Genomic DNA, 72,089 nt, shown 5'->3' with positions numbered 1-72,089 from the left:
CTTTGTCAGAGCTCCTTGGGCTCGGTGTCTGCGGGAGATGACAATAGCCTATTGTCGCACTACTTGGGTTATCTAGCTCTTAGGTACTAAGCTTAGTTCTGCCTGGAACAAGCTACCTTCTAGGCTAGACTTTGTTAACATCCTAAGACTTTCTATTCTCAGGATGGTGATGCTAGGCTTACTCCTCTTGGCTATTTACAAGTTTAGTTTCCTAGGTCGTTCCTTGCGAGGTGCGGTGTTGCCCTAACTCCATGCCCCCCAAGTGATTGGAGACTAGTCTGCGGTCACTTGTCCAGCCGAGTGGGTGCTCTTTCACAACATTAATAGAATATAACACAAACTAAAGAACATAAGAAAAAAAAAAAAATTTCTTACTGTGTTTTATATACATAGTTTCCATTATTGCCCGAAGGCTACAAGGGATATTAGAGAAATAAACAATGTTTATTGTAGATGCTACTAGTAGTGCCGACGTAGATGCTCGGCATTCTAGTCATGAGGAATCAGCTCCCCATTAAGTCGAGTCAATTTATATGTTCCCAGACATACAATGCTCTCGACTTGGTATGGGCCTTCCAAGTTGGGTCCCAACAATCCTACACCTGGATCTCGGGTGGCTAAGAAGACTCTTCGCAACGCCACGTCTTCGACCCCAAATTTTCTATCTTTCACTTTGGAGTTGAAATATCTGGCCACCTTCTGCTGGTAGGATGCTACTTGTAGCTGAGAAGCTTCATATAACTCCACAGTGAGGTCCATGGACTCCTGAAGTAAGGCATGGTTCTTGGTCAGATATACGTATCCCGTCGGTGTGTGGAGATTGCTACTTCAACCGGGAGCATAGCCTCATACCCGTAGGCCATCAAAAAGGGAGAATGGTCGGTTGTTGTCTGGGCAGTGGTGCGATACCTTCACAATGCCCAAGGTAGCTCCTCGGGCCAAGGTCCTTTTTCCTGCTCCAGCCTTTCTTCAGAGTGGACTTGAGTGTCTTGTTCACTACTTCCACTAGGTCGTTGGCGTGCGGATGGTATACAAAAGAGAAGCTCTTGATGACACCATGCCATTGATAGAAGTCTGTGATCACTTCACTGTCGAACTGCAATCCATTGTCAGAGACTATCTTCCTCGAAAGCCCATACTGGCAAACAATATTTTTTATGATAAAGTCCAAAACCTTTTTGGAGGTAATTGTGGTGAGCGGCTCAGCCTCAACACACCTCATAAAGTAGTATATAGCCACTATGGTGTATTTCAACCCTCCTTTTCTTGTAGGTAGGGACCCGATAAGGTCGATGCCCCAGACAACAAAAGGCCATGGGTTGGTCATTTGAGTAAGCTCATTTGGAGGGGCTCTGGGGATGTTGGTGAAGCGTTGGAATTTGTTGCATATATTGACGTAATCCATCGCGTCTCCATTAATGGTGGGCCAGAAATACCCTTGCCTTAAGATTTTCTTGGAAAGGTTTTGCCCCCTGGCGTGATCACCGCAGAAACCTTCATGTACCTCTCACAGTATTAAATTGGATTTTTGCTCAGACACGCATCGTAGCAAGGGCAAAGAATATCCTCACCTGTAAACCCTATTATCCATAATTATGTACCTCAGCAGTTGGTACAACAACTTCCGACTTGCCTTCTTATCTTGGGGAAAATCCCCAGAGATGAGGTATTTAACTATTGGCTCCATCCACCCATCTCGGGGTTGTACTGTTTCCACCTCGTCTGGAGCCAAGATACTTTGAGACTCCAAGTAGTGAATGGGGACCACACTGATTAATTCAGCATCTTTGGTCGTAGCCAGCTTTACCAGCACACCCGCATTAGAATTTTGCTCCCACCACTCTTGCCGAATAGTGAAACTTCGGAAGTTGTGCAGCATTTCTTGAGCCTTTCCCAAGTATGTTTCCATCTTTGTTCCCCGGGCTTGGTATTCTCTGAGAATTTGGTTCACCATGACTTGGGAATCGCTAAAGATCTCAAGTCCTTTGGCCTTGAGCTCCAGTGCCACACGAAGCCCGGTGATTAAGGCTTCGTACTCCGCTTCGTTATTAAAGGTGCTAAACCTAAAGTGGAGATCATTGTGCACCCTATGCCCCTCTGGGGAAACCAAAATAAGTCCCACCCCGACACCATTCTTGTTTGAAGACCCATCCACAAACAACTTCCATGTTTGTCCGACTGTTGGGGTGTACTCAGTTATCTCCTGATTCTCGGTACACTTGATGAAGAACTCGGTGAGTGCTTGACCTTTTATGGCAGTCGTCAGGTGGCAGGTGATGTCGAACTAACTTAACTCCACCGAACACTTCAAGAGCCTTCCCGACGACTCAGGCTTCTGAAGGACTTGCTTGAGTGGGTGGTTCATGAGAACTTTAATTGGATGCGCCTGGAAGTAGGGTCTTAGCTTCCGATAGGCAACCATCAAGTAGAAGGTTAACTACTCCATCAGCGGGTACCTAGATTCTGCCTCAAGCAGTCTCTTAGGGGTGTAATAGATGGGGTGCTGAATGCGACTTTCCTCCCATACCAACGTGACATTGATGGCGTCTTCCGAAATAGCCATGTAATGTAGGAGGGTTTCTTCGTCTACTGGCTTGGACAGGATCAGAGGGGTTTCCATGTGCGTCTTGAGCTATTGGAACGCATGTTCGTACTTTTCTGTCCAATCAAATCTCTAACTCCCTCGGAGAACATTGAAGAAGGGGATGCACTTATCTGCTGCCTTGGAGACAAAATGGCTCAAAGCTGTGATCCTTTCTGTCAGGCTTTGAACATCTTTAGGCTTCCGGGGAGAAGGCAATTAGATTAGAGCATTGATTTTTTTGGGGTTCGCCTTAATCCCCCAAGCACTTACGGTGAAGCCTAGGAACTTGCTGGACGCTACCCCAAATGTTCACTTTTGGGGGTTGAGCTTCAGTCCGAACCAACAGAGCACTGTGAAGACCTCAGCCAGGTCGCCTACATGATCTAGGGTGATCCGGGACTTAACAAACATATCGTCCACATAGAACTCCATGTTCTGCCCCAACTAGTTTTTGAACATTTTGTTTACCAGCCTTTGGTATGTGGCGCCGGCGTTCTTCAACCCGAAAGGCATCGCGATGTAACAGTAGACACCCTTGTCTGTTCGAAAGCTAGTGTGCTCCTGATTAGCAACATGCATGGATATTTGGTTATATCCTGGGTATGCGTCCATAAACGACAGCAACTCGTAACCGGAGGTGGAATCGACCACTTTGTCTAACTTGGGGAGAGGAAAATAGTCCTTCAGAGAGGCCTTGTTAAGGTCTGAAAAATTGATGCATGTCCTCCAAGTGTCATTCGTCTTTGGCATAAGGATAGGATTGGACCACCACCTTGTATATTGGGCTTCTTGGATAAACCCATTGGAGAGGAGCTTGTTCACCTCGGCCTTGAGGGTCTCTTTTTGAGTTTGGTCTAACGTCTGTTGCTTCTGCTGAATGGGAGCAAAGCTAGAGTCGACATTGAAGGCATGGCATATGATATTCGGATCAATGTCAGTCATGTTGGAATGTGACCATGCGAACACGTCTTGGTTTTCTCAGAGGAACACCACTAACGCTTCGCAGACATCCAATTTTAAGCCTCCCCGGACTTTTACTTTCGTGTCAGGGGTGGAGGTATCTAGTACCTCCTCTACCTCCTCTATTTGTTCAATGGACCTCTCCACTTGAACCCTTGGGTCTAACTCATTAGGCCTCGAGTCCTACATAGCTTGCACCTCTGGGATCTCGAAGTTCTTGGAGCCTTCCCCTTTACCATCATCACGGGAGCCTTGAGAGACACATTGTAGCACTGTCTCGCCTCTTTTTGGTCACTGTAGACTGTGCCGATACCTGCATCCATGGGGAATTTCATGCACAAATGATGGATGGAGGTGACTGCCCCAAACTCCACCAGTGCTGGCCGTCCCAAAATGGCGTTGTACGCAGAAGGAGAATCCACCACTACATAGGTGCAATATTTGAAGGCTTGGCGAGGTACCTCTCTAAGCGTCATGGGGAGCTTTATTTGCCACATCGGGATGAGGGCTTCTCCTGAGAACCCATAGAGTGTCGAGGCGCACGGGGAAAAAGTCTATTGTAGTCAACCCTTTCTTCTCAAAGGCTGACTTAAACATGATATTCACCGAACTCTCTTTGTCTACAAGAATCTACGCCACCATTTTGTTGGAGATTTGACTCTCAATCACCAACGGATCGTGATGTGAGAAATGCACTCTCTGAGCATTGCCTTCGAAAAATGTTATGACTTGGTCAGTCATTCGCGGCATTTGGGTAGGTAGTTGGGTCAAAGTCGTTACTTCATCATCGTGGTTCAAAGCTCGCGCATGTCTGTTCTGTGAGCGTCGTGAGGTGCCCCCCAACTGAGGTCCTCCTAAGATGGTTCCTACCCATCCATTCACTGGAGGAGGTCCCTGGGCCACTAGATGTTGGGGAACTATGGGAGCCACTGCCAAGACCAGTGGTGCGGTAGGCGGGACCACCGGCGCGGCAACAAGAGGCTGTGCTTGAAGTGCTCCACCCTTAGCATACTGATGGAGGTGTTCCAACTTGATGAGATTCTCAATCTCATCCTTGTGCTAATGACACTCGTTAGTGTGATGCCCTATGTGGTCGTGGAAACGACAAAATTTACCAAGGTTCTGCCTATCCCTATCTTTTCGAATGGGTTGTGGCTTCCTATAGTGCACGTGTTGTGTTGTGGCCACGAAGATGTTTTTTCGGGTGCCCACCAAGTCAATATACTCTGAATACTATGAGACATACATCTCACCTGATGTGACTCCCTTCTTAGGCTGTGTGGTTCTGCTTTGCCTGGGTTTGTGACCCTTACCCTTCCCTTCGTGCCTTGTACCATTGGGAGCTCGACTGGATTCAGCTGGCTGAGATGGGGCGATGACTCCAACAATGAATGCAGGCTGAAAAGCCCTATATCCAGTGGACACTGTCTCGAACCCTGCCAGAGCCATACCAAATCCAGTAGCAGACATGGCGCTATAACTGGAAAGGGAGGCGCTCTGGCTAGGTTGGGCTCCTAATGAGCCCTTCTGGATGTGAACATAGGGGGAGTATTGGATCCCTGAGTCCATGGGGCCAGGTGTGACCGAGGCAGGAAATAGGGTGGACACTCCGAATGCCCCGATCTAGGCGTCCTCCCAACTGATGTATTCTTGTGCTTGGCGAATGAAGTCGTCGAGATGCCGACATCCCCTTCGTTGGAGATCATCCCACAGTGGGAATCCTACGCGTATGCCGACCTGCAACTCCATAAGTTGTTGGCCATCATCGACCCTCTTGGTTCTCAATGTTTCCTCTTTGAAGCGTTTGATGTAGGCCTTGAGGGTCTCGAACGGTCCTTTCTTAATGTTGCCCAAGGCGTTGACCTCAAAGCTTACCTTCTGAACCCCTATGAACTGTCTTCGGAAGGCGGATAATAATTGTTGCCACATCTGAATGGACCCTGGTCGGAGCTTCTTAAACCTTTCACTTGCTGGTCTTGTCAGGGTGAGCCGGAACACGTGACATTTAGCATCATCAGTTACACGATGCACCGACATTAAAGTTTTGAGCTTGGACAGATGGTCTATGGGATCCCAACCACCATCATAAGCTGGTATGGAAGGCATTTTCAATCCTAGAGGTACCGGGGCCTCATCAAGGTGAGGAACACATGGCTATACCTCTTCATCTTCTTATTTAGACTCGTGGCCTTGTCGCCTTGCCATTCTGTTCATTATTCACTTTAGACTTTCTAATTATGCTCGGAGAGGGTCGCGATCCCGGTTGATACACTGGGCTGGGCAATCTCTTCTGCGAGCATTGAGATTATCTAAAAGATCTGACGGGCCTCTACCAGCAGGCTCGCGTACTCTGGCCTTATTACACCATCGAGCATTGAGGATGTCTCGCAGGTCGGCTTGTCCTCAGAACACACCGTTATCTCCTGGGCGAGCCACCTCAGTCTCTCCACCTTAGTCGCTGAGGTTCCAACTCTTGTTGGGTGCCCGGCGAGCACCCTAGCTAGCGGGTCTCGCACCTCTGCAGCTGGGTGCTCAAGAGGCACATCAGCTGTGTTGACAGGTGGCACTCCAACGGGGTGCGTAGGTGGCACACCTGTTGGGTGCCCAGCTGGCACGTTGCCATTGGGGTCCACTCGCAACCCCTGTGCTGAAAGAGTGGCATTCATGGCAAGTACCATCTCTTTAAGGGTAGCGATGTTACCTTCTTGAGCATCAAGTTTTCGCTATTGGGTATCCCCCTGCTCAGGAAGCATGACCACCTCCAGCGTCTCATAATACCCCTAGTCGGCACAATTATATCTTCGCCATCGTACACGGCAAACTCGTCATAGTCCTCCATCATCTCAGGTTTGTCCTGAGGTGGTTGCCTACTGTGTTCTCCTTCTTCAACTCCGGTAGGAGGGTGCACCTCATTTGTAACGTTTCATCGTATAGTCAACATGATCTTGAATGTTTCAAATGCTTTCTTCAAGCTCTCAATGAAAGCACCAAAATATTGACTGACTTTTTCGCCATCAACCTTAATAAGAGAGATTAAAGAAATAACTGCAAGAACGCAAGGATTTTTACGTTGTTCAGGTTACGAAAGAACCCTAGTCCACGAGTCTCAGGTTTTATGAGGATTGCAAGCTTGTGAGTGCAAGCTTCAATGATGTATTCTCAGGTAGCATTTAGATTGCTCTGAGTACAAGTAGTTTTCTTTCTATCAAAAACCGAATCGTTTACAATGAGACTCCCAGCCCTATTTATAGAGGTTGGGGTCATTAATACTAATCAAAAGTAATGAATACACATTCCTCCAATCATTGGGGGATTAATACCAATTTAATGCATTGGGCTACATTGAATAGAGACTAAGGGATAAACAATATTTGCAAGGCCCACTGGAGAAAGACAACCACTTTAGGGGGAACATGTCCCTTGGACTGTCAGGGCATGATATACATATTTTTGTGTCAGGTGGCGTACTGAGTGTGTGAATTGTCGAGTTGTACACTCGACAACACTGTTGACAGATTTCCCATAAAGGTTGTTAAACGATCCTCTGACTCTGAAAACATATACCTACTAACACGTTGCTCCTTGTCTTAGGTCCAAGAACTAGAACCTCAGACGTGACAAGCTATTGAGAGATGTGAATACGGGAAATTGTCCCTTTTAGCACCCCACACCAAGTCGAAAGGATATACCTCAATATAAGAAAGTCTCTTATGCAATACCCAAAGAATGATCTCCCAAGACGTCAAGGTTTCTCGGGAATAAGGAGTGACTCGTCCATTTACCGAGGCACAAGGGCCTCGCATAGTGAGGCCTACTTCGACCGCCCACGCGCAAGGCCAAATACTGCCTACCTCGCATAGGCACCAAGGCCTCGCATAGCGAGGCTTACCTCGCTCATTCAGCATGTCTCGCCCGTGTCGCCTAGATGTAATGATGCCGCCCACGCGCAAGGCCAGATGCTGCCTGCCTCGACCGCCCAACCGATCTGCCGAGGCACTAGGGCCTTGCATAGTAAGGCTCACCACACCATGGGGACATAACCCTCATTATGTAAGGCACCTTTCCTTGTACTCAAGGGCCTCTGCGAAACCGCACTCCTCGCCAGCCCAAAGATACGCAAAAGGCGTATTGCCTCCTCATACATGACTCATGCCTCACTAAAGAGATCATACTTATCCCTTAGAGCACTGGCCACCAGCGGGGCACCTCTTCATTGAGTCTTTTAATAAAATATTTCCCATACATAATGAAATATAAGTAAGCTTGGACAAAATATGTGTCTCAGATGTGTAAGAAGAACCATCAGGTATGGGGCACACGTAACGGTACAGGGTGTATCACCCTAAGGACTACGAAGGCATGAATCTGACATCTATATCTGACAAGTTGTGGAGGTTCGAATTCGTACGAGACGTGGGGGCATGACATGTATTCCACTAACTGTGTACCAATATCGACACCATAACCCTCTACTCCACCAAGACCCGTGCCACTATCCTGATGGTGTACACGTGTACAAATTTGTCCCCAGGGACCACTAGGTATCAAGGGCCATCAGAGAAAAGTTATAAATAGACCTTCACCCCTCAAGTTAAGGGGTTGGAAAATTCTTATAATGCCAGGCTATTCAAAGAGCAATATACATGTTTTCTTCCATTACTCTTCTGTAATTTTTCTCTAAGTTTCCATAAATTTGCCTAAGTTAACAAGTTCCTGGTTAAGTCTTTGAATTTTCTGACCTTAATTCGTTGACGAGTTCTCATCGTCAAAAATTTGGCGCCGTCTGTGGGAAGAACAAGTATCAAGACAACGTTCTTTCATCACTTCCAGCAAGGAAAAATGCCAAGGCGTTCGAAGCGCCTACGTCAACTACAAGATGTTGAGGTTCGCCTAGACGGAGAACAGCTGAGGGCCTCCTGAAAAGACCCTCCACTGCCTAAGCATGGAGATATATCGAAGGAACATTCTGCCAAAGAGAAGAGAAGCAAACATCATCCCCATCTGTCCAACCTGGCATAGATTATTTAAAGCCACCAGAGGACCCACATCCTCAGCCACCGGTGGCACCATGCTCTGGCCATCGAGACCCGGACCCCTCGGCGTACAGGCCAAGCAAGAGTCCTCGAGTGCACTTGGTGGCTTCTAGCTCAAGGACTCGCTTCTATGAGGAAGATATTTGTGAGTTACACAAAAAGAATTGAAAGTTGGAAACCACACTAGAAAACATGCATAAGGCTTTAAACGGCCTTCTGCAAGGAATGTCGAGCATACCCCTTCCAAAGCATAAGGAGAAAGAGCGTGAAAGAGGGGAAACCACTGTCCCCATAGATGATGGGAGAACCAAACTTTCCACTAGCAACAATCCCCCAAAAAAGTACCATGAGGGACCTAGGCTGGCAAAATACCCCCAGGAGCAAAGGCGGAGGGACGACGCTGGTCGTAAGAACAACATCAAAGTCACCTTTAAGGAGGCCCCCCCTGACATAAGAGAAATGTTAAATGGGAGGAGGTCAAAAGTAAGGACGACACCTCCTATGGCCCCTCCGAAGGGTAGAGAGAAGAGAAAGTCCAACCCTACCAAGATGAGGGACTCCTCGAATAGGAGGCGATAGGAGCTAGACACCGAGATGAGGAGCCTTTGGAGCAAGATCGTCATGGAATCTTGGGGGTACATTACCAATGAAAATTTCGACTATGAGTCACCCTTAACATGAGAAATCCAGTTTGAACAACTATGACTAACTTTAAAGAACCTCATATGACCCCCTATGAGGGCACCTTGGACCCCAAGTACCACTTGGATGCCTTCAACAATTTAATGAAGCTGAGAGGGATCAATAGCAGAGCAAGGTGTCATTGTTTCGCTGTCACGCTAAAGGGCCTGCATACAAGTGGTTCAAGAGGTTGAGGCCAGGGAAAATTAAGTCATGGCAATAGTTTTCGACGAGTTTCTCCAACAACACCATGCCGTACGCGATTACACCATGTCAGGCACTAGCCTCACTAACATAAAGCAAGGTGAAGGAGAAAGCTTGAAGAGCTACATCCATAGGTTCAACATGGAGGTGGCTAAAGTGGGAAGCCTGGCCAGGGGAGAACTCAAGATGGCAATCACAGCTGGAGTGTGCCCAGGCAGTAAGATCTGGGATAATATGCTCAAAAGGGAGGTCACTGACTTAGACGACTTCTACAAATGAGCACAAAAGTACAATCATGTCGAGGATGGCCATGAGAACCTAAAGGCAGGGAAAAGTGAATCCAACATCAAACCCTTTGCCCATGAAGGTTCAAATGGTGCAAAAAAGAAGAGGATATACGAGGGGCCGAGAGATGATGACCATGAAGGCCCAAACGCGAAGGCAACCCTAGGTAGACATCTTACACCTTCTATAAAATCCTGACAGATGCCAAAGAACATATCTACCTCACGAATGAAGGCCAAGTTCCCTATAAGAGGCCCTCGCCGATGAAAACAGATTGATCCAAAAGGGACCCTATCAAATACTGTCAGTACCACAAGGACATTGGCCATACCACATCAGAGTGTACCAATTTGAAAGTAGAAATTAAGGAGCTCATATGCAAGGGGCACCTGGGAGATATAACAGAATGGAAAAAAAAAGACCAGAGGACGCGTCGGTGTCACCTCGAACCCGAGAAAGAGCCCTAGAAGTACAAGGAGAAGTGAGGATGATCTTTAGAGGCCCGGGATTGGGAGGAGAGTCCAGGAAGGGGCGAGACAGGTATGCTAGAGAAGCCAGACGAAGTCTACCACCGTGTGTCATGAGCCTGGAGCAACGACCCTCGAAGAGTTTTAAGGGAGAAAATGAATCAATCACTTTCACGGAGGAAGATCCACAAGGGGTACATTTCCCCCACAATGATCCTTTGGTGTTGACTGTTCAACTGGCCAATATGAGGGTACATCGGGTCCTCATAGACAATAGAAGTTCCGTGGACATCTTGTACCGCCCCGCCTTGGAAAAGATGGGATTGGGCGTCAGACACTTGAAACCTTGCCATTCCTCCTTATACGGATTCACAGGGGACTCGATACAACCATTAGGAGTGATCGAATTGGCCCTCACCATGGGAGAACAGCCCAGGCAAACGACTACCATAGAAAACATCGTCGTAGTAGATTGTGCTTCGGCTTTCAACACAGTATTGGGGAGACCATCCCTGAGAGAATTGAAAGCAATAACTTCAGTATATCACCTAGTTGTCAAATTTCCAGCTCTTGGGGGAATTGCGAGTATAAAAGGGGAACAAAAATAAACGAGGGAGTGTTATAACACCTCCCTCCGAACATCTGTAAAGCCCCAAAAATTGATGCAAATTGTAATGCATGGAGGCACAAACCCGCAGGAACTAGACCCCTGAGTCACAGAGGAGCTAGGGGTCAAACCTGTGGAGGAGTTAGAAGAAATCATCGTAATGGATGAACCATTACAAAAGTTGAAGGTGGGAAAAAACCTACAAGATAGCACAAAGGAGAAATTGGTGAGGTTCCTGAAGGATAATCTCGATGTATTCGCTTGGAGTCACGAAGACATGGTGGGGATAGATCCTTCCATCATATGCCACCACTTAAATATTAACCCCGAGGCAAGGCCAGTTAGGAAAAAGAGACAAACGCTCAACCCAGAAAGGTATGTGCTTCCTTGAAGGAGGAGGTCGAAAAATTGAAGGCAAACGAGTTCATTCACGAAGCATTCTACCCTGTGTGGGTCTCGAACCCCATACTAGTCCCAAAACTGAATGGAAAATGGAGGACCTATGTGGACTTCTCTAAGCTCAAAAGGGCTTTCCCTAAGGATAGCTTCCTGCTTCCAAGAATAGATCAATTGGTGGATGCGACAGCCAGACATGAGTTACTAAGCTTTATGGATGCTTACTCTGGGTACAACTAGATACCCATGAACCCCACTGATGAAGAGCACACTTCGTTCATAACATATGAAGGACTCTACTGCTACAAAGTGATGCCTTTTGGATTACAAAACGCAGGTGCCACCTACCAAAGATTGGTGAACAAGATGTTCGCTAATCAAATAGGAAGGAACACGGAGGTGTATGTTGACAATATGTTGGTGAAGACCAAAAATGTCGAAGAACTCAACGGGGATCTGAGTGAGATATTCGACACACTCTGAAGATACCGGATGGAGCTGAATCCACTCAAGTGCACTTTCAGAGTCTCTTCGGGGAAGTTTTGTGGTTTCATGGTCAACTCCAAAGGCATTGAAGCTAACCTAGCAAAATAAAGGCACTAATAGAAATGAATCCACCCAAGAGCAAGAAAGAGGTACAATGTCTAACAGGCAGGGTGGCAGCACTCAACATATTTATTTCGAGGTCCACGGACAAGTGCCTCCCCTTCTTCAACGTCCTAAAAGGGAGCAAAAAGTTTGCTTAGGATGGAGTTTGCGAGGAAGCCTTTTCCAAGCTAAAGGAGCACCTAGGGAAGCCACCCTTGTTGGCTAAACCCGAAAAGGGCAAAAGGCTATACTTACACTTTGCAGTATCTGAGAATGCCATAAGCGGTGCCCTGCTTAAAGGAGAAAAGAAGCACCAACAACCCGTGTACTACGTCAGTAAATGGTCGGTAGACGCTGAGACCCGATACCCAGAGATAGAGAAGTTAGCATATGCCTTAGTTGTGGCCTCAAGAAAGTTAAGACCCTACTTCCACGCCCATACGATTGAGGTACTCACTGATAGCCCCTTGATACAGGTTTTGCACAAACCTAAAACCTCGTGAAGACTGATGAAATGGTCGATTTAGTTAAGTCAATTTGACATCACATATACCCTAAATACCTCCATCAACGGACAAGTGCTCGTTGACTTCATAGTTGAGTTCACCTATCAGCCATATGAAGAAGGATATATAAGAGGGAGAAAATCGATTGGTGAGGAAAAGGAAAGAAAGTTTGAGGAATGGAGCATCCACGTGGATGGGGCATCCAACGAAGGGGGAGCTGGAGCAGGTATCATGATGATTGGCTCTGTAGGACACAAGATGTATTGCGCGATAAGGTTTGGATTTGAAGCCTCGAACAATGAGGCAGAGTATGAAGCTCTTCTAGCCGAAGTGCGGTTGGCCCAGGGGCTAAAGGTAACACATTTACACAATTTTAGTGACTCACAGTTGGTGGTATTCTAGGTGAAGGGCGAGTATTAGGCGAGGGGTCCTAAGATGGTCGCATACCGAACTAGGGTAAAAGGCTATCTAGAGCGATTGGAGGGGTATAGCATAGAGAAAATCCCAAGAGAGAGGAATACCCACGCCGATGCCCTCGCAAAGCTAGCATCCACAAAGGATGGAGACATACTCGAGTCTGTACCTATGGAGTACTTATCCAGGCGAAGCATCACTGAAGTAGAGGTTCACATGATCAACACCCCAAAAGAATCATGGGTTGACCCAATTATGAAATACCTGAGGGATGGAGCTCTACGGCCAGACAAGAGAGAGGCTCAGAGGCTGGTATATAAAGCTGCCCAGTACACCTTAGTAAACGGAGTCTTGTACAAGAAAGGAATTTCTGTGCCGCTCTTGTGATGTGTTGGTGAAGAGGAAGCAATGAAAGTTCTGTATGAAATACACGAGGGCGAATTCGACAACCATACGAGTGGGCCATATACGACCAAGAAAGCCATGAGGCAAGGCTACTTGCCCTCTATGGAGAAGGATGCAAGGGAATTCGCGAGAAAGTGTGACAAATATCATAGACACGTAAACTACTCCTGAAAGCCCCAAAATGAGCTAACCAGCCCTTGGTATTTTTCTATTTGGGGAATAGACTTGATCAACGCTCTTCCCGTAGGCAGAGGAGGAGCCAAGTACGGTGTCGTAGAAGTAGATTACTTCACCAAGTGGGTTGAAGTAGAACCTCAAATGAAAAAAACAGCCAAGCAGATCACCACCTTTGTCAACAAATCCATTGTCTGCAAGTATGGAGTGCCCTACAAAATCATCTCTGAAAAGGGCACCTAGTTTGAGGGGGAAACGTCGAGGAGTACTGTAAGGAGAAGCTTCTCAGTTGTTGTGCATCCGCAGGGCAATGGGCAAGTGGAGGCCATTAACAAAGTCCTCAAGAAGAACCTAAAAATGAAGCTAGATAAACTAAAGGGAACATGGGTCGAGGAGCTACCCAATATACTTTGGGCCTATTGGACCACGCCACGCTTAACCACTAAGGAAACACCTTTTTCCTTAGCATATGGATGCGAGGCTGTCCTTCCAATTGAGATGAAGGTTAACTCCTTCAGGATACATGCATATGAGGACCAAGACAACCATGCGACAATGGCTGAAAACTTAGATATGTTAGAAGAAAGAAGGGAAAGGGTACAACTAAGAGTGGTGATATACCAGCAACGAGTAGCGAGGTACTAAAACTCCAGGTTACGAGAAAGAATGTTCAGGGTAGGAGACTTTGTGCTGAGAAAAGTACTCCCCAACATGCGAGACCCAGGGGCAGGAGTGCTAGGGGAAAGCTGGTAAGGACCCTACCAAGTCGCCCAGTGCGTACTGCCGAACACTTATAAACTAGCACGCATGGATGACATCGTAATACCCCGAGCGTGGAACGCGGAATACCTCAAGAAATACTACCAGTAAGACTTCACATCCAATGCAAAGAATATCTGTATATAGTTTATTGTATGTTATGTTAACTTCAGCAGATAAGAATGAAAGAGGTTACCTAGATAACCTCACAAGTAGATGTAATCGTTTCATATCTGTCTTTGTAATCTTCCTACTATGAATGAAATTATTCCCTTCTTCGCATGCTACATTTATTCTCTATGCAAACATCCACCAAAGTGCTTCATGGAATAAATTCCACCAAGCACTTGGGGGGTAGGACAACAGGCACGCATATATGCAAAAAAGAATAAACTCGACAAGATGTCTCTTATATTCAAAAGGATTAGCTACCCTTATGAATATCAAGGGAATAAAAAAACTTTTGACAAAGATAACCTCCAACCGAAGGCTAACACCCCCATAGGGGGTGAGGCTATAAGGAAGGCATCTCTCAATAAGTCTAGAATGGCCACTAAGCTGGCTAGCCAAAAAGGGTCCTAAAAAGGACCCTTGTAAAAATAGTACTATACATAATGATGAGAAGGACACTTCTCACACAAAATTACAAGTGTGCCCAAAGAATATAAAAAGGATACCAAGAACCTAAAGGGTTGATATTTCCTTACAAGTATAGTCAGGGTGCACAAAAAAGACTATTGTCATCAGCCCAAAGAAGACATAAGTAATTCATCAAAAAATAATAAGAGGGACTTATCAAAGTCCCTTAAGCTTGATAATCAAAAGAGAATGACAAAGGCTAGAAATGCCAATGCATCTTCATAGTTGATATAAAAAATAAACAAGGGCATACAAATTAAGAGTCCCACACACCATTAGAAACTTATGAGGAGTTCCATAAAAAAAATAAAAAAAACAATATGGAGGGTTACACAGCAGCAACATATATGTATACAAATAAGCCTTCAAGAGCGATCTACAGGTTTCCACCCCGACCTTTCCACTCACCAATTTTCCCAGTTGAATACTCTCCAAAGGGAGACAGGTCGACGTCAATATTGGTCCTCCACATGGCGTGCAGCGTGCGCTCAATTATGTCATTCTCGGCATTTACAAGTTCTGCCTCAAGTGTGTTATTCTTCTCATTTATAGTGTGGATAGTAGCTTCAAGTATAGCATTTGAGTGAGAGGTCGAAGCACCCTTGTCCAGTGCAGCATCCCTCTGGCAAACCACTTCAACAAGCTAACCCTTCAAATCGCTGACTCGTGTCGACAAACTATACTTTTCCGCCTCGACCATTGAGAGATTCTTCATGGCCCCCTTAAGCTCGAGTTGTAGCCATTGAGTGGATGAGGAGCTTAAGGCGACAAGCCGGTGACCCAGGATGGAAGCCTAAGTAAGGACAAAGAAACAAAATAAAACATCAATGGTCAAGCAATATCACAACCAAAAAACATAAGCCTCGCCCAATTCAAAATCTGGAATGTCATGCATAGACCCCCACTCGCCTTCAGGAATGTTTCCCATGTAACACTTTATGGCCTCTCCGTACTGGCTCGCCAGAGGATGGCCTCTAGAAGCGGAAGTATAAGCTCGATGGGGGGAAGCATGAATACCCGTCGAGGCATGCTTAGACAAGGAAGGAGACCGAGAGGGTCCTGATCCATCTACAGAGGCACGAGGGGCAGAGGGGCGCGGAGTCACCTCTTTAGGCAGAGAGGCAACGGAAGACGCCTTCCCGAAACACCCCCTCGAGGGTGGAAAGTCATCACCAAAAGAAGGTAGGACGAAGTTCCTCTTTGGGATAGAAGGGGGGAGCATGGGTGTTGAAAGCAGACTCGCCACCAGACACCGATGGTGGAACCTGAGAAGTAACATCGTCAGTGTGTCCGTCGTCAGCAACATCCCTAGCCCCGCCGGCCAAGGGCCGTAAACATGAATAATTCTTGGACTCCACCTCGACTTCATCTTCCATTTCCATTTTGTCAGCTCACGAGTTGTCGTTATCTTTATCAGATTCCTCATCATAACTATCTTCATCACCACCATATACCAACAAGACAGTATATTTGGACGAGACAGAGCATAAGGAAACAACTTGATCTAGAGACAGCAGCTTGTATGAGTAAAGATTGTCCTCCGTAAAAAGGCCACAGGCCTGTTTGCGCAAGGCCGGCTCACCCAGGATCTTTGCCACTCGATCGAAGGCCGACGAACTCAAGGTAGGGCTAACAAACCCTTCGAGACCTGTGGTCAAGAAAAAAGAAATAACCATAGTTAGATAAACCAGAAAAATGGGGTAAAAGAGAAATTTCTTATATACAAACTCTAGGTGGAAATAAGCTTACTTGAAGTGTTGAAGCACGTATGTTGAGTGGACACGCTATTGGTAAAGAAGAAGTCGCACTTCCACGAGCCCCAATTGGAAATGGAACCCTCCACAAGGGGATACCCTGTAAGAGCCATGACTTTCTAGAGCTGATAGAAGTCAAGGGCTGTTGTGTTCGCCTTAGGGTATAAAGGTGGTGGATCTCACTCATGGAAGGCTCTCTAGAGTGCACTTGTTTGTATAATACTTATAAACAACTGAGCACAACCCAAGAGTTGGGGGACAGTTGGAGGGGTGCCTGCTCGAAATAGTTGAGTACCTTGACAAAAAAGGGGTGAAGCGGCAAGACTCCACCAGATATGATTATTGAGTCGCTGAAAGCAATGAGCCCCTCAGGCGGCTCAGATGCATGATCCTCGCAGAATGGAATGATGAAGTTGATGTCCGGCAATAGTAGGTGGGCTTTCAGCATGTTGGCAAGCTTAGCACGTGTAAGAGTGGACATGATACCCATGCCCTCAAAATTGTCAGAAATCCTCCTCGACGTGTTTGGAACCTGGACAGAGACAACGGGAAATTTGTGAGAGACTAACTTCATCAACCCCCGAGAAGGCCCTCTACATGTCTTACGTCTACCCGGACACTGCTTGACCCTATGACGTACGACTGGGGGCAGGTGAGGAAGCGTGGGGAAAATCATAGAAAGAATGTAATGCCCTAAACTCCAGGGACCGTTACGGTGCACATTGCAAACAGTGTTAAACTCGCTAATTGATTCATTTGGCCATAAACGTGTAACTAAGTATGATTAGCGGTTTAGGGATTAAAAATTTCGGTTAAGATGTAACGTTTCATTAGAATGTTTACTGTATACATTGGGATCCCAAAAATATAATTTAAAGGTTTATTACAACAAATATTTACAACTAGCCGATCTAAGCGGCAAAACAGGGTTTAACCCTAGTTCCTCTCCTTCAAACCTCGGCCGTGGCGGTCGAGCAGCTACATATGTACACATTGTCACCTAAGCTCTCCAACTCAAGGATGGTCTAGCTTTCTTTTTCCCTTACTTGCACCACATTGCACACGTGAGCCGAAGCCCAGCAAGAAAACTCAATATGCTCATGAACAGTCATATCATGATATCAAATCATATCTGGCATGCCTAGCAAACATAGCTATATTCAAGCATGCAAATAAATTCAAACAACGCTGGGGAATCGAGGATAAGAAATCCTGCCCTCCTGATTGGATGACTATCAAGTCAATCCTAATCAGATGAGTGATTTAACACTAGAGGTTCTGGTAAACCATACTGAGTGACTGACAAGGAAGTCACTATGGGGCTCAGCACCCAAAGCCATGCAAATGATGATCAGAATGATCATACAAAGCTTATAGCCCTGAACAGATGAGTGAATATCAATTTGAGGTTCTGTTAAACCATAATGAGTGACTGACAAGCAAGTCACTATGGGGTTCGATGCCCATAGCCGTGAAACGAAACCGTTAATTGGGCTTTCCTGCAATGGCTTTATCAGATGAGTGACTAATGGGTAGTCACTAGCTTAAACAGATGAGTGACTGCTGGGTAAGTCACTAACTTAAACAAATGAGTGACTGCTGGGTAAGTCACTAGCTTAAACAGAAGAGAGACTGATGGGTAAGTCCCTAACTTAACAGATGAGTGACTGATGGGTAAGTCACACAAGTGCTTTTAATTTTCATCGAACTTGAGGTCAGTCTGGCATTAATGCTCTTGTTGAGTCATCTAATGCAGAATGTCGAATAGATCTAATCTTTTATCAGCCCTGCGTTCATGACGCTTATGCCATTACTGGCTCCCAGGTCGGTAACACACGAGCAATGCAAAATCTGAGTGATCAGGGCCATGAACAAGTAAGAAATGCTACCAAACATATATCATATGTCTAATATCCAAATACAGGGCATTCAACATGCTTACTTAACAATTACTAGCACAATTAAGATCATGCATACACACAGAGGCTCAAGCTCTGAACAATCTCATATTCAATATTCATGGCATGCCCTAATCACATGTTTATCATGCACCACATGCATCATATTTAAACATCAAACATGCATCAAGAATAACCATGCATGTCACATATGGGGTTCAGTTTTCTTACCTCGGGTTCGAGCAAGAACTAGTAAAAGAACAACCCTTGAGAATGATCACTCCTTTGATCCTTTAGTGGTCACCTACTCATAACCAAATATGGAATCCCATCAATAAAGTAAATGATAAAAGGTTTATAATATAAAACATCACTCCCGGGATCCATCCCACACTCTCGGGACTGTCAATTTACCCAAACGGGGTAAAGGAATCAACCCCCGAGCCTTAAAAGTCATCCCAAGCCCTAAAATAAGCTTGCTGGAAAATACACTAGCGCTGGGGCGCTGCCTACTGGCACTGGGGAGCTGCCCAAAAGTCAGAGAGGCTTAGAATCTGCCCTACCTGGCGCTGGGGCGCCATCAGCAGACCAGAGAATATTCTGGTCTTCTCCCTTGCGATCGCCCTTGAAAACCAAGCATCCAAATCAATCCCAAACTTCACCCAAACATCAAATTCAACCCCTAAACTTTGTCTACATCACACACTCATCAAAAGCCAAGCGATCTTACTCAAGAACTTCCATGAATTCTCACAACTAACACATCGAATTCTCACAACTAACACCTCAAATTCTCAACTGAAAAACCATAAGGAAAAACAGAGTATAGCCTATATTTAAGGATGAATTCTCACCTCAAGCTTGATATAGATATCCTTCAATGATTGAACCAAGGTCCTAAGCCCTCAATCCTTGCTCTCCTAGCTTTCTACCTCAAATTGGCTCTCAAAAATTGAAAGGAAGAAGGAGAGAAGAACATGTACGGGAGAGAGAGAAAGAGATTAGGATGATGCTGCTCTATTTTTTACACTTCCACAGCCTTCTAAACTCAAAGGGGTCATATATATCTTAGGGTTGAAAAGACCATTTTGCCCCTAGGTCAAATAAAGGCTTCTAAAAACTCCCAAGGGTAAAATCGTCCTCTGCCGCCTATCTCGTTAATTATAATTAACACCCTCCAATTTCCGTTACCCTTTGATTCCCAGCAACATTCTAATCACCAAATTACCCCGAGACTCACTCCGAGCCCCGAACTTAATCCCGTTATGACTAGACCAAAAACTTGCATTCCATGACCATCTCATGTCGAATGGCTCGAACCAATCCACACATAATGTGGTATTATTTATAATTCACCCACATGCATGAAAATACACAATCATGCCCTCAACGGGCCAAATTACCAAAATGCCCTTATAATTAAATGTGGACCCATATGCATGCATTTATCATCAAAAAATAATATAATTCACATAAACATGCATATAATCATTTATAACATGATAAATTAATTATGGCCCTCCTGGCCTCCTAATCAAGGTCCTAAACCTTATTAGGACATTTGGGGCATTACAACTATCCCCTCCTTACAGAAATTTCGTCCTCGAAATTTATCTGACTTGCCCAGAATAAGAATTCCGCACAACTGATTCCAGTTTCCCAGGTCGTTCCTTCGACCTCACTGTTTCAGCAACATTACCTTAACTCAAGGTAGACTTTGTTCCTCAGAACTTTATTCTTTCTATCTCATATCTGGACTGGTTATTTCTTACAGGACAACTTAGCAACAATCTCCAGATTCACCTAACTCAACTCATGAGTTTCCTTTGATCCATGTCCTCAGCATGGAAATACATAACACACTGTATACAACTGACAGTACGAAAAATAAAGTCGATCCAAAGTCAACCTAACATGTCCTATCCAGGACTAAAACTGTTATACTTTTCTAGGGCTTAACTTGCCCTTAATTCCTCACCCATTTCCATGGTGATGCTTGCAAGGAGGATATGATCTTCTACCTGGAACTCTATGTTCCTGCTTTTTTTAATTCAGTAAAACTCTTTTTTTTTTTTACTCTGAGAAGTGAGCATCGAAGCTCCAACCTCTAATAGTCTCAATGGTCCCCTGAACCATCACATGATCCAGAATCAACACCTCACCCATCTCATTCCAATGAACTGGTGCTAAACATTTTCAAACATACCTCATCTCATAAGGTAGCTTTCCCAATACTGGATAACTCTCTTTCTCTCTCTGATTTACCATCAGTCTGAGAATAATAAACTGTACTGAATTCCATCTATATACTCATCGCCTTCCTTAACCCTTCCATACCCTGGAAGTGACAATAGAGTCTCTATCTGATAAAATATATCTTGAATTCCATGAAAGCACACTATCTCTTTCACAAAGAGATCTGATTACTGACCAGCTGCATTATTCGTCCTTACTGATAGAAATAAACTCATTTTAAATACTGGTCCTTAATGACACAATGCCAACTCATATTGACCCACTGACTTGGGCAATCCCACCACGAAACCCTTCGCGACGCTTTCTTGTTTCCATTATAAAATACTCAAGGCTGTAATAACCTTGTTGATTCCTAATACTCTGTCTTGACCTACTAACAGGTTAAGAACTTTACAACACATCCCATTATGTCCCTCTCCATCTTAGGCCATTAATAAAAAGCTTTCAAACTCTGATACACTGTCACGATGCCTGAATGAAGAGAATAAGGAGAATAACATGAGATTCATCCAGAATCTCCCAATTAATCTCAGTGTCCATCGGATTCCAAGTTCGATCCTTACACCACAATAAATTCATATTTGACACTACAAGACCCTTAGCTAATCCAGCTAAGACTTTCCACTCAATCCTTCTTATCTGTAGTTCACTTAGTTATCTTTCCTTTTGATCCTTTCCGAAATGATAATCTCAAACATAAAACTAGCCACCTGGCCCACCAGAAACTCTACTCCAGTTCTGGTCAAATCCTTTAACAAACATGTTGCATAAACATTCCTTTTTCCCTATCACTGAGGTGTCATAACAGCCTACTAACTGATCCTGATCTGCAAGAAGTCTCAGAACCTTTTCCCAAGACACCTGTAATATCCTGAACATCCAAGGAAACTCTTGTCTCTAAGGGATTCCTTGACCTTGGCAAATCTCCGCAGAGAAAATACCACAATACCATCGTCCAAGACCATCACAAATCCCATTCAAATAAACTTTTGAATGCTCTATTCATCTGATTCACAAACACTTGGCATTAAACAAATTCTTAAGGCATACTCAGCACTTCCAGTGCTCTTATCTGATACAAACACAGTCTTTTATATAACTTTCTCACTGATCTCTAACTGGTCCTAACCAGATCAAAAATCCACCTTAGAGAATACCATCTTATCCCATAACTAAATCCTTTAAATCTTACAACTCTGCTGAGCCATTCAAAATAATGCCCTAGACCTGAATCTATTCCTGGCACGAATCAATTCACCAATCTATTTCTTCACATAAATGAAACCCTAGCAGATCCCCTGGAAACATATCCAGAAATTCACAGACTAGTCCAGTCTTTCCTGACCCCAAATGGTACAATCTAAGTGGCATTCACCACACTAGCTAAGAGTCCTACGCATTCCCCTGCAATAAAACTCTAGCTCTCAATACAAATGTCATCAACACATCAAATCTATGCACAGTGCCAACTGTCACGAGGCTTTCCACTCTCAAGCTCAAGAGTTACTATACTTCCCTTAACATAGCCATGTAATCTGCATACTAACTTTATGCTTCTTTATATGCAAAAAATAAAGGAACAACATGGCACTAAAGCCAATCAGCATAACTTAGAAATCAAAACTAGAAAACTGACTTGCCACCCCTGAGGAACTAATCTCAATCTTAGACTCTGACTGCCCCAGAATAAACACTCGAGTTGGAATTGAGTTGTCTATCCCCTTTTGCTCTTCCTCTCTTAGCCTTGGGCAATCCTTCTTGAAGTACCCAACCATGTCACATAAGAAACATGCCCTTGCTCGACATTCTCCCAAATGATGCCTCTTGCACCGAGTGCATTCTGGGTAAGTCTTCCAGCTTTCCTTCTTGCTCGCTCCAATAAGTGGAGGTACCATGATCTGAGCTCCATGCTCTCTAGCACTCTTCTTCTCATTTCTTATGCTCTCAACAATAAGAGCCTTCTCTACCATCTGAGCACAGGTACAGATTTCGTACACTGAGGCAACTCTAATGCCCTGAGCTATTCCAGGATTCAATCCCTGAATAAATCTTTCCTTCCGAGCTACATCTGTGGGTACCATGTCAAAAGAAAACTTGGCCAACCCATCAAATCTGTTAACATACTCGGTTACCGATGTCTTTCCCTGAACGAGATTCACAAACTTATTCATCTTACCAGTATTGGCTGCATCACAATAATTCATATCCCATTACCCTTTAATTCCCGACAACATTCTAATCACCAAATTACCCCGAGACTCACTCCGAGCCCCGAACTTAATCCCGTTATGACTAGACCGAAAACTTGCATTCCATGACCGTCTCATGTCGAATGGCTCGAACCAATCCACACATAATGTGGTATTATTTATAATTCACCCACATGCATGAAAATACCCAATCACGCCCTCAACGGGCCAAATTACCAAAATGCCCTTATAATTAAATGTGGACCCATATGCATGCATTTATCATCATATAATAATATAATTCACATAAGCATGCATATAATCATTTAATAACATGATAAATCAATTATGGCCCTCCCGGCCTCCTAATCAAGGTCCTAAACCTTATTAGGAAATTTGGGGCAATACAAAGAAACTCAGGTTCAAGTGGATCACAATCAACACCCCCACGGGCAGGACCCACATAGCCTGAGGATTCGTCACCACATAAAAAAGAAGGTTCAGGTGGGTGGTTTTCCTCTAGGTAGGTGATTTCGGATATACAATCCTGAAGAGCTGATTTTAGTTGGGAGACATACGTCTCATGCCATGGAGAGAAACCTAAAACCTCACCACTAGTAATAGATTTGAGTTCATTCTCAAGGCCCCACGCCTTCTACCTAAGGTAGGACAACCTCTGTAGGTAGAGTATTCACACCCCCATTGTTAGGGGGTTTGCAAGCATCAGCCTCAGAGCCGGAGAATGACAACTCAATGAGTTCAATACTAGATGGACCTTCAGAATACCGCCTAGACCTCATGGGTCACCTAAGACTTGATGACGTTGTTAGAAATGCCCTTGCCCAGGTCACGTAAAGAAGTTCAAAGCCTGGCTAGAAAGGTGAAAGCTTTGAATCATTTTATTTCAAAATCTACTGACAAGTGCCTGCCATTCTACAACTTGCTCAGGGGAAACAAAAAATTTGAGTGGACTGAGGAGTGTGAACAGGCATTACTTGACCTAAAATTGCACCTGGTCGAGCCCCCAGTGTTATCTAAGCCTATGTCTGGAGAACAACTGTTCCTTTATTTGGCCGTGACAGAAAATGCAGTCAGTGTCGTATTCGTTCGAGAAGAAGACCGTTCTCAAAAACCAGTATATTATATAAGAAAGAGACTTCTCAGAGTTGAATCATGATATCCATTGATAGAGAAACTGGCATTCTGTCTGATATTGACTTCTGGGAAGCTCCCGCCATATTTCCAGTCCCATTCAATCAATGTCATGACCGACCAACCTATAAGGCAGGTTTTGCAAAAACCTAAAACGTTAAGACATCTGTTAAAATGAGCTATCGAACTTAGCCAGTTTGAGATATTGTACATACCATGGACCTCAATCAAAAGTCAGGCCCTTGCTGATTTTATGGCGGAATGCACCAGATTTTAAGAGGGGCTCTCGAAGGAGCCGGTGCAGTAGTTATGGAAAATCTTCGTGGATGGGTCATCAAGCAAGAACAGATTGGGAGTTGGAATCATCTTAATCTTCCCAGAAGGGCATCAATTTCTTACAACTCTGAGATTCGGATTCAAGGCATCCAACAACGAAGCCAAATATGAGGCTTTACTAGCTGGGCTGAGAGTGGCAAGGGAGCTCAAGGAAAAAGTCGTCCAATGTTATAGTGACTCTCAGCTCGTGATCAATCAGGTATTGGGAGAATATCAAGCTCGAGGTACCAAGATGGCAGTCTACCTAGCTAAGGGGAAGGGAGAACTGTTTGAATTTAAGTACAATTCAGTTGAACAGATACCTCGCGAGCAAAATTCAAATGCTGACACCTTGGCACGACTTGCCACTACAAAAGAAGCTGAAACATTGAATGTAGTGCTAGTTGAGTTCTTGGAGAATCTGAGTGTAACAGAAATGATAGAAGTCGAAATGATTGACACATGAACGACCTGGATGACTCCCATAATGGAATACCTCACATCAGGAAGGCAACCTGACGATAAAAAGGATGCAAGAAAAATACTTTATCAAGCTTCGTGGTATGTGATAGTGTATGGGACCTTGTACCGATATGGTCATTCATTGCCTCTCCTACGATGTATTATGCCCGAGGAAGCTAAAATGATTTTGCAAGAAGTGCACAAAGGCTTTTGTGGAGATCATGCTGGGGGTACAAAACCTAGCACTGAAAATACTGAGGCAGGGCTATTTTTGGCCCAATCTAACAAAAGACTCAATCTCATATGTTCAGAAGTGCAACAAATGCCAGTGTTTTGCCATAGTTGCCTCATCTGCTCCAATTGAGCTAACGATCATCTCCTCCCCATGGCCATTTGTGGTATGGTGAATCGACCTAATAGGGTCCCTACCTATGGGAAAGGGAGGAGTTCATTACATGATGGTGGCGTTCGACTATTTCACGAAGTGGGTAGAAGCTGAACCCCTGGCAACCATCACTTCAAAAAGAGTCCAAGACTTCATGGTGAAGAGTATTATATGTCGATTTGGGCTTCCTAAAATGATCGTGTCAGACAATGGGACACAATTCGATAGCGATCTCTTTATTGATTTCTGTGAAAAATATGGCATTATGAATAGTTTCTCCTCAGTAGAATATCCGCAGGCCAACGGGAAGGTCGAGGTTGAGAACAAAACCTTAAAGGCAAGATTGAAGAAGAGGTTAGACTTAGCCAAAGCTCTATTGCCCAAACAGCTCCCACAAGTAATGTGGGTCTGCCGAACATCTCACAGAACCTCCACGGGGCATACTCCTTTTTCCTTAACTTTTGGAAGTGAGGTCGTGCTTCCAATCGAAGCCATGGTAGCCACTCATAGGCAAAGGACATTCCACCAAGAGCAGAATGATGGATTACTTAATGCATCTCTTGATCTGATTGAAGAAAAATGAGATGAGTCGCAGTTACACTCGCCCATCATCAACAAAAAATCATTCGCTATTTTAATTCTAAGGTTAAGAGGCGTAGATTTGGACTGGGCGACCTTGTTCTCCGAAGGGTCTTTTTGGTGAATAAGGATCCCAAGGATAGTGTATTAGGCCCAAACTGAGAGGGACAATATCAGGTCGTTGAAGTTTTGTGTTAAGGAACTTTCAGGATAGCTCGGCTGAATGGGGAAGTAGCCCCACGGGCCTGCAATGTCATACATTTGAAAAAGTATTATCAGTAGTACCACCATCAATGTAAGGCTTATTTATAAAATTCATTTGATTAAATAATAGATAGATTATTAAATTATTTTTTGTTTTAAGATTGTATTAGTTCTAGTTCTAATGTTCGGAAAAGCAACCAAGAAAGTTTCTACATTCTGGTTACTTGGGGGGCATATAACCCGAGGTTGGCAAAATTAAGCTTGCTTGATAAGATTAACAAACTTAGAGCTTGGAAAAATTGAATATTCAACGGCTTTTTAAAGCTCGAGTGTTCAATAAACCTAGCGCGAACTAAGTTTAAATCAACCCTGGATATAACCAGGTCCGAAACTTAGAAGCTTAGAAAAATTGATTATTCGATGGCTTCTTAAGAGCTCGAGTTTTCAAAAAACCTAGCGCGAACTAAGTTTAATCATTTAAAACCCTGGACGTAACTAGCTCAAAAACTTAGAAAGTTGGGAAAATTGTTATATCAAGGGCTTGTTAAAGCTCAAGTTATCAAAAAACCTAGCACGAACTAAGTTTAAATTATTAAAACCCCAGATATAACCGGGTTCAAGGCCTGATTCTTAACAGGTATGATACAAATCAACACACAAAACTTGGATATAACCAAGCGTGATAAAATCTATCCTGATCTAAAAATCGTTTCCTAAAATCTCGAATGTACAAGTCTAAGGATTCATAAACATGAGAGATAGTAAAGGAAAGATAAATGGATCAAAAAGATGTATATTGCAATAAAGCAAGCAAATTATCCCGAAGGAAATTGTTTAATATAAAAAAACTGTTAAACAATTACAAATGAAAAAACAAGTACAGAGGAGATATCATTGAGCTCCATCAGCTCGCCCCGAAGATGTGACATCCTCGCCATCTCCCGCCACCATTCTTGATGAATCACCAGTCTCTGACGATTCTTGCAAGAGTCGAGCCTTGAATTTTGCAAGGTACGGATCCCACATCTCGGGTTCCATGAAAGAGAAGTTCTCATCTAGGTTGAAGGCCCAGCAATGGTATAGCATCTCCTCCATGGCCGATGATGACGCCGCCTTTTCTTCTTTGGCTGGGACTTTGGCCTCGAGCAGTTTTTCTTTGACCTTAGCGATCTCGACCTGAAGTTGTGCAGTGTGAGCTTGGGAGGTAAACAGTACAGTCTTTGCAGCCTGCTCACTTTCTTTAGATGAGGCGAGAGCAGCCTTGGCATTGTGCTCATTCTTCTGAGCAGCCGCCAAGGTAACTTTGGCGGCTTGCTCACCTTCTTGAGTTATAGTCAGGGCAGTTTTCCCTGCGATCAGTTCAGCCTAGAGCTCATCATTTCTAGCCTTAGCATGGGTTATGATGCGATACTGGGCCAAGGCAGACTGCAAAATAACAAAACAAATCAGAGATATACACCCAGTCAAAAAAATCACTAACCAAGGAAAGAGAATTTACAGTGAGGTTCATCCCCATAGCTGATTCCATAACATTCTCCGGACTGTACTCCTCGATGGTCCTTAGATCCCTCGAGCTGGCCTTATAGGCGTACCCCACCATATGGCTCGCAGTCTCATAAATGATACCCCAAAAGGCTTCAGGGATCTTCTCCAGGTCTTGAGGATCTACTAGTATTCAGACGGTGGGGGCTGGGGCCTTTGTTTTTACCACTTGATCCTAAGGAGGCATGAATCAAGGTGGAGGAGTAGGAGGGGGAATCTTAGCGGCAACAAAAGTCACCGGAACTGGTTCCCGAGTTGAACTCGTATCTTTCTCCTTAGCAGACGATTTTGAGGTGCTTCCCACTACACGGGGGGCCTTCTTCGTAAACCTAGGCCTCTTCACAACGGGGCCTAAGCCAGCCTTCTTAGCTTGGAAAGCAGTTCGGAGGTCGGGAGCTCTGGGTTATTCCATCTCTTCGCCTAAAAAGCACAAAGGGAGTTAGTTCACAAAATAAAGTTGTCAAAAACATATATAAAGAAAGAAAATAAAGATCCTACCCTTCAGGGTGGGGGAGGAGTCTATTATCACCAGTTCAGGTGTTTTGACCGGGATAGGCACAACCTCCGGCCTTAGAACTAATGGAAGAGAAGGGGAGTCTACAGTTAATATTTCTAGGATCCTAAGGGGTTCAGGTTCAGGTCCTTCCTTGGGGTTGGATTCCTCTACATACTGTCTAAATCCAGGGGAAATGCACCCTGGAGCAAAGAAGGCCAAGTCCTACGGTTGATCCTATATTCCTTAAAAATGGTGGATCTAAAGTTTAAGGTGTTATCAACTACGATTGTGCCCTTAGGATAACTACTGTCATGGCGTACCACTAGGTGGTCTACGCACTAGAGTAGGGTTATATTTAGATCTGGTTTATAAGGATGACAATGGACAAGCTGATTTGTATTAAAATGAACTAAACTAAAATTGGCAACAACCCTATCTAATTCCCTAAAGGGGTATGGGTTACATTGGCCTTGAGGGGCCAGCTGCTGCCCCTGATGCAACTCTTTCTAGATCGGGTTCCAGGTCAACCTTGGGAGCCCGCCTTTTTCACACTAGAGGCACCTCGTCCTCTTCATCCTCCTCATCCTCAATGGCTGGCAAGGCCTCTTGAGAGGATGGGAGCTCGGGGATCGCCGGAAGGTTAGCCCAGGTCCTCAAGGCTAGTGTTTGACCTTCGCCAATCAACTGGCATGCCAACATCGTGACGTCATTCATGACCTGGCAGTAGTCCTTCTCACTGGGGGAAAGCCCAGATAACTTCTCATACTGACCCCAGAGGGTCAAGGACTTTGTCGTCCTCGCAAATATGGTTGCACGAGAAACAAATTCAATTACGACATGTAAATATATATATATATCTTAAGGAATAAAACTTCAAGAGCAAAATTCATAAGGATGGAAGACTTACGAGGTCGATTGAAGTATCGGTGTTCGCAATTCCTCATTCGACATAAAGAACAAGTCTTTGTATTCGTTTGGATGACTGGGAAGCTCGATGATGAATGTTGAGTTAGGGATTCGCGTGAGGTAATAGAATCTATCACCGCATCCCCTCTGGTCGAGGCTTGCCTTGAGGCAGAAGAAATACAGAAAGTTTGCCGGAGTGGGGACCTCCCATTCAAGTTTCAAGAACAAATACTTCAGTTCCGCCAAAAGTCTATACGAATTTGGCGGGAGCTAAAATGGAACCAGCTTCATGTAATTTAAAAAAATTGTGAAGTACTATTCCAGAGGGAGGAAGGCCCCAGCCTTCAGATTCTCGTCACTCCAAGTTGCAAAGTCGTCTTGGAGAGGGGAGCAGCTCTGTTCCCCTTCGAATGGAGGTCGGACGAGGAAAGTTCCAGTTTCAACCTCTATATTGTGGCTCAACATGATCTTGTTTACTCTCCCCTAAGTCGTGATCTTTGAAATGATACACTCAGCCTCTAAGTATGTGTTGTGATCAACCACGATCTCCTTCTCCACCACCAGATCGAAGTGCGGGATGGGAGATTCTGGGGCGATCTACTTCCCTTTGTTCTTCTGTTGAGAGGATGAGCTCGAGGCATTCTTCTTTAGGGCGTTCTTCTCTTGAGGAGCCATCAGATCATGTAATGACAAAATGGCCTAGTTGGCAGGCGACCTAAGAGGATCTAATACTATGACATGAGTGTATGAAGGAAACGATTTACTTTTGTTATATGAGCAAAGGTTAGCATCAGCCCCATCGCGTGACGCCACGTGATATCCTAAGCTACATATCTTGGTTTCCTAACAGACCCCTGATATTTAGGGATCAGTGTGTCTGAATGTCAGACCACTACTTTCCTTGGGAGGCGGTTTAGTGCAAAACCACCCAAGAAAACGTAACCTCTAAGTTATCTGGTTCTAAACCTAAAAACCCTTCATTTCCTTTATCCCGAATGGGTATTCTTTAAATTCATTCACCATTAGAGTTACCCAGATTTGCCCAGAAATTTCCCAGTTTTATGAACATCTTATTTCTAAAACATTTTGGACTCACCCGTTGAACCTAAGTCAAAACCTAATCCCTAAGAACATTTAGAAATAGCCTAACAGTAACTACAATGAATGTTGCGGATAATAATGGTGAAGAATAGAAATTCCATTGGATAAAAGAAAAAAAAAATTTTAAACCAAAGGATGAGATATTTACAAGAAAGTACGATTTGTAAACTGGAAGGAATAAACTCGGCAACGGGAAGCTCCTGGAAAGCTTCTGAATATCTGAGCATGATGAACGATTTTTGGGATTTCTGGGAGAGAAGAGAGGCTTGGAAATGCAGAAAAGGAAAAATTTTAAATGAAGGGTGGTGCAGTTTGAAGTTTGGCCATCCTACTTATACATAAATTGTATAAATTAATCTGGGCCATACAATTAGGTTAGTTCAAGATCCAAGGGCTAAGAGTAAATAGACCCAACAGCGGCAAAAAGATGACAAGGCAATTATTGCAGTCCTCGAAACCCGAACAGACGCCTATTGCGATACACCACGTGTCCAGCACTCAAGTAGTAGGCAGGCGTGGTATTATGTAATAGAAGTCTAAAAGCCCCTACTGTGTAGATCAGAAAGTGACGACGTCATACACGAGCAGGATCTTGGGGGAAAATGTTGTACCCTAATTTTAGCCCGAGTTCATTCACTCAGCTCGGGTACAGCTGGCAAATATACGGAGAAATAACCAAGGGAATGATATCTTCTTATCATCCACATGGACAACTCAAGTTTCATGTGGTCACGTGTGGTGTTAAGCGTCCTGAGTTTAACCCGAGCTAGGGATACGAAAGCTGTGAAGTGTGAGCTCAGTTTATTAAAATATCTGTCGAAGCACGAGCTTGGAGGAGATATCCAGCTCGTACTTGTTCTAGTATATTGCATACCCGCGGATCCCCAGAGACTCGGGATCACTTTATATGTATATTTATGACCAGGCTATCATATTTAATATCCCAGATATTCGGAGTACATTTACCTTGTGATCAAATCATATCCCAATATAAATGGGAATTATTTGTATTAAATGTAATAATTATGTAAATGCCTGATAGACTCACGCGGTTACCCAAACATGTCCATGAAATTCCCTTATAAATACTAAGAGTATTGGACAGGAAAGGAGACCATTATTTTGTAATACCAAAACTCTGCAAAAATAGAGAGAGAAACAGTAATAATATATGACTCGTGGACTAGGTGGATTTTAACCACTGAACCACGTAAAAATTCTATGTTCTTGAGTGAATTCATTTATTTTCATTACTGTTTATTAAGCACTAATCTACCTTATTATTTCTTAATACACTGTTGGCAAAAAACTACGTCAATACAAGTGTGTTTCTTTGTTTGTGAGATATGGAAAAACATACTTCATAAGTAGTGATCCTCAGGACTCCTTTGAAGTTTAATTAATGACAATCACTCCTTTGTACAAATCCCACGGGTGTCATTGGTGTACAAAACATCGGGCCGCACGAAAGGGCCTGAGGCACACTATCCGAAGGGGCCAAGAAGTATCGTTTCGAAGGACATACCCAGTGTCATTAATGACAATCACTCCTTTGTACAAATCCCTCATGCAATGCGCCTATGATGTTGCCCTGGGTAGTTTGCACATATCCAATCCTTGTCAAATTTAAGAGTGGAGAGTGATTTGACAATCCTTTCCTGTGGTCCTTTCGTCTTGTTGGCTTCTTCTTCATTATCAGAGTAGCAGGTCGACTCGACCACAAAGTCTACTAGTACTTGCTCATTGAAGAAACACACATGGTGTGTTGTTTATGCTTCATGCATATTTTAGGAGCGTTTAAGCTCCTTTTATGTATGCACATTGATTTATTTCAAGTATGTGTTGACCCTTTGGGTATCTCTCATCCTTTCTTTTTATATTTGTCATAATACTATTTTTTAAAGTGTCCTCTTCAAGACCCTTTTCGCAAGCGTCTTCTTTGAGACCTTTTTTTGCAATTTTCTTCTTTGACACCATTTTTGGGCTAGGTGACCTTGGTCGACCTAGGAATATTATGATGACCCTTTTTGGTCCTTGGTGTGATATCCCCTTGGGTTGGGACCCTTATAGAGAGATGGTACTTGTGAAGTCTCGCAAGCGCCCATTTTCAAGGCCCTTTTATTGATTGCAGGGGAGTTTTTTGCAAATACCTCCTTTAGGCCCCTTTTTCCCTGGGTTAGGTGACTTACTGATCTAGACATAGGGATCTCTTTGAGCTCCCTTTTTTCTTCTATGATGCAATCCCTTTGTAGGGTGTGTGTTTGTGAGGAAGTCACTTTTGATGGACCTTTCGACTTTCTTAGACTCTATAAGGGTAGGTAGTCCTTAATGATTCAAATGGTGTCTTATAAGGTTCACTGCTCATGCACATATTTATACATGTTTAAGTATTTTTATATATATCTCACAAGACCATACACTTGTTTTGCACATGGTCAGGCGCCTATTGAGACTCGCGAGGCTAGGCACCTATTTCGCACATTGCTAGGTGCCTGTTGAGGCTCGACATAATACCTCACAATGGGTTGATGGGATCTATCTTTCCAAGCACTTTGTTTTTTGTTCTTTTCGATACGCTTTGACAATTCCAATCGACAATGGCAGTATGTGTATCGTACAAGTGCCCTTGGATATGAGATATGTAACATATAAGGTAGATGCTTGACATTAGTAATAGTAGGCAACGTGCATAGGTAAGCACAATTTCATTGTCATATTACATCCTGGAGTCAGCTAGGTGACCTCTTTGGATCTTATGCAACACACATAAAGGGAGTCTTATCGGAGGTTATCCTTGAAGAATCCCACTAGCTTCTTCTTGAAGTCTTCTTATAGACCTCTTCCAACCTTCAAATTGGTCGGCGACTTCTGTATCACAATGAAATTTACGTGGAGTCTTCAGACGTATTTGTAGAAGGGAAATTGGAGGAAGGTTTACTCTCCTCAGCATGCAGGTTCTCCTGGCTCTCTTCCACACATATATACTCATGTGCTCTTTTGAAGAAGTCTTCTAGGTTTGTATCCTCCCTCTTGAGCATGTTCTCCCATAACTTGTTCCTGGACGAACTCCGACTGTGATAGCCATCTTGAGCTCTAGTTTAGTTGAACTTCCCAGCTTAGTTGTTTCCATATTGAATCTATGGATATAGCTCTTCAGGCTTTCACTCTCGCCTTGTTTTATATTAGAGAGGCTGGTGCTTGACATAGCATAATCAGGGATAGCGTGGTGCTGCTGCAGAAATTCTCCAGAGAACTGCTGCCATGACTTGATTATTCCTGGCCTTAATCTCTTGAACCACTTGTATGCGGCTCCTTTGAGTGTAACGACGAAGCAATGGCACCTTGCCCTACTATTGACCCCCCTTAACTTCATTAAGTCATCGAAGGCGTATAAGTGACACTTTGGGTCTGTGAGGCCCTCGTACAGAATCATGTGAGGCTCTTTGAAGTTGGTGGGGAGTTGTTCAACCTGGATCTCCCTTGTGAAGGGGGACTCGTGGTCGAACTCTTCATCATCTTTGTGCCTCCCAGGTACAGTGATAATTTTGCTTTGAAGGCTTTGCATTTTGACGTCTAATTCCCTTACCTTTTTTGTTTAAGGAGTCTTGTGGCTTCTTAGGGTTAACCCTTTCTTTGGCTGTGTCCATCAGGGGAGTTGCATGGGGTGTGGTTTTTACCTCGGAGCCTCTCTGGTTAAGTTTCTCCCTCTTTTTAGGTGAAGCTCTTTTGGAGGTAGTCTTGGTTTCGCACCTCCCATAGGTGGGGTTCGTGCCAGGTTGCGTCGTTGGTGTACAATCTTCCTTGCGTCCTAGACTAATGGGGAGTTGTGTTTTTCCACCGTCCAGAAGTATGGTGGTTTCTCCTCGTAAATGTTTCCTCTCTTTATGCATAGAGAAGGGAGCATAAGAGTTTTCCTGTAACAGGTCGTTGAGTACCTCTTGCATGTTTTCCACGGTGGCCTGCAACCTTTGGGTTTTCAAGTGCAGGTCACGTATTTCATCTTCGTAGCGATGAATTTGGGAATCTAAACTCATTGAGTGTACTCGTGGGCGTTTACCATGTCTCTGTTTGGAGGGACCTAGGTCCTGATGGTTCAAACTTGGGGCCATCGATGGCCGTGGCGGAGGGTGAGTTGTACGACCCTTCGTTGGAGCAGTGGCATGTGCTATAGGGTTCGGTGTAAGATGAACGGCAAGGGATGATATGTCTTCCTCTTCACCATTGTCTCTAGGCAGATCCGTCGCACCTCCATTCATCGGCGGGGGAGGATCCCTCATGGACGCCCTTAGTTGGGTTCCGTAAAGGTGAGCAATTTAGTGGAAAAATTCACAACGGGCATACATACCCGACATGGGTTGAGCTTAGGGGGGTATTTTGGTAATTTGGTAAATCACCAGGATTTATTGGTCAATGGGAATTAAATTGGTGAGTATTTTGGGCTTGGTGGATTTAATTTTGAATTTATAGTGTAATTTGAGGATAATGGGAAATTAGGGTAAAATGACTATTTTACCTTTAGGATGCTTTGTTGAGTTAAGAGGGGGTGAGGGTAAATTGGCCATTTGACCAAACGGTTGGAAATTTTGACTAAGGCACTGTCAGCCACATTTTTGGGCCATTTCTTATACACTAAGTTACTTTCTCTCTATCTTTGGAACTATCTTGAAGATTTATTTGGTAGATTGTGGCAACTAAGCTTGAAGTTTGAAGGTTTGAGGAGTTGAGCTTCAAGGAGGAGAATTAGCAGCTACTACTCCACCTTAGATTCTAGGGAATTTGGACTATGTTGACAGCAAGAAATCTTAAGCGATATAAGGATGGAAAACTTAAAGGTTGTTACAAAAACTGGGTAGATAGAACTTAGGAAAAACTTAAGAAAGAAAGATTCAAAACAACAATGGAAGAAAATCTCGCATATTGCTTCACTTTCCCAGTATACAATGAAGTTACAACCCCTTAGTCTGAGGGGTGGAAATCTATTTATAGCAGGGCTCAAATGGCTCGTGATACATGGTGGTCCTAGGGGACAAGAACGTATGTAGGTAAATTGTCAGGGTAGGGGTGCAGGACCTAGTGGCGCAGAGGGTCATGGTGTCGGCACTAGTACATGGTCAGGGGTGCTCAAGTGGTGCCTTCACTCTTCGTACGGGTTCATACCACCACTACTTGTCGGATACAGACATCAAGGTCATGCCTCTGTCCTCCTCAGATTCGTACATCTCATACCCGTACACCTGCTTCGTACCGGATGGTCCTTCGAACATTTCCAAGATACATCTTCTCTCCAAAATTCCTTGTATTTTGCTAAGTGTTGGAAAGTTGATGGGTTCTACTCTAAGGTAGAGAGGGTTTCCCTGAAATAAGAGGTCAAAGTAGAGGGCAGACCCATGTATGGGAGATGTGCTCCACTGGTGACACCTACCATGGAAAGCAAGGCATGGTATTATCAGCGAAGCATGTATCTTCACATGTAGCGAGGCTACGTAGTGTGAGATAAAGGTATCGCAAGGCATGAAGCGATGGTAAGGAGAGGCATTGTGTATGGCACTAGATAATGGTCTCGTGAGGTGCAGCTTCTTGGCGCGCGAGGCGCAGCTGCTTGGAGCATGAGGTGCGAGACGAGGGTCTCGTGAGGCACAGCTACTTGGCACGAGACAATGGGTCTCGTGAAGTGCTAGCCGATGGGGGGTCGCAAGGCGTTGCCGCTTGGTGATACGAGGCACCGTGTGGCTTACGGTGGTTTGCCTAGCGAGGCCTCCCAACACGTGTTTTGGGGTGTAGGCACATGTTCGTATTGGGCTTCGCATAGCTAGGCCCTTATTCCTTATGGCTAAGCGGAGTGTGGCCGCGGAGTTATGTTGCATCTAAGCAAGTTAGGCCTCGCATAGCGAGGCCCTTGTCCATTCAGGATTTCGGCGTATACTCATTAGGTTGCGGGTGCCTGTCTTAGCGTAACACTCACTAGGGCGAGGCACCTCGCATAGAGGGACTCTCACATAGCAAGGCCCTTTTGCGAGGCACTCATAGGTCATGGCTTCACATATAGAACATTTGGGCATATACGGCCTCACTATGCGAGGCCCTCTTCTCTAGGCGGGAATCTTATGCTAAGGCCTTATGCCTTAGGAAATTTGGGCTTCACTATCGAGGTTCTCGCCCATAAGGATCTTGCGCACTTGGCTATTTTGAGGGATAGGACACGCAGGCCTCGCTATGCGAAACCCTTTTCTTCTATGGCCTTGCGCCTTCATCGATAGATGCTTTATGGGATAATTTTCCTTATTCACACTTGATTATCTAAGAGCTTTGGACATGAGTCGTGGTCTTTACTGGGTGTAGAATTTTGGCGTCCACAGACTCCATCCTTGAGGTAAATTCTTAGTGGCATTGTGGGTATTGCTCTTGATGTTCTTGAATAATTTTTCTATGTTTGGTGTTGATTTTTGAAGTTTGTGGGTATATTGATTTGGATTGAGTATCTTGAGGACAGGATAGAAGTTATTAAATGTTTTGTGCACTTTATTCTGCTGGGAATCTTGATTTTATGTTTTGAACTTCCAATTTGGCAAGAAAATGGAATTTGATACTCAAATTGGTGATTTTGGGTTTTGGTGTGTGTTTGGGCGTTTTTATCTTGTTTTAATGTTGTTCAACACTTGGGTAAATTGTTTTGAGGTTGAAACTTGGATTTCCCATTTGGCAAGTTTTGGCTCGGAGAAAGTCATAGAAAAGCCCAGAAAAATCTAGGTTCGTGATGCGGCAACAGCACCGCCGCACTGAACCTAGTTAGGGCCTTAGGACCTTTTCGACTCGCCGCAGCGCCAGGCCATTTTCAGGAAACTTATTTTCTAGATTTTAGGGATTGGCCCGGGGGCTCGGGGGATGCTTCCACCACCCTGTTTAGTGGAATTGGAGGACCCATAGTCTATTTTTGTAGTTGGATCTTAACGGGAGTACCATTTGTGGTTATGACTAGGTTTATTGCAAGGCTCAGGGAAGGATCGTGCTCAAGGTCAGTCTAGTTCTTTTGCACAGGACCTAAGGTAAGAAAATTGCACTTGGGTTATGATTAGGGCTTGATCCCCTGTTATCGAACATGATTATAATCATACCTTTGAATATATGTTTAAATACCTTTGAATTGCATACTTGACTGAATCTGATTGAAAAGGTCAGCTTATAAGTCATGGTCGACATAAGCATGCGGAATGCAGGCTGTTATGGTTAGGCCACTCTGGAAGTGCGTTATGCCCTTGTCTGGCTCTAAAGCCGCTCGAATGAATGGAAGTGTCGTAGCACTTGTATGACCCTATGGTCGCATAACTGAATGGAGTGCATGCTTGAGTATGGTTATTATTGCTAAGCATGTTATATGTAATCTATTAATTATCTTCTTCTATTTATTTAAGTTTTCTTGTTGAACTTTTGCTCACTAGTGCTATGTGGTGCAGGCAAGGGTAAGGAGAAGCTGGACCAGCCATGAGTTGGAGAACTTCAGGGGTGGTGTGTACATATGCACCCTGCTCAACCGCCACGGTTGAGACTTCTATTGAGGAACTAGGGTTGAGTCTTGTTTTTCCACTTAGAGCAGCCTCTTTTGTATTTATTTTGTCTTGTAATTGACTATTAAACTCTTTTTGGGATCCCATGTACAGGCTTAAACTTTTTAATGAAAATGATTACTTCTTTGATCAAAATTTTTAATACATGAACCATTAGCTAACTTTAATTACACATATAATTCCACAATATTCTACACTATTTAAACACACAATGTAATGATCCTAGATTAGTAGGACGTTACACAATATTATGCTCATTGTGGTGTGTCCCTCATCCTTGGTTGTCTTCCTATGAATTCTACTAGTGTTTCTCTCATAGATTGTCTTGTTCATACTAGATGGTCTTTCTCTCATCACCTCTCACATATTCCCACAATCCCTTTGGGGTCTTTGCAACCCACCTTTGGGCAGCTTCATCAGACCCTTGAATGATAATTGATAACTCTTACATTATTTTCATCATAGCCTTAAAGAAACCCCAAGATTCAATTATAGACATCTCAACCGTAGAACTATTTCACATAAAAGCACTACAACAAAAACATGCTTTTAGGACACTTTTTTAGGGCACTCACCTAGATGCGAGCCCTAAAAATAGCTCCTGGACTTTATAGAACACTCATTGAGAGTCCTTAAAGAATTTCTTTTAGGACACGCAGTGCGAGCCCTAAAAATTGATGTGTGTCCTAAAAGTTTGATTTTTTTTAACAAAAGTTCCTGGACATTTTAGGACACTCATTGAGAGTCCTTAAAGAATTTCTTTTAGGACACGCAGTGTGAGCCCTAAAAACTTATGTGTGTCCTAAAAGTTTGAATAATATTATTTAACAAAAGCTTTATTATTATTTATTAAAAAAAATAAATCACTCAGCCCTTTTTTCTCTCTCTCTCTCTCTCCTCGGATTCCTCTCTCTCTCTCTCTCCATGTGTCGTCACTGCCAGGGCAAAACGGTGCCCTCCCATTTTCAGCCATCACCATGCACCAGCCTAGTCGATGCATCATCCCCCGAAAGCCCCAACCCCCGAAGATCGGCTCTTCACGTGTGGCCTAAGGCCCTCAACGGGGCACTCAAAGTTTTGTGATTTTGGGTTTCTCCCAAACTTTTCTAGCACTTTCCGGCCACCTCGAGCCACCAAAAGCTGAACCAACACTACCACCATACTCCTTGCTTCTTGGGCTTCAAAACCACTAAAAAATCAGACTCAATGGTCACTGGAGTTGGAATTTAATGTTCGTCGGAATCCATGGTGATTTCCAAACTTTCAAACGTAGATCCGAGCTTTTCTACGCCATTTCAAACTAAACCACCGTCAGCACGACATTTTCCATGGCTTGGGCTTTAGAACCCAGTAGTTTGTTTTTTGCACCACCACCTTTGAATGGTGGCCCCATCATCGTCGCCTGAGCCCCGCCGCCACCGACCATCACCATGCTTTGGGCTTCAAAACCCACCAATTAATTTTTTAAAAATTAAAAATAAAACTTTTCAGAACTCGAAAATCGAACCCTAAAAACATTCTTTCGTGAGCCCTAAAAAACCTAACTTTTTAAGGCTCTCAAATAGAGGGCTCGCACCCCATGAGCCTTAAAAATATTTTTTTGTAGTAGTGACGATAAGTCAAAAGAGATTGAAAGAAAAAAAAAACCTTTAATGGTTCTAATAGGAAACTAAAAGAATATTTTTTTTATAAGAATAATAAATGTTAAGGACAGTTTAGCATTTATAGCAGGAAACTAAACTCTAAGGCTACATTTGGTTTGAAGTAAAGAAATCAGAATAATAGGAATGATAATAGTAATGTGAATAGGAAGAGAATGGAAAAAATTTTGATATGAGTTAATAAAATAATAAAAAAGTAAATAATTTTGTTTTATTTATGTATTGAAATGACATTTTCTCCCACTTTTGGATGGAATGGCATTTTCTCCCATCACAGTGGAAAAGTCATTCCATTGTAATGGCATTATTCCAATGCTTTATAAAGCAATCAAATAGTGGAATGGAATGAAAATGGTTTTTGTTTCATTACCTCCAACCAAACATGGCCTAAGTATACTTTACCGTTAGAATTAGATAGTATTTAAACAATACACCATTACTTTTCTTCTTGCACATGGTGGAGTAGCCAGATTTCATCAACTCTGGTTTAAAGTTTTCCAAACGATCATTTAGAACCTGCCCAATAAGTAATGTACAAGGCACAAGGTACATAGATAATAGATGAGAAATAGCCACAATTAAATTTTTTTGTAGATGTTTTGGACAAAAGAAAGACTATCAGTGACAATTATTGGGAAAAAGATCAATTTTCAAGCACATCCAAATAATAAAGAAGAAAAGAAATTTACATATACTCAAAACTCTCTCAATCTCGCCACCCAAATCCCAATTCATCATTTGCTTCTCACTCTTTTGTTCTTCAAACTTGCTCTCACATTCCCTACACACTTCAAACTCACTCTCACCACTCTACAAACTCACTCTTACACTGTCTTCAAAAGCCTCCCTCACTCTCACACAAATAATACATATTTAAAGAGTTGTAAAACTTGGGCAACAAGACACTCATTTGACACTAATTAATAATTATCCAAAATTAAATTTTTTATAAATAAAAATCATAATAAATTTGAGTCAATACTCTAACAATCTCCACCTTGACTCATACTCTCACAACTCAAACCATCAATAGGAGTAAACATGCATCGAGTTCACACTCTTTTTGAACTTCACTTGACCACTTGTCTTCATATTCTTCAATCTCTCACTCCTCTTGTAAGTGTTGATGTCTACTTTTTTCAAGCAACCTCTAACTGCAATTGGAATCTTTGGTCGCATTCTTTAACTCTAACAACATTAGATGATGGCCTTTTATGACTTGACTCCACCATCAAAGATCCATCTAAAATAGTTTTCCTCGCTAGTTTATACAAATTTCACTCATTCTGATTCTTCATGACTACAATATTTCTTAATAGTCATTACACCATCTTTTTTAGAATAGTCACAACCCAAGAGTGTTCAAGGCTTGTAGAGAGATTAAGCTCCTCCTTAATTTAGGAACATGTCTAACATCAGCCAATATTCTCAGAACTCCATCAAACATATTCACCTTAACAATTCCTATTCCAACAATATTAGAGCTGGAATCATTACCCATCAAAATAGTAATACCATCATATGCCTTGTAAGTATCAAAATATTCCTTATACGGGCACATGAAGAATGAACAATGAGAATCCAAAATCCAAGAGTCGGAAAAAATTTCATCAGTTATGAAAAAAAAGAACATCAGTATCACTTGCAAAACCTTCATCAACAACATTAGTAGAATTTGAAGTCTGTATGCATTCTTGATTTCTCATTGCTTTGAGATGCTCTGTCAATTCTTCACAATTCTATCTAATATGTCTGAAATTCTACTCATTAAAGTATTACCAAGTGATTAGGCATACAAGTTTTTCTTAAAAGCATAAATAGAAAATGTTTATTAATCAAATTTGCATTTAAATATATGTCAAAAGTACTAAATGTTTAATCAGATTGCTCACGGAGTGTTGAATGTTAAAAACTTACAGAACTAAAAAATTTAAATGACACGTGAAATTTTTACATAATTTGGTTTTCCTAGCCCATGAGGGCACACCAAGAGAACAAACATGATCAGTATGATTTCAATGATACACAATACAATTGTCTTATACACAAGTAGAATCCCTCATTTCAATGCGACAAGGTTGAGTACCATCCTCCCAATCATTGTTTCTTCTTACACCTTCACACTTGAAATCCCTTCAGTGCTTTAGTGTTGTAACTTCTCCCGAAGCTGTTTCTTGCTTCCTCCCAAAGTAAGTCTTTCAATTCTTCTCCCGAAGATGTTGCTTTCTTCCTCCTGAAGAAAGGCTTGTAAGAGTCTTCTCCCAAAGACAATGATAAACACGATTGGTGTTAATGGTTATGAATTCTTCCTCCCAAAGTAGACAATGAACACAGTTACACAAATGAGTAGTACAACTACACAATCACTAGATTAAGAAAACCACTCTTAACCTCACATAAAAAAAAAAAAAGAACTCTCAAGTATTACAATGAGATGCAAAGATAAGGAATGAGAGAGTTGAAAATTTTGTGCTTGCAGTTCTATTTATAGCTAAATGGGTGACCAAGGATTGATCCACAAAATCTGCAACATTCCTTAAATAAATGATTATGATAACTCGCACTGCCACTTTATCTTATTAGCTTGATCAGTCGTCAAGGCAGATTGAATGAACTTGCTTTGTAAGCCATCTAGGTTCATTGGCTTGAAAGGATCACAAACAAACCTTTCATTAAAGATCATAATATGGCAATATATTAATTATAATAAATATGACCATAGTTGTGAACTTTTCAAAGTCAAAAGAATTTTATATAAAGCATATAAACCCTTAAATATAAATATTATTTATCTAAAAAAAATATTGTAAGAAAGATCACAATGATAACATAAATAGAAAAAGCAATCAGACAAATAAACATTCCATTTGTGGAATGATTCTACCAGCTCAGATTTCCAATCTAATGGGGCAATTGAGAATAAAGTTGGATTAAAATCAATCTAGGTTCATTTCCTAGATAGAAGTATTACAATAAATTTTATGATTGGTTAAATACAAAGGATAAGTGTTATTATACAAGCTAGGTATAAAACACTTAGTAATTTCACATAGTGAAAATGTGAAATTTGAGTTTCAATTATAGGCACTAAAATATTATGTTTTTGGGTCCAAAGTGATATAATGAGGTAGCTAAGGATGTCCAAAATGTTTGAAAGCATTCAAAGGTTTTTAAGGTCATTTCTTTAGTGTTCAAATCTACTCACTCTCCCAAAACATTCTAATTCTCTATTCTCTGAGATGCAACATCATGGAAGAATCTACTTCATTTTCGGCTTTGAATACATGACACAAGACTTTGTGAGATTAGATCGATTTGATGGTACTAACTTTGTTCATTGGAAAGATAAGATTAGGTTCTTGCTAACCACTCTCAAGGTCTTATATGTCTTGGAGAAAGACCTAAAGGCCATAGAACCTTCCAAGGAAGATGACACCCAAGAAGTCATCAAAGAAAGGTCACATACTCAATGCGCTATCGGACCGGTTGTATGATCTCGACACCAACAGCAAGACTGGCAAGGAGATTTGGAAAGCTTTAGAGAAAGAGTAAAAAGCGTAAGATTATTATCTTGAGTTCCAAATTCATGAAACCCTTTCTTCCCGAAATTCATGAGTTGTAAATTATTTTCTATAAGCTATGTACCTTAAATATTGTATTGTTGGAGCAATCCCTTGTTGGTGCCATAATAGCCAAGTCGCCTCCATCTTTGAGGGGCTATAGGAAGAAAATCCTCCATAAGAATAAGGAGATTTCCTAGGAGGAAATTCTCAAACACTTGAGGATTGAGGAGGAATCCCCATTTTATAGATAAGAATGAGGAGGAGTCTAATGGTGATACTTCAAAGGCCAATGTAGTGGCTAACCCTTCTTACAAGTGCAAAGGAATTGGCAAGGGTCAAAAACCCTTATAGCCTAAAATGAATGAAGGAGAATTCTAAAGTTCCAAGGGACCTTGCTTTGTGTGTGGCAAGAATGGTCACTATGCTAGAGATTTTAGGTTCAAGAGGATCCATAACAATCAAGCAAGAGTAAACTCAACCGAATAAGAGCTAGTGGAAACACTAAGCGAAATTAATGTCGTCCATGGAAAGGTGAACAGATGGTGGTATGATACTTGTGCCACCATTCATGTTGCATGCATAAAAGATATACACAAAAGAAAAACTTTCTATTTCAAAATTGATTTGGTCAGTCTGAAAACTCAATATGCTAGATCAACATGATTATTTGTCTGGACAAAAACTACACGAACCTACTACATGAGTGTGCCCAAGTTTGTTTTGCCCGCTTTGATATGCAGATCACTATATTAGGGCACAAAATAAATAAGAGAATCAAATCTCAAATCTTTCTCATTTTATTCATCTTGTGTGAAAAGTTAAGCAAACAAAACAAAATAATATCAATAAATAATTTATATAATCAAGTTATTATAAAACCATTATTGAATTTCTTGAGTCTCAATATGGCCCTAATCTCCAAGATTGCTTGAGACTTAAGCTTTGACCGAGATCACAAAAAACAAATAAGGAAACTTGCCCAAAAACATTTCCAAGAAAAGGAAACCAATATATTTAATTAATAAATGAGTGATGACTTATTTTATCTATAAAATATACAAACGAAACAGGTTCAAGCATTTTAAAAGTCACAAAATATTACTTAAAGTGATAGAAAACACACAAAACACAAAGCAGTGTAACCAGATCTGATTCATCGAATTTACCAATTCTGAAGAACACCATCAAACTTACTAATTTTGACAAAAAATAAAACTTTAAACAGAAATATTCATTTTAAAGATATGCCAATTCCAGGGTTTTACAATGTCCCATTTTGTGACAGTAATAACATTGCACATCTCTCCAAGAATGTGATTGAGTGTGATTATCTCTTCTATCATCATACCTATTGGGGTTTTATGCCGTAATTAAAACCCAAATTCTTTGTAATCTCATTTTATTATCAATAAAAGAATAGAAATCATTTTTTGACTTGGTTAATCACTTTGCTCACATATTTTATTTTCATGATTATTTGTTTATCATAAACTTCTATTAAATCCCGAGCATATAGCTAATCTTATTTATAGTGATGTAATCACAGTGGAATATAAATATGATTATATGTTCAAAATAAGTTAGTCCTAAGATTAGTCAGTGCACCAGATTTACATTGACTTGCCAATCTACGACATGATCTACTTACACATTACAGTGTTATGTTATTTCTAGAACATTAGCAAAGTAGATAAGATCGGATGTATTTGTTACATCGAACTGAACCAATATTGACAGTTGATAAGATAAGTAAACATACTGTTATTATCTATTCTAGTCATATCATATAGTTGACCATAGGTCAATTCAATCTCAATTCTGAGTGGTTAGTATTCTAACTAGTTGTATTATTTGAGTTCTTTGACTTGTTCGTTACCAGCTTATCCTACGGACTAGCCCATACTTACATCTTGGGAACTCGATAGTATAATTGAGTGGGAGTGTTAATCATAGATATGAACATCTATAGCTTCTGATGAAGAAGTGAAACGATGGTTTCCTTTTAGTTTGGTTCAAGGTGTTAAATGATAAAGATCTTATTTCAGTAATTAAATTAGTTTACTGAAATATCATTTACAAGGAACTAAGTGTTTTAAGGATAAAATACAATGAGGGGTAAAACGGTATTTTAGTCCTATCTCATTGTAGACCGTCTATAGAGGATTGAGTGACAATTATGGTTGTAACAATGGATAATTAATAGCGTATCTATATTTGTTATAGAGCGTTCTATGAATTCAAGAGTGCAATTCCGAGTCTATAGTGGAGTCACGAGGAATTAATAAGTTAGTAAATTTATTTGTTAGATTTATGATAACTTGTTAGAGCTTGATTTCATAGGCCCATGGTCCCCATTGTACCTTGGATAAAATCATCTAGATAGTCTCAATTAATTGATTTAATCAACAATTAGAATTATCAAAGTTGACCAGGTCAATTTTGGATAGTTTCACAGAGTTGTGTAATTTTGAAAAGAAAAGAGAAATTATGGCAGATTTATTAATTAAGATAAATTGGTATCTAAATTAATAAATAAGTTTAAATCAAGGTTCAAATTATAAATAATTAATTTGATAAATGATTTAATTAATTAAATCAATAGAAAATAATACAAGCCTTGATTTTAAGTCCAATGGGCTTATAATCAAATGGGAATTTCACGGGCCTAAAGCCCATGATAATTTCGACCTAGGGCTTCAAAATGGCTATTATTATATTGATTTTTTAATTAAATTAAATGGCCTAATTTATTCTATAAAAGGAGTGCTTAGAGAGAAGTCAAAACATAAGTTTAATCACTGGTTTTCTGATAGTTTTAGATTCTCTCTAAACACAAGTCCTTTTCTAAGCCTCTTTGTTATTTTCTCGTCTTCTCTCTATATCTATCTCATGTGTTGAGAATTTCCCACACTAGTCTAGGTGGTTCTAAGGATACATTAGAAGATTGTGAAGAAAATAGAAGATCAGTTCAGTTTCTTGATAATACTCTGCGACAAAGAGGATACAAGAGTTAGAGAAACTGAAGGAAGGACTCTTTAATTCCGCTGCGTATACTGTAAGTATTCTATTATTTGTTTCTCTTTTAATTCAATTTTAGAAACATGTTTTAGGCTATCTCGTATTAATTTGTTTAATATTAGATATACATGAAAATAAATAAAGATCATGTATAAGCTAATCCAACAATACCTTCCTCTCGACTTACTCCTACCACGATTTGATTCTGACCTTGTCATAAGAGCTTAATCAATATAAGACAAACTACTTGGTTGCTTGATACTTTCTATCTCCAAAAAAGCAGTTGACACCTCATTCACAATTAACGCAGTCAATTTTTCCAACTAAAAGTGTAGTCACCAACGTCTCATATAATTTTGGTAGAGAAGCTAACAAAATAATATCTTTATCTTCATCAATTTTCACCTCAACACTTAACAATTGAGTTAATCCCTTATTAAATCTATTTATATGATACCTGACATCATCCCCTTCAATCATCTTCAACTCATATAATTGCTTCCACAAATATTACGTATTTGTTAGGGATTTAGACATATAAAGTTTCTCTAACTTTTTCCATAACTCAGAATGTCATATTTCATTTAATATACTATACTTTATTTAGGAGCCAAACTTAAGTGAATAGTGCTTACCTAGTTTCCCTCTCATTCTCCTAATCTTCGCCACCCACACTCTTTGGTTTTTTTCCATGCAATGTCTTTAGGTTCCCTTGTACCAAAACATATTTCACTATGCTCTGCCATATACTGAAATTGTTATTTTCATCAAAATGCTCAATCTCAAATTTTGTGAAAGACATCATCTTTGACATATTCAGTGAAAACTTAAATGTTTGTTATGATTGTTGGGTTTTACGCCCTTATAAAACCATGTTGGACATGTAACACGATTTCATATTGTCAATAAAAGTAGTAGAAATCATATAGTTTGACAACCGTGTTGCTTGCTTGTTTTATTACATGATTATTAAAATAGTATAAACATTTATAACTCAAACATATGGATTATAGTTGTAATTATATGTTCAAAAGAGTGAGTCCTAAGATTAGATCAGTGCATTGGATTTTCACTGGTCAGGCAATCTACGATATGATCTACTTACACATTCGGGGTGTGATGTCTTATCCAAGGCATTGACCAAGTAGATAAGATCGAATGTATTTGGTTACATCGGACTAGGTCCAATATTGATTATTGATTGATAAAAAAGTATCGTTGTTATCGAATCTAATCAATGTCACAACATTGACCATAGGTTAAGTCAATCTTAATTTTGAGTGATAATATTCTACTAATTATATTATTTAAATATTTTGACTTGTTCGTTACCAGCTTACCCTATGGTCTAGCCCATACTTACATCTTGGAGATTTAGTAGTGTAATTGAGTGGGAGTATTATTCATAGATATGAAATCTATAACTTCTGCATAAGAAGTGAAAAGATGATTTCCTTAATTGCTTTGTTCAAAAGGTTAAATGATTGAGATCTCATTTATGATATTAAGTTCACGGAAATATCATTTATAAGGAACTTAGTGGGAGTTAAGGATAAAATACTGATGAGGGTTAAAACAGTAATTTGTATCCAGCTCATTAGTAAGTCATCGATATAGGATTGACTAACTATAATGGTTATAACAATGGATAACGTATTTATGATTTTGAAAATACGTTTTATGAATTCAAGAATTCAATTCTGAGTCTATAGTGGAGTCACGAGGAATTAATAAGGTAGTGAAATTATTCGTAAATAAATTCACGGTAACTTATTGGAGCTTGATTCATGGATCCATGGTCCCCGCATCATCTTTGAGTAAATCATCTAGAATGTCTCAATTAATTGATTTAATTATCAATTAGGATTTTTAATGTTGACTAGGCTTTTATCTTTTTGTTTATTATTTTAATTAATTTTAATAAAGCCCATGAAGTTGCTTATATAAGGAATATGATGTCTAGGATTTTCATATGTCAGTCTTAGTTGATTCATTGGGTAAGTGAAAACCTAGACAATCTAATCATTTCTTAGCCATTCTCTCTTCTTCTCTTCTAGGTCTCTATCTCATGTGTTGAGAGCCAGCCCACACTAGTTCTAGGTTGATCAAAGGCTTGGTAATGAAAACTATGTTGTTGATCTAGTTCAATCTCTTGATAATACTCTGCTACAGAAAGGAATCAAGGGTTAGAGAGATTGAAGGAAGGAGTTGTTACAGTTCCGCTACGTATATATAAGTTTCTGTACTTAACTCTGTTTTGTATCAATTTCATAGGAGCATGTTCTACGAATTTACATGTTTGTTTGATAATATGTAAATTACATGAAAATAAATAAAGATCTTGCAATATGTAATTCCTACAATTGGTATTAGAGCCATAGGTTGCTAGTTTATTTTGCATGAATAAACATATATGAAATTGATTGATATGTTAGGGTGTCAATTGGATACACTACAAGAAAAAATGCTTTTAATAACACCGAAAATGTGTTCTCAAAACATACGATAACACTTTCTGATGTGTTAAGACCGACTATGTTATTGTAGGTCAGAGTACTTTACATAACACTTTATCAGTGTTATACAGATGTGTTATTGTACTGTCAACGATAACACAATTTCTGTGTTATTTTAATATATAGATTAGTGTTGAATTATGTTATTTATAGTCGATTATATAACACCTTTTTTGTGTTATACTACACTTTAGTATAACACTTTTTTTATGTTATACTACACTTTAGTATAACACATTTGTTATATTAGATTAGAGAAACATAATCTTTTTTTACTTACACAAAACTAGGAAAACAAATATGAAAGTTGAAGCCAAATAAAGTAACATAAATAGATTTTTATTAATTACTCAAATGTAATTACAATATTTAGTGTACTAGTCTAGGCTTAAGAAATCATATTACAACATAATTTATACCCAATTCAGATTCCTTTATCACTAAATACAAAACAAGAAATGTATACAAAAATTAGTGAAATACATTCTTCCATTCTAAAGGCCTCAACTACAAATGTTGTCAAGAATTTCTCCAAAGAAATCATCTCAATATACCTGCACATTGTAAAAAAAAAGTCCTTTTATTATTAAGAACATAAGACTTAAGCTAGTTTCCACCTGTAAGCATATAAAGTTTAAATTAAATTTGTAATAAATCCAAAACTTGACAAAACAACAAGGTATAGCAAGAAGTACTACCATACAAAATAATGACTGAAGCAACAAAACATGCAACTTAAAACAAGGCTTGTGAAATGTATCAAGATAACAAATATATCTATAAGAGCAACTCAGACAAATATCAACATTTAGAAATGGTCAGAGAGAGAGAGAATGAAAGAAAGGACCTATAACAACTGTTATGCTTGCAGTGATCACTACTAAGATACCAAAATGAATTAAAAAATATCTGAAGCTTGAGAAGATGAGATTTTCAAATAACCAATACTAGACTAGATAGAATCTCACATCCATTACTGGAGGAAGAAACCTAAATAATTAAATAATTAACAAGAAACAAAGATATACCATAAACAACATGACACATGCATTATTTGAAGAAAAAATTGCTCATGAAACATTACCCATGGCTGGCTATAACAACAGGCATATTCATATAACAACAGAAGAAAAATAAATCACAGACCAGATGCAATATTCATATATTTCATAAAATTATGCATAAAACAATATGAATCAACTTTCTCTAGTATAAGTATAGTTGTAATATCACAAAGATATCTTTCAAGTATAGCTATAACAAATGACTCTGTGCATGAATATTAATGCTTTCTTTAGTTTCTTCTTCTTTAGACTATAAGTATCTAACTTTAAAATGTTTCTATATCTTGGTTCCCATAGGTATCATGTCCAGCTAGTAGAGAGAAATGTTTGCTCTTCTAATGAGTTAGCCATTTACTTAAAGATTATCTAAGTTAATTCTGTTTGATCATCCAGAAATAGTCTTGTACATTTTTGTGACAGTAGAGTATAAATGTTTTTTTGTTTTATTCAATCTTTTTCAGTTTGTTTAATGAGAAAGGACAATAGTTATTATTACAGCTTCTGGATAGTTAAAAGCCTCACCTTCTCTAGTACTAGTCAATCACAAAATAATGACAGAGTAAAGAAATTTTTTAACTTTTCTATCCTAAAGTTTACAGTATATGAACTAGTTACCCATTGGAATAAAATTAGTGCAAGTAAAATATATCAGAGAGAGCATAGTTACCAATGTCTCTTTTATTCCACAGCTAAACTCTCAACAGAAATTTAAAAGAATAAATGACAAACACGAGATCACTTCACATGAGTATATGTAGAAAGCATAAGCTTAGATATGTAGAAGCACTTAACACATTTTGCCATATTATATATATGTAGTGTAGATTCATCATAACCCAAAATTATCTACCAGTGCTGATAGATAATTATCCAAAAGAGAAAAAGCAACTTTTAAGCTATTGTTTGCAAAGTGTCAATAAGGACAACACAAGGATTCACCATTTGTATCGGCTAAATCCAAAGAATAACAAAGAAAACTAGAGAAAATATATAGAACAAGAAAAGATTCAAAAGAGTACAAGCAATACATCAAGTTTCACACATTATCTATTATCTCTCCAAAGCTTATCGCAATAAAACAATAAACAAAGTTTAACTCTGCAAAAGAGCCATAAAACTAGTTTCTTATATACATATATAGACAACAAGTATATTAAAATAATAGTCAGCAACATAAAAATTACGATAGCAAGCATATAAAGATATAGCAAACATATTAAACTAGTTTCAGCAAGCAAAACAAGCCAATGCAGAATTTGGCACAAATTATTTAATAGATTTAAATAACAGTAGAAAAAACTAAAAAACAGCACAGATAACTATAGAGCCTAATATTCTCCATAGAGCCTATCATTTAACCATATGTATTATGCAAAAGAACAAGAAAAAATCTAACTTGTAAGATGACACATTTAACAACATTAGCAAGTCACCAATAATAAAATATTTATAATAGAATAAAACATAAAGAACAATAGAACGAATTGCAACTTTTATTAGGAGATAATAGCTTCAACACAAGATTTCCTTCAAACCATTGCATGGAGCAAGACTGAGCAAAAGGAAAAGAGACAGAGAAAAAAAAAGGGGGATAAGTCTTCCAAAAATAAGATAGTAACTTAACATACAAATAAGAGCAAAAATAAGACACTTGAAACATATTTATTAAGTGCAGTACAAATAAGAGCAAAAATGAAGGAAGCGATTCTAAAATACTAAGGAAAATTGTAAAGTTGTTGCCAACCAAGTTACTGCCAAAAAAAGATCATCTTGTTACCATCTAAAGATGGAAACGGTTATGATGAAAAATCATGGACCTATTTGAAACTACTACTATTTTCATTATTGGGCTAATGAAACTACAATCCTCAACATTAAAACAAGAACATAGACAAATACATTTTACTAAGTTATACACAGATTGAATTTAGTTCAACAATTCAACTCGTTCACTTGTTCAGAACAATAAACATGAAATAAGATTTTACAATTCTCCTGATTCAAGTAATGAATTTTTAAAAAGGAAAATACTATAAGATCAACTTTACAGCTTACAAATAAAAAATCAGTACATAAGTTATATTGTAGACATCATTAGTTACTAATCATGGATTAAGTTCAGTTCGACATTACATATGATTTTTGAAGAGTATAGGAGTGAGGAAGAGAGCATAAGGATTGCGGCCAGGAACCATCTCAGTGAAGATGTTGACACAGTAAAAATGTCATCACAAATCAGCAAACTCAAGTTATACATGATCTAAGGATCTGTAATGGATGTGAACAACCATTGAGGAAACACAAATTCATTATAGAAGTAACAAGAGCAACCCATTAAATGTAACAAATGTATTATTAGAGAGCCCTCAGATCTCATAGCTATATCAGATCATTAACAATATTAACCACAGAATTCCTTGACTTTTATTGGATTATAAAAAATGAAAAAAGAAATCAAAGAAAAGAAATACAAGTTTCAATCAATTTAGAACCTAATATGTTTCATCCCTACTTCAGAAGTTCACAAGAGAAGTGCAAACAAACTTCTCTACAGAAATGATTTAAATGTAAGACTTACTTTTTCAAAAATAAATCCAGGACCTACAGCTTCACAAAAAGTAGTAAGGCACTTCATGGCATGAGCACGAGTCTTAATGTCAGCGACACGCTCACTTATACCTGTCAATTCAGGAATAATGACAAGCAAAAATAAGGAACTATCTAATCAACCACCAAACAACTAAGAAGCCAAATACCCGTGCAAAAGAGATCACATAGTTTTAAGCAAACAAATCCCAGCTCCAAACTTATGATCAACCAAAACCAAGGAACACTTACCCAGAAGGCAAAGCACTACACACTTCTTAGGAAATTTGGTTGATGAAGAGGCTATGAAAGTAACAACTTCAATAACCTGCTGCTGAACCTGCACTATTCAAACTCCATGCCTTAAATAACTATCTTCACAGCCAAAAATATCCACAAAGGTAAAAAAGACAGATATCTACAGCAATGAAACCTTTAAATACCTGGACATTTTTCTCACTCCAGCCAGGGACAGCACACAGTAAACAAATCAATAACTCAACCCAGTGGTCTAGGTCTGATAAACCTTCCACTTGTTGTTTAAATGAAGATATTGCTGCAAAAAAAAGTCATTTTAAGTAAATAGAAACTAAAGCATCCAAAAAGATATATCAATTTCACTCCCATGCGGCTTTTATCTAAGAAATATATTACACTGTTCTACCAATTCTTTAATGTAAAATATCTGGAAAAGCTCAGTACCATCAAAATAATATTTTTGTATAGTTACTGCTTTCATGGTGTCTCGGTGTACATGAGGTGCTACGAAAAGGAGGCCAACTAAGTTTTGTGTCCTAAATGATGTGTTTTAGGCAAAAAGGCCAGAGTTAGTAGATCACTTGTTTTTGCATTATAATTTTTCTATATTGCTGTGGTTTAAGTTATAAAGAGAGTTTAAAATAGCAGTGAACTAAGCCACAACATTTCTCCGATCTCTTGGGATATGTTGTTCCAGGTGACAAGAGGAATCTTTGCAGATGTTGAGGAAGGTTTATAGATACTTTGCATCGCCATTCAGTTATATGATGCATAAGAGTTCAATGATATTTCGTTTTAAGACTTGGTATGGTAATGGAGTTTTATTTTACATTTGTAATGTTATTGTATGCACACTAATATCACACTCCCCTTGTATTATTTCGTCAAAAATTCAAGTATAGTTTATTTTCAAAAAATAAATAATATATAGTGAAATGGATAGACATTGAAGGTAAAAGCCATGCCTAGTGTGATTGCATAACCAATAGGAAACAATCACAATTAAATAAATAAAAAATCACCTAATTTTTTATTAAACAAATCAGTATCATTATAACAAACCTTCAAGACGTTCCTTCCACACAGCACTCTTCAATTGGGAAATAGTATCTGCTTGTACAAGAGAACCCAATTTGCTTTCAATCTCTTCAAGACCCATTTCAAATGGCTGCAAATATTCAGAAAAACAGTGAGACAAAAAGATGTAGAATTTAAAGTAAAAATTAGACAACTCACATATCAATAAGTGTGTACCACTCTACCTCAACATCTTCGGGTGTTTCAGCAGATTTAGAGGATTTTGTCTGTGCAGGTGCATCACTCTTCTTACTCACACCCCCTTTAGCAGAAGCCCCTTTTTTGTTGGTAGGCTGATAGAAAATATCGTCAATCATGAGATATCAAGATCAAAATAACTTCAATGACCTATGAACAAAAATAATTAACAGTGTTAAGAACTCACAGCTGCTTGAACAGGCCTCTTCCCACTAAGCATGCTTGCTGTTGACTTTTTAACAAATGAAGCATCTAATGCATGCATACATTAAAGACGTAAATAATTATCCTTTCTCATTGGAGGTCTCAAGGATCATTCTTAACGAACAAAAAAATACACGCCAGTAGGTGGCAAAATCATGTTTATTGACCAAATAACTTTGTAATCCATAAGAATATTAACTAAAAGCGTGTAACATAGCAACATTACATGCAACCTCTCAACATAGCATTGTTCTTTAACTTCCATAAATCCATTATATAAGAAATAACTCACCTCATGAGAGGATGCGGTTGCACCAGAAGCTTGGACTGCTGCTCACACAACAATAAGTATGCACACAAGGTTATAAAAATCACAAGAATGTTGAACAAATTAGTGATATAAGAACTGATGCTATAAAGATATTACAAACCTGAGCTTGTATTGGTGGATGTGCCACCTTCAGAACCTGAAATCATTTCAGAAAGCTTCTTTCTTCTAACATCATCAAGTTTCTCAAGTGACCGCTCCAAGGGTCTCATACCAACCAATTAAATAAAATGAGCAAAGAAGAAATAAATCCATACCATCAATAATCAAAATTCAGAATTAAGCAACAAAAGCACAAAATTGATAAATAAATAAAACGATACCTTAGCTATCACTGCCAAAGCTGAAAAGGCTGCATCCCTCACATCTGGAGTCCCATCATTGAGGCACTGTGAAAAAGTAAGAAACGATAATATAGATAAGAGAGTCCATGAAACACCATGAACAGGATAATCCATGGTCAAAAATAGGTTGCACCATTATTTTTTTATTTCCCTTTGTCTTCTAGATTAAAAATTAGAAAGTAAGAGCACCAAACCATGAATTAGTGCTCTAAACTCATCAAAACAAGTACTGAAGCTGTCTTCTAAAATAAATGGGAATAAGCAATGTTTAGCACATTTTACTCAACTGATTGTTCAAAAATATGAAATATATTACAACTACAAACATAAATGCACTTACCTCCATAAGGATAGGCACATAGTCCTTGTGCACCTTTAAAATAACAGCCTTGTTACTTGTTTCAATACAGAATGTTACCCAGTTAAGAGTTGATGACCGTACAAGAGGAACTTTATTTTTTACAGCTGTCTTAATATCTGCAATAGACAACATCTATTACAGTTTGGGCAAAATCAAAATTACCACCTATCAAAGCAATTACAAACACTCAAATGCAAAGAATTTATGTCATCTAATCTCTAATAAAAAAAAAGTTAAACCAAAAACATAGTAAGGAATCCTATGACAATACTATATTCTGAATTAAAGAACTACAGCGTAGGGTAAAGATATACTTGCCTTCCACAATGTCAGCTAGACTTAAGCACCCAGCTGTATGCATTGCCTGAAGACTTTGATTTAGTGCCTCAGTAGAGGCAGGTTTTTTCTCTTTCAATTTTTCCTTTATAAAAAAAAATAAGAGAGAGAGAGAGAGATAAATCAAAGGAGTTAGATAAATGCAATAAACCAATATCCCTTCTTCAATCTTTATTAAATTATTTCTAAGAAAAATCTGAGATAAACAAGATCAAAATATATATTAAAAGTAAAATTGAATAAAAAAATCACTTTATATACAAATCAAAGCTACGTTCAACATCATTTGAACTTCTAAAAAAGAATCTACTCGTATGACTAAGTGCACTTTTATTAATAAGAAAAATGAATGTACAAGTCAAAATCCAAAAAAAAAATACCCCCATGCTCAGTTGTAAGTAACTGGCAAAAAGTAAATGAACACTTGAACAGCTTGGTTACATTCAAACAGTCTGTTTGCATTTTAAGTTGATATAATATTATTTTTTTAGCTAGCAAAAAATGAACATACCAGTAAAACTGGCAATAGGAAGCGTGAACTTGCAGAGAAATTAGTTCTTAAACCCCGAGCAAGATTGCCAATACCTTGAATTTCCTCGACTGCTGCAGCAATATTAACATCTATTATGAGCTGTACAGAAAAAGAATTAAATGATTTTTATTCATCAACTCAAAAAGCAAGTATAAACTTATAACAGAAGTAAGAATATAAAGCATGAAGTTAAAACTTAATGGAGCAGATTGAACACTTAACTATGCAATATTAAAAAGATCCTTGGCAATAGATAGAGGTATAAACGATGCAAACGAAATACCCAAACATAAAAAGACAATGTACCTTTTTTAGTGTCCGACAGATTTATGAGAAATCACCGGGTGCTATTCTTTTTGTTGAAGCAAGCTTGGTTAGCTCTGCAACACCCTCTTTCCGTTCTGACCACTTGGTTGCTTTCTGTGACATAAGGCACAAGATGTTAATAGCAGTACAGGAACATCAAAACCAAATATTCCTAAATTAAATCACTACAACCAAAAAAAAAAAAACTGAACTAGTTTGACGGAGAGAAGAAAGAAGATTGACCACTCCATCCCAAAATCCAGACTTCTCCAAAGGAGCCAATATATCAATAGGATCAACGAGCTCATACTCATCTATTTCCTGAGGAGCTGACAATTAAAATATGTTAAACTATGCATAAACAGGAGAGCTAAATAACCAACATCTCTGCAGTAAAAAAACTAATAAAATATAACACTAAAGTGTCAAACTCCTACAATGGTAATCACTTGTTACCCGCTGATTGAACACCTACTTGTCGTCATTTAATATCAACCAAGAAAAAGAATAATCTAATAGACTATGTGTATTACACACCATCAGATGTAGATTCCTCAAATGGGCCAGCACCCACAACTTCAGATACAACCTCCTTTTCTGGCTCCTTGTCTTGCTCAGACCTGAAGACATCAATACCAACTAGGTTAAGAAAAATAAAAACAGCAAGCAGATTAAACAACTAATGAAAAAATGAATTTTCACCTTATTTTGCGACATGGCCTAGCTGCCCCTGTTACATTCACCAGCTCGGCTTCCAATTCTTTTTTCTTCAAAAAATAAAAAATAATAAATAAGTCATTACTTCCAAGGATCAGGGAGCAACAAAAAATTCCATACGCAAAGTCGTACATGTAAGAAGTTATCATACCATTGTATCCCTCATTTTCTCAAATAATATTGATTTTACATGGTCCTTTCCAATCCATCGACAAAGCTCAAGAGTAAGTCCTTTAGAAGATGCACGAACATTTTGATCTTGATGGTCAAATAGCTCAGGCAACATCTTTAATATCCTCTTTGGAGCTACAACTTTTGCTCCAAACTCACTATCAAACCAAACATGCAGATTAGATAAAGAAGTACAAGAAACATTTCCACAAAATTAAACTCAATACAAACCTTAAGGCTTGAAACATGACATCAATTGCGGGTACAACAGCTTTAGCAACTTTGGCTTTTATCGCCTTCTCCATTGCATCCTGCAACGAACACACCATACTAAATATCCCAGAAAATCATAGCAGAAAAAAAGATGAAGTTTCAGAGAGCACAATATAAGTTAAAAAAAAACATATTCAACCATACAATACACCAGCATTACTGTATGAATGTAAAAGAAAAGACAGAAAATATAAGAAACGACATACCAAGAAAGGCTCTACAGCCTCCAATTCAATCCAAAGCATAAAGATGGTCTGGGCCTTCTCCACAGTCTTAGGCCTACCGGTGAGACATTTCGCCACAACCCCGTCACATACTTCTTTGCCATACCTATACACAACAAAGCACAATGGCTTGGCTGCACACAGGGAAGAGGAGAAGAGCTGGCCTCCGGTGACGTCGTTCGCCTCTGGTGTCGTGTGAGGGTTTGGGCCCGTGTGGTCGAAGCTTCGACGGGCTCTGAAGATCCCTAGCCGACGCGTGTAGGGGAAGGTAGCGGTCGGTCTCCACAAAGACAAAGGTGAGAGAGAAAGAGTGAAGGAGAGAGGTCTGGTGGGAGAAAGAGATCCGAGAGAGAGGAGAGAGAATGATGAGGAAAATGGAGAAGGAATTGAAGGAAATGAATTGGCCCCAAATGAAATGAAAAAAATAGCTAAGTGGCGGGATGGTTTTATTATTACCGCCCTTTTTTCATATAGTGCCCACTTTAGCATAACACTTTTTTATTAGTATTATATTCATGTGGTATGGAAATGGGTATTTGGTGTAGTGATAGTACATGTTATTGGTGCTTGTTTATTTTTTGTTATGTAAATTTAGCAATAATTTGGTTGTTTTTGGCTTGTTTTGGGATTGAAAAACTACACATATTATTTTGAAAATAAATTTTTGGACTGATTGGGCAGTATGCATGCAAGGCATACTTAAGCCGTCGAGACCCCAGGGTCGTACAATGTCTCTTTTAAATTGGATATTTTTTGTAGTTAAGTTTAAAATATTTAAAATATTTTGAATTGTTTATTTGATTATCAGGATATTTTAAGATATTTTTTTATTTTGTTATAAAGGAAATATTAAAATTAGTTATCTGATTATTCAAGATATTTTTATTGTTTAAAATATTTATAATTGGTTATCCGATAATTCTAGATATTTTAAATTTGGTTGAAAGATATTTTGATATTTTAAATTTTGTTAAAATATTTTAAAATAAAATATATTGTCATTCCTTACAACTTAACAGCCTAGTTTAAATTAATTATTTGAAATTGAATTTTTTTTGATAAATTTATTTTAATTAATTTAATATTTTTGCAACTTGTTTAATTAATTATATTGAATTTTGTCGAATGAATTCTATGTTAATTAACTATGGTATTTTGCAAAATAGTATATTGTTGTGGTATATTTACATAATTTAATAATACATACTTATAGAGTAACATGTTAGCCCATCTAATTATTAACATATCAAGCATCATTATTAAGTTATTTTTTGCATTTGGGTTTTAAATATAAGTATAATGATGACCCAATTTTTGTGTTTGAAAAATGTGGGAAAACTCTGTTTATCCAAAAAATAGTTGTTGATGACGTGGCAAGGATTCTCGACACGTGGCAGAGATATTGCTCGCCTATCGACCAGCATTATTTCCACATAAAAAGATCAAGTTTTATATACGACCAGACTGGTCGTATACTCCATTCATTTATGTAAAGATCTGTACAGTTGTGATGATATCCGAGAATATCTCTTCATTATGACTTGCAGATCCGTTTATTAAGGATAGATATTATTTCCTAATTCATGTAACCCTTCTTGAGCCTATAAATACACAAGGAATAGCTCAAGGAAGGGGATCGATCTTTTTTCTCTTTTTCAGAATTATATTACTATTATCCATCATTTGTATTGTCTTTTTCTTCTAAGGTCTGTGAAACTCAGGAACCCTAGTTCTTTGATCACACCTTTGGAGCTCAATACTAATAATAGTATCAAGTGGACGTAGGTTATTGCCAATCACTGGGGCTGAACCACTATAATTCTTTGTGTCCTATATTTTCCATTAGATCATTTTCTCAAGCTTTATATTATTTTCTGTCGTTTTCTAGACTCTGTGTCGTTGACCAAAACTAGGGTCAACAGTCTGGTGCTTTCATTGAGAGAGTTGAACTCAAGAAGATCTGATGGCAAAAACTACCAAGAAGACTGGACAGGCTGCTGCTGCACCATCCTAGCCTCCTCTCCCAAATGTGGCTGAAGACGAACCTCATTTGGAGTTTGATGAGGAAGAGTTGGACTCTGAGACCCTGAAGACAACACTGGGGGTGTTGCAAGATGAGTTGGCCAGTCTGAGGGCCAACCAGGAGAATGTCGTCGAGATAATGGCATTGCAGCAGAGGGAGATAAAGCGCCAGCGCCAAGAGTTGAGCGATCGGCAGGCGGAGATGGACCGTCGGCAGAGAGATGCCATGGCAGCCCTTAAAGCAGCCCTCCAGTTGGCTAGGAATCAAGCTGCGCCAGCCTCACAGCCTGATCAACCCCCAAGTAGGCCACCCCAAAGGGTTTCGAATCCTAGCCCTCTGCTCCAGCCAACAAGCCCTCAGAGGCCGGAGCAGCCACCTATGCCTCAGGATGATATCCCGCCTAGGGATCCTGAGACGTAACCTCCGTCTCAGGCTGGTCGAGGGAATCCCCCGCGCCAGAGGCAGAATAGGTCCAGGCAACAGCCCCGCAGCCCTAGACGCCCAGGGGGTGAAAATCTGAATCCACCGAGCAGGGGGCAGCGTCCTTCTACCAACAGAAGGAACTCAGAGACAGACTCTGCGGTCAGGGGCCCCCCACGACATGACAATGCACAGGGACCCAACGACCAACGCAGGTCTCCCCCTAACGCTTGAGAAATGCCAGCCCAAGGAGGTAACAGAGGAAATAGTCGATTGTATCATAGCCAGTCACGGTTCAAAGATTTCCATGGCTACAATGAGGCCGACTCAGACAGAGGAAATGCTGGTCGGAGGAACGAAGAAAGAAGTGGAGGCAGGAGCCCCCCACCTAGAGAATACCGACAAGCAAGACATAACGTTGGGGGGCAGCCCAGAAAAAATAACGTCTTTAGCCGGCTCAGAGCCAGCGAGCAGCGGCGAAGAGATGACGACTTGAGGGATGTACTCAAAGACTGCCGAGAAAGGCACGATGAGTACATTCCCCCGGCACCAGAGGCCCCAGCAATTTCGGAAGCCGTTCAGGCTCAAATTGATGCTCTGAACCAGGCTGTGCAGCAGCTGGTCAGGGGGTGGACATTGCATATCGAGTACGATCGGAGGAGAGGCACCCCTTTCGTACAAAGTATTGTTGTGGCAGAAACCCCCAGCAAGTTCAAGATGCTGACTCTGCCAAATTTTGACGGGTATGGAGACCTGGTATCTCACGTTAATAGTTTGAGATACAGATGGACATTCAGAAAGTCTCTGAAGATGCTCGCTGCAAGATCTTCCCAGCGACACTTTCTGATTCTGCCCAGGAGTGGTTCTTTAAGTTCCCTCCTGCAAGTATAGTATCCTGGGAGATGTTCGTGAAGGAGTTTTACGGACAGCTCTACGCGAGTTGTGTGCACCCCACCGAGGCAAACCAACTGGTCGAGATATGCCAGAAAGAGGGAGAACCTTTGAAGTATTACGTTCAGCGCTTCATGAGAGCCGCAGCAGGAGCCAAGACTGTGGGCGATGAAGGCAAGATGATGGCCCTAACCGCTGGGGTTAGGCGCCATTCTCCCCTCTAGAGTAGCCTCAGGAAACATGGGGTTAAAAGTACCCAGGAGTTTTTAGGTCGGGCTGATCGATACATCAAGCTTGAAGATGCGATTGCCAATGAAGAAAAATTGCCAGAAAAAGACAAGGGGCCCAAGGAAGAACCCGCCAAAGCCGCCAACGGGTCTAAGCCCAATGGCAATGGCAAGGGCAACGGGAATGGAAATGGTAAGAATGGTGGAAAGAGGGCGAGCAATGAACCCTCGACCTCCGAGAGTAAGCACCCCAAAGGTAGTCGGTACGAACCAAAATTCACCAATTACACCGCCCTTGTCGAAAGTCGAGCCGAAGTTTACCAGGCGACCAACTCGAGCGTGCTCTACAAGCGACCCACACCAATAAGAAAATATTCAACAAAGTTCTGTCGTTATCATAACGACTATGGGCACGACACCAATGAGTGTAACCATCTAAAGGATGAAATTGAGTTCTTGATAAGACAGGGACATTTAAGAAGATATGTATGAGCCGCGGGAGGTTCTCAGCGAGAGGCTCAAGGTGGCAACAAGTCGGCGCCTGCACGCCAACGCTCGCCACCTTTATAGCCAGCTCCTGTGGCAGGTACCTTACTCACCATCTGCGGAGGCCCACATCTTGCAGGACATAGTGGAAAAGCGAGGGAACGATATGCTCGAACCCTATGCCACGACCAGGACATCGAGATGATGAGTATCGAGGATCGTGCACCAAAAAAGGCTCGAACAGAGGAGGAACTGATCACCTTCTTTGACGATGACGCCCAGTATGTGCGATTCCCACACTCCGATCCGCTAGTCGTGGATGTACAAATCGTGAATATGATGGTGAAAAGGGTGTTGGTCGATACAGGAAGTTCGGTCAACATCTTACATAAGTCCTCGCTGGAAAGGATGAAATTGTCCGTAAAGGACCTGGAGCCATGTAACCAAACCATTTATGGTTTTTCCAGAGAAGGGCTCGCCCCAGTAGGGTCAATTAGACTCCCAGTCACAGCAGGCATTACGCCTGCTAACAGGACATTACTCACTACTTTTATAGTAGTTGATTGTCCTTCAGCGTACAATGATGTGATAGGGAGCCCAATTCTAGTCGACCTTCGAGCCGTCACTTCTATATGGCACCTCACCATGAAATTCCCAATGGACGCAGGGATAGGATGCGTATTGGGAACCCATAGGGAAGTGAGGGAGTGCTACAATGCCTCGATCACCAAGGCAAAGAATGGTGTATCGAGAGATGCCACCGGGAAAGAGTTGCAAATGGAAACTGATGTTCAAGCCCGCCCAGGTGATAATCTCACCAAATAGGGTGTTGCCCAAAGTGAGGATAGAGACTTAGATCCTCGCTTTGGGGATTTTGAAGAAGAAGTTGGCCCCATCGAGGACCTTGAAGTGGTCCAACTCGATGAGGAAAATCCGACCAGAGTTGTGAAAGTCGATAAAAACTTAGAGACAACAACAAAACACGCACTGGTGGAGTTCTTAAGGAGGAACCAGGATGTCTTTGCCTGGTCGCAAAAAGACATGGTCGGGATAGATCCTGCAATCATCAGCCATGTCCTGAACATTGAAAAAAGCTTTCCACTTGTGCAACAAAAAAGAAGGCTGCTCGACAAAGACAGATCAAAGGCTTTGAAAGAGGAAGTCGAGAAGCTGAAGGAGAATGGGTTCATCAGGGTGGAGTTTTATCAATCGTGGGTCTCCAATCCCGTACTCGTGCCCAAGCCGAACGGAAAGTGGCGTACGTGCGTGGATTTTACAGACCTAAATAAAGCCTGCCCCAAAGACTGTTTCCCACTCCCAAGGATCTCCAACTGGTTGACGCCACTACAGGACACGAGATCCTCTCATTCATGGATGCATACTCTAGGTATAATCAAATCAGTATGCATACCCTTGATGAGGATCACACTAGCTTTCGAACAGATATAGGGCTCTACTGTTACAAAGTGATGCCCTTTGGTTTGAAAAACACTGGTGCGACTTACCAAAGACTCGTCAACCACATGTTTAAGGAGCTGATCGGTGCAAACATGGAGGTTTACGTCGATGGCATGCTCGTTAAGTCGAAGGAAGAAAAAGGGCATGTAAGGGATTTGCAGGAATGCTTCAACGTCCTGAATAAATATAGGATGAAGCTAAATCCCCTTAAATGCTCCTTCAGAGTAGGATCGGGGAAGTTCTTGGGATTTATAGTTAACTCAAGAGGAATTGAAGCTAATCCCGAGAAAATAAAAGCCCTGATCGAGATGAAGTCGCCAGTAAAGATTAAGGATGTCCAAAGCCTGACCGGAAGAGTTGCTGCTCTAAGTAGATTTATGTCAAAATCAACAGACAAGTGCGTCCAATTTCTCAATCTACTGAGAGGTAATAAGAAATTTGAATGGACAGATGAGTGCGAACAGGCCTTTCAAGCACTAAAAACACATAAGGCGCAACCACCCATCCTGTCAAAGCCGGTCGATAAAGAGACTTTGTTCATCTACCTGCCAATCACGGATTACGCTGCTAGTGCTATTCTAGTAAGAGAAGAAGAGGGTGTGCAGAAGGTTGTCTATTACGTAAGCAAAAGTCTAATCAGAGCAGAATTAAGGTATCCCCCCATCGAAAGGTTAGCCTACTGCTTAGTTTTGGCCTCAAGGAAGTTGTGGCCTTACTTCCAAGCTCATCCGATTACGGTATTGACCGACCAGCCTCTTCGGCAAGTTCGGCAGAAGCCTGAGGCTGTCAAAAGATTACTAAAGTGGGCAGTCAGACTAGGGCAATTCGACATATCTTACTTGCCGCGAGCAGCGATACAAGGACAAGCCTTAGTAGACTTCGTCGTCGAGTTCACAGAGCCCATGGGTGGCGAGCAAATTGAGAAGCCCAGTGAGTCTGAATGTCAAACCCAAGCACCCTTGTGGAAATTGTTCACAGACGGATCATCTAATGAATCCCACACAAGAGCAGGAGTGAAATTGATAACGCCGGATGGGCATCAATTTCACTGTGCAATAAGATTTGACTTCACTGTTTCTAACAATGAGGTTGAATATGAATCATTGCTTGCTGGACTACGATTGGCCAACTATATGAACATAAAAGCGCTTGACGTCTATAATGATTCTCAGTTGGTGGTGAACCAAGTCTTGGGAGAGTATCAGGCGTGAGGTTTGAAGATGGTCGCCTATCTGAACAAAGCAAAGGATCTGTTAGCCCAGTTCGACAGATATAGTCTCCAGCAAGTACCTCGCGATCAGACTTCCAACGCAGACGCTTTTGCGAAGTTGGCAAGTCCAAAAGATGCTGATACTCTAAACATAGTGCCAGTCAAGCAACTATCAGAGCCAAGCATCCAAGCAGCAGAAACCACTCTGGTCATCCAGATGGCGGATACATGGATGGCACCATTTGTAGTGTATCTGTCAAGCGGCGTGCTGCCAGCGGACAGAAACAAAGCTAGGACCCTTCAGCGGCAAGCTGCTAGGTATCTCCTAGTTGATGGAATCTTGTACCGAAGGGGATACTCACTGCCACTTCTCAGATGCATTACAAAGGAGAAAGCCAAAGAGTTAATGAAAGAGGTACACAAAGGTTTCTGTGGGGACCACGCTGGGGGGCAAAGCCTGTCAAAAAAGATCTTAAGACAGGGATATTTCTGGCCAACCATGAATGAAGACTCAATGGAGTTCGTGGGAAAATGTGACAAGTGTCAGAGATTCTCTAAAATCCCACGAGCAGCTCCCAACAAATTAAAGCAGATGCAAAGTCCATGGCCCTTCAGAGTTTGGGGAATAGATTTAATCGGATCTTTGCCTATAGGAAAGGGTGGGGTAAAGTATGCAGTGGTTGCCGTCGACTACTTCACCAAATGGGCCGAAGCTGAGCCACTCGCGACCATAACGACCAAGAAAGTTCTTAATTTCATAGTCAAAAACATCATTTGTCTCTATGGATTACCAAAGAAGATAGTCTCAGATAACGGCACCCAATTTGACAGTGATCTATTCATGGACTTCTGTAAGTGTCATGATATTATCAAAAGCTTTTCTTCAGTCGCTCATCCTCAGGCGAATGGGCAAGTCGAAGCAGTTAAGAAAACGCTGAAGGATACCCTAAAGAAAAGACTCGAAGAAGCTAAGGGAGCGTGGCTAGAATAGTTGCCCGAAGTCCTCTGGTCGTACAGAACTTCCCACCGAATAGCAACGGGTCATACCCTATTTTCCTTTGGATACGGGTATGAAGCCATGGTGCCTGTTGAGTAGGATCCACCCTCGCACCGCAGATTAGCATACGACCAAGACTCTAACAGCCAGCTATTGATGGAATCCTTGGACTCGATCGATGAAAGGCGTGAACAAGCCCAGCTCCGAGTAGCTGCGTACCAGCAAAAGGTCACCCGGTATTTCAACTCTAAAGTGCGAGAAAGGAAATTCAATGTTGGAGATCTTGTACTCCAAAGATAACACCCGCGACCAAGCTGCTGGAGTACTCGGGCCAAATTGGGAAGGGCCTTACCAAATTGATGAAGTCCTTCACCCAGGCACTTATAAACTTGCGCGAATAAACGGAGATCTCGTTCCTCGCTATTGGAATGGAGAACACCTGCGCAAGTATTATATATGAACAATTCTTAAAGAATTGGCTTGAACAAATTTTACTTTCTACAAGTTTTGGGAAAATGTAAGATCTTATTGATCGCTCGTAAAGACATGTTTAGTTCATTTATTACGAGAAATAAAAGGGATTGTGCTCAACCAGTCATTTCTTGCCAACTATTGTATTTATTACAAGTATTTGCTCATTACGTGTGTTGTTTTGTTGTATTATAATTCTAATCATTTTGCTACGAGCAGTAATGTTCTAACAGGTTCTGGTCAAGGCAAGTGACCACGGACCTAAAGCTCCCCGATCACTTCGGGGGCATACAAGGTACATGTAAACAAAGCATATCGTTAAAAAGTATGTAAACACATGAGCAAAATAAGTGAAAGCATGCTAGGGCACTTAGAGTATTTTTCAAAATTTTGATATTTTTGTTAAATCAAACCAAAGTGCTATGCTGAGTTCGGTCATACGAACAAATAGAAGTTATAATACTATGCAAATATATTATAATATCAAAACGAATCCTTTTACATCGCAAGCAGTAACTGCTTGGATGTAATTGTTCAAGTAAAAGTAAAAGCTGCCCATGCAGCAAACCAAAAATTATATTGTCTTTACATCACGACCCATAGGTCGTGTAGTTAAAAAAGAAAAAAAAAACATAAAGAGAAAAGACTAAGGAGCTTGAGGAGCTTGAGGATCCTGGGGAAGATTCTGGTCGACAGCACCCGCAGCCTCAGTGTCTGCACCGTCCATCCCAGCGGCCAGTGAGATTTTGGGGGAAGCAGGGACCCTTGATCTTTCTTCCTCAGCCAACTGAGCCGCATAGCGAGCAAGCTCGGCATCCCTCACATTCTCGGGAAGGTAGTCGAAGTTAGCACCCTGATTGTGCTTCCGGAAATCATAGAAGCATCTCAGAGTGGCTTTCTTGTACCTTTCCAAGTTGCTGGCGTTGGTCTTCTCCAACTCCTCAACCCGGCCCTCCAGAGTTGTGGTCTCCTGCCTGCTCGCAATCAGGTCTAGCTCAAGCTGTTGGCCGCTTTGTAGTTAAAGCAGTTGGACTCCTTGTATTGGTCCCTCTGCTCACGGGCTTTCTCCAGAGACTTCAGCTTCTCCTCCAACTCCTTAGCCAATTGGGCCTTTTCCTTAGCCACCGCCGCTAGCTGATCAGTATGTCTAGCCTCAGCAGCTTTGAGTTTATCCTTGTGCCGCTGCTCTAAAGCCCTAGCCCGTTCGGTGACAGCACCCAGGCGGATGTGGCCGGCAGTAAGGGTTAGCATGGCCTGCAGTCAGAACAAAAGTTAGACAAACGGTAAACTAAAGAAGACCTATTTCTACAAAATAAGATGACTTACACTGGTGAACTCGTTCAAGGCATGATTCTGGATCGGGTCAACTCCCATCGTCTCCGTAGCAGCCATTGCCTCTCGGCAGCATTCCTGCTTCGTGATCTTGGTGATCCTCTCTGTTGACGGTAAGAACTCGTCAACGATTGATGGTTAGAAAACTTCAATCTCTATACTATAGGAAGCTTTGAATCAGATAGAAAGAACTCTAATCAGCAGAAGAAAACCCAGGCAATAATGAAAACGATAAACATATATTTCTTAAGTCTCATTCATACACTCAGTTTTCCAACCCCTTAACCTGAGGGGTTGGGGCCTATTTATAGGGGGGCTCTATTGGCCCTGGATACAAACAAGTCCCAGACGACAGGGACGTACATAGGTACTCTGATAGTGTAGTGGCTCAGGGCGTAGTGGTGTCTACCCTGACGGTGTCAGAGTCGTGGCATAGTACATAGTACTGTCAGCTCTGGCGTATGGTCGGGGGTGTCAAAGCGGTACCACTACTCTTCGTACAGGTCCGTACCACCACTACTCCTTAGACACAGATCACAGGGTCGTGCCTCTGTTCTTCACAACCGTACGCCTCGTGTCAGCGCACATGTTCTGTACTCGGTCATCCTTATCAATCCCCGTTCAATGCCCAATGTTCGTTTGGCATATCAATAAGGTACCTCCAAGTGGTCCCCGTGCCTATGTCAAGGAGGCTTCAACCTATGTGTGTCCTGAGAAGCCGAGGCGCCAGGGGTCAGGGCCGGCTTATGCAGGTCACATGGACACGAGGCTCGCAGCATGGGCGCCGTAGCAAGGCCACACCCTCGCATAGCGAGGCTAGCCCTTTTCCCTCGGGTGTAGGCATGGCTCAGGTTATGGGCGCCGCAACAAGGCCACACCCTTGCATAGCGAGGTTGCCTCGCGTAGCAAGGCTGGTCTTCTTCTCCCGCGTGCAGGCAAGGCAAGGCCCGATGCCTGAGGGGACAAGGCGTACGCAGATGGCCACCCGGGGACCCTCACATAGCGAGGGTGGCGTCCGGTTTGGCAAGTGGCCAAGGGCCCTCGCATAGCGAGGGTGGCTCTCTTAGCCCAATTCCTTCAACGCCGTGTGATATCCTTGTTCCCTGGTGCGTGCAATAAGTAACATGTAGGATGCCTCGTAGCATAGAGCTTCACTTGTAAATAAAATTCACAAGGGAAAATTTTCCATATTTACACTTCCCCCCGAGTCTATAAGTACACTTTTAAGTGTGCTTGTAGACTCTCTATTTCTCTTGCTTAACAGGCACGGTCGACCTTGGGGGACTTATCCTTAGAAATTTTCCCAACGTCGCTCGAAGAAGTATGAGGTGAGGCTTGGAGTTGTGTTTCTCCTTGGTGTTCAAAGGAACACAACAGCCACCTAACACTTGGGGGATCCATGAAAGTTCCTAAGATTGCATAAGGACAAATCATTCTCAATCGCGGATCCCAAGGTCACTCATACTCTTGATTTCCACCATTCATAGGGAGATAGATCCGATGGCTAGGGAGCATTGTCTTTTCCTATAAATACCACCAAGGCTTGAAGCCACTTCTCCACACCAAGACTTGCCTAGTCTAGTGGTATGCTCTCCAACTTGTTTTCAAGAGTCCAAGGGTTCTATCCTCCTCCAAAGCATTCTTGTGGTGCCCTTTCTTTTATTTTTCTCTTCTTTTTTCTTTTTTTCAAACTTAAGGGGCTCTGGTAAGTCCCTCTTATTACTGCTGTTCGTGGATTACGTATTTTTCTTTGATCTGATGGCGATAATCTTTCTGGTGCACCTTGATTATACTTGTAAGGACACATTAACCCGTTGGGCTATTGGGGTCCTTTTATATTTATTGCGCGCTCTTATTACTTTTTGCGAGAAGCGTCCTTCTCGTCCTTATACATAGTACTATTTTTTTTTCCAAGGGTCCCTTGTAAGACCCTTTTTGGGCTAGCCGGCTTAATGGCCGATCTAGACTTATCGGGTGATTCCCTCCTTATGGCCTCACCTCTTGGGGTGTCGGCCTTTAGTTAGAGGTCATCCTTTTAAACTGTTCCCTTGATATTCATAAGGGTAGCTAATTCTTTTGAATATAAGAGTTTTTTTTTTTTTTTTTGCTCATGCCTCCTGTTCTTCCCCCCAAGTGCTTGGTGAGATTTATTTCAGTAGACAGTTCGGTTGATGCTCGCATGAAAAAGAAAAATCACATGTGAAGTTGTGAACATTTTCATTCATAGCTGTCAGATTACAACGATATGTATATAAAAGGCTTACATCTACTTGGGAGGTTGTGTAGGTAACCTCTTTGATTCTCGTCTACTAAGATAGCCTAACCTGCAACAAACTAGACACAGCTACTGCCTGCGCTGGGAGTGGAAGTCTTACTGGTAATACTTCCTAAGGTGTTCTGCGTTCCACGCTCGAGGTATGACGGTGTCGTCCATGCGTGCTAGCTTATAGGTGTTCGGGGGTATGCACTGAGCAACCTGGTAGGGCCCCTTCCAGTTCGCCCCCAGCACTCCTGCTCCTGGGTCTCGCGTGTTAGGGAGTACTTTCCTTAGCACCAAGTCGCCAACTCTGAAAGTTCTCTCTCGCACCCTCGAATTGTAGTACCTTGCGGCGCGCTGTTGGTATACTGCCACCCTCATTCGTGCTTTTTCTCTCTTCTCTTTTAGCATATCCAAGCTCTCAGCCAGAGCTACGTGGTTGGCCTCGTCTCCATATGCCTGTACCCTGTGGGACTCAACCTGCATCTCGACTGGGAGTACGGCCTCGTATCCATAGGCCAAGGAGAATGGGGACTCCCCAATAGTCATGCGTGGGGTGGTTCTGTAAGCCCATAGCACATTTGGTAGTTCCTCTACCCAGGCTCCCTTCATCTTTTCTAGCTTAGCCTTCAAGTTCTTCTTAAGGACCCTGTTTATGGCCTCCACCTGTCCATTGGCCTGTGGGTGTACCACCGCGGAGAAACTTCTCCTTATGCCCCTTCCCCTAAAATACTCTTCGAAAGCTGCCCCCTCAAACTGGGTACCATTGTCAGAAATAATTTTGTAGGGTACTCCATATCTACAAACAATGAATTTGTTGACGAAAGCAGTGATGTGCTTGGCTGTTATCTTTATGAGGGGTTCTGCTTCTACCCACTTAGTGAAGTAGTCTACTGCCACCACCGCGTATTTCGCTCCACCCCTGCCTCTAGGAAGAGCGCCGATCAGGTCTATCCCCCAGATAGCGAAGGTCCAGGGGCTGGTCATGCTGGTAAGTTCACTTGGGGGTTTCCGGGGGTAGTTGGCGTGCCTCTAGCATTTGTCGCATTTCGTGGCAAAGTCATGCGCTTCTCTCTCCATGGAGGGCCAGTAGTATCCTTGTCTCATGGCCTTCCTAGCTGTGGAGGGTCCACTCTCGTGGTTGCCACACTCTCCCTCGTGTATCTCATGCAACACTTTCAATGCCTCCTCCCCTTCTACACACTGCAGGAGTGGCATTGAGAATCCTCTTTTGTAGAGGACCCCATCCACCAGGGTGTATCTAGTGGCATTGTACACCAACCTCTGGGACTCGTTTTTGTCTGCAGGCAAGGTTCCTTCCCCCAGGTACCTTTTGATTGGTCCGGTCCATGACTCCTTTGGGACACTAATCATATGCACATCTGGGCCTTCGATGCTGAGTTTGGGTAGGTACTCCACGGGTATCGATTCCAAGATATCACTGTCCTTGGTGGACACCAGCTTCGCGAGTGCATCGGCATGGGTATTTCTTTCCCTGGGGATTTGCTCTATGCTATATGCCACTAGCCATCCCAGGTAGCCTTTCACCTTCTCCAAGTAGGCTGCCATCTTGGGTCCCCTTGCCTGGTACTCCCCCTTTACTTGGTACACTACCAATTGAGAGTCGCTGAAGATACGGAGGTGCGTCACTCTCAGCTCCTTGGCTAAACACAGGCCAGCCAGGAGCGCCTCATACTATGCCTCGTTATTGGAGGCCTCAAACCCGAAACGGATCGCGCAATACATTTTGTGTCCCTTGGGCTCGGTCATCATGATGCCCGCTCCGGATCCTCCTTCATTAGACGCCCCATCAACATGCAAACTCCATTCCTCTAAACCCCCTCGCTCTTCTTCTATGACAGGCTGCTCCCTTTCTTCATTTCTTCCTCCATTCGGCTGATGGGTGAACTCTACTATAAAGTCCGCCAGCACCTGTCCATTGATGGAGGCTCTTGGGGTATACACAATGTCAAATTGACTCAACTCGATTGACCATTTCATCAGCCTCCCTGAGGTCTCAGGTTTATGCAAGACCTGCCTCAAAGGACTATCCGTCAGGACTTCAATTGTGTGCGCATGGAAGTAAGGCCTCAACTTCCTCGAAGCCAGAACTAACGCATAGGCCAATTTTTCGATCTCCGGATATCGGTTCTCTGCGTCCACCAAACGCTTGCTGATATAGTACACGGGTTGTTGCTGCTTCTTCTCCCCTTTAACCAAGGCTGCGCTGATGGCATGCTTAGACACTGCCAAGTACAGGTACAACTTCTTGCCTTTCTCAGGTTTTGCCAACAGGGGTGGCTTCCCCAAGTGCTCCTTCAGCTTGACAAATGCTTCTTCGCATTTTTCATCCCAGGCGAACTTTTTGCTCCATTTGAGGATGTCAAAGAAGGGGAGGCATTTATCGGTGGACCTTGAGATAAATCTATTAAGGGTCGCGACCCTCCCCGTTAGGCATTGCACTTCCTTCTTGTTCTTCGGCGGGCTCATCTCTATTAGTGCCTTTATCTTATCAGGATTGGCCTCGATGCCTCTAGAATTGACCATAAAGCCCAAGAATTTCCCTGAGGATACACCGAAGGTGCACTTGACGGGATTCAACTTCATCCGGTATTTCCTAAGTGTGTCGAACATCTCACCAATGTCCTTGTTGAGCTCTGTTGCGTCCTTGGTCTTCACTAACATATCATCCACATACACCTCCATATTACTCCCTATCTGGTTAGTGAACATTTTATTCACCAACCTCTGATAAGTGGCACCCGCGTTCTTCAACCCGAAGGGCATCACCTTGTAACAATAGAGCCCTTTGTCTGTAATGAATGACGTGTGCTCTTCATCTGATGGGTTCATTGGGATCTGGTTGTATCTCGAGTAGGTGTCCATGAAACTCAGTAATTCATGTCCTGCCGTCGCATCTAATAGCTGATCTATCCTTGGAAGTGGGAAGCTGTCCTTAGGACAAGCTTTATTCAGGTTCATGAAATCGACATAAGTTCTCCACTTCCCATTTGGCTTCGGCACAAGTACTGGGTTCGACACCCACACAGGGTAGAAAGACTCACGGATGGACCCGT

At 41.4% G+C, this 72,089-nt stretch overlaps 2 protein-coding genes across 2 annotated transcripts; both read right to left on the bottom strand.

Moving 5' to 3' along the window:
• Window positions 1-50,216: 50,216 nt before the first annotated feature.
• On the bottom strand, window positions 50,217-53,328 carry LOC133806870 (protein MOR1-like). The gene is made up of 5 exons (XM_062244953.1): window positions 53,232-53,328; window positions 52,355-52,467; window positions 52,164-52,251; window positions 51,904-52,004; window positions 50,217-50,276 (listed from the first exon to the last, which is right to left on the bottom strand). The coding sequence occupies exons 1-5, from the start codon at window positions 53,326-53,328 to the stop codon at window positions 50,217-50,219; spliced, it is 459 nt and encodes a 152-aa protein (XP_062100937.1).
• Window positions 53,329-55,656: 2,328 nt separating this feature from the next.
• LOC133806869 (uncharacterized) lies at window positions 55,657-66,815 on the bottom strand. Its single transcript, XM_062244952.1, has 7 exons — window positions 66,750-66,815; window positions 66,482-66,677; window positions 57,223-57,668; window positions 56,975-57,054; window positions 56,724-56,901; window positions 56,558-56,622; window positions 55,657-56,475 (listed from the first exon to the last, which is right to left on the bottom strand). Exons 1-7 carry the CDS (start codon window positions 66,813-66,815, stop codon window positions 56,385-56,387), a joined length of 1,122 nt encoding a protein of 373 aa, XP_062100936.1. The 3' UTR covers window positions 55,657-56,384.
• Window positions 66,816-72,089: the final 5,274 nt, after the last annotated feature.

The sequence above is a fragment of the Humulus lupulus genome, chromosome X (assembly GCF_963169125.1).
Source record: "Humulus lupulus chromosome X, drHumLupu1.1, whole genome shotgun sequence".
Taxonomy (NCBI): domain Eukaryota; kingdom Viridiplantae; phylum Streptophyta; class Magnoliopsida; order Rosales; family Cannabaceae; genus Humulus; species Humulus lupulus.
This window is presented reverse-complemented; position numbering and strand designations above follow the sequence as displayed.

Coding starts and splice junctions, on each gene's coding strand:
- LOC133806870 (XM_062244953.1), bottom strand. CDS start 53,328: ATGGGTCTTGAAGAGATTGAAAGCAAATTGGGTTCTCTTGTACAAGCA. Junction 52,468..53,231: donor GTGGAAGGAACGTCTTGAAG/GTTTGTTATAAT, acceptor TTTTTTTTGCAG/CAATATCTTCATTTAAACAA. Junction 52,005..52,163: donor TGTAGTGCTTTGCCTTCTGG/GTAAGTGTTCCT, acceptor CTGAATTGACAG/GTATAAGTGAGCGTGTCGCT.
- LOC133806869 (XM_062244952.1), bottom strand. CDS start 66,815: ATGGCTGCTACGGAGACGATGGGAGTTGACCCGATCCAGAATCATGCC. Junction 57,055..57,222: donor AGGCTGTAGAGCCTTTCTTG/GTATGTCGTTTC, acceptor TGTTCGTTGCAG/GATGCAATGGAGAAGGCGAT. Junction 56,476..56,557: donor AGGCCATGTCGCAAAATAAG/GTGAAAATTCAT, acceptor TGATGTCTTCAG/GTCTGAGCAAGACAAGGAGC.